At 49.8% G+C, this 63,118-nt stretch overlaps 1 protein-coding gene across 1 annotated transcript; it reads right to left on the minus strand.

Annotated features, from left to right (window-relative positions):
- Positions 1–25,396: 25,396 nt before the first annotated feature.
- Positions 25,397–59,456, minus strand: LMO1 (LIM domain only 1). Its single transcript, XM_011379572.2, has 4 exons — positions 59,416–59,456; positions 29,888–30,101; positions 27,108–27,233; positions 25,397–25,563 (listed from the first exon to the last, which is right to left on the minus strand). Exons 1-4 carry the CDS (start codon positions 59,438–59,440, stop codon positions 25,458–25,460), a joined length of 471 nt encoding a protein of 156 aa, XP_011377874.2. The 5' UTR covers positions 59,441–59,456; the 3' UTR covers positions 25,397–25,457.
- Between the last annotated feature and the right edge of the window lie 3,662 nt (positions 59,457–63,118).

The raw sequence follows: 63,118 nt of genomic DNA on the forward strand, positions 1-63,118 counted from the left end.
TCCTGTGGCCTGGGCACAGTCTGGATTTATTAGAGTCCTTCAGGGTACCCCCACATGGAGAAGCCCACCCCTGTGTAGCCAGCTCTGTGGCTGCAGTTTACCCCCAAATCTCAAGTTAAAGCTGCTTCTGGGTAGCTTCCCCCTGTCCGTCTGTTCCATCCTATGCCTGCAGCATGGCTGGATCACGTATGCGTGAGCGTGTTCTCAGTGGGCCCTGCAGCTCAGCCTCAGCTGACCTGGCCCCTTCCCCAGATACAACTCTATATGTCCCCACAATGCCCTGAAGAACGGGGCCCAGAGAAGCAGCCAGCCAGCTCTCATCCCACCCACAGAAGCCTAAACTGGCCCTTCAGCCTAGATTATAAAGAATAAAATTAGCAGATGGGCAGTGATGAGGTTCACCTGACTCCAGCTCTGTGAGGCCTCTCCTGCTTTACTCAGGGGTCCTTGGTGTACAAGGAACCGAGTTCCCCAAGTAAGGGAGGCAAATACACAAGGAATCTGAGTCTTCCAGCAACCCAAGGACAGGACGCTGGTGGTGCAGGGTGTCAAGAGCCTGGACTGGACACTAGTCCTCAGTAACGGGTCTTCACATTCCTTGCTGCAGTGCTCCGAGCAAAGCCATTTCGTATGTGCCCGCTTCTTCTCTTCCATACACTATCTGTGTGCCTCCTGAGTTTCGAGCTCATTTTTACTCATAATTTCTCAGTTTCAGCTTCCCTTAACCTTCCATGGCCCTTCGAGACTCATGACTCTGCTATCCCCGACTGCAAGCCCTTTCTGGATGTGTCTTTTTACCTCCCAAACCTGCTCCTAATTGGTTTTCTCCACATTTTACAATCCATATTCTAAAAGCAAGAATCTGATTTGCCATCTCTTGATCAGATACCAAATTCTTGTCCAATGGCTGTGTTAGGGGATCACATAGTATAACAACTGACGCAGAGAGGGCAATTTCAGACATTGTGATGGCATACAAGGAGGCTGCTTACAGTTGGGCAACTGGTACCCTGCACAAGGGTGCCTGGCTGAGAGAAAAGTGGGAGCTATTGTTCCATCTGCATTCTCTGGCAAGCCATTCAGCTTTGTGTAGGACTGAATTAGCCCAGAAGAAAGGAGAGGGGGTGCCCTTGGCATAAGAGAAGTGGCCCTGTGATGTGTCAGATACTATGATTAGCACATAATCTTTTATTAGTCAGGACAATGCATCTCTTATCTCTTTTTCTCTTTTCCATTCTACCCTGTACCAGTTAGCTTTTGCTGCATGACAAATAAACTCTCCCTGAGATAGACTGAATATTTGTGTCTCCTCCAAATTCATATGTTGAAGCCCAATGTACCCAATGTAATAACATTTAGAGGTGGGACCTTTGGGACATGAGAGTGGAGTCCTCATAAATGAGATTAGTGCCCTAATAAGAAGAGTCACAAGAGAGATGATCTCTCTTTTCTGCATGTGAGGTTACAACAGGAAGACAGCCATCTACAAACCAGGAAGAGAATTCTCCTCAGGAACCAAATCAGTCTGCACCTTGATTGTGAACTTCCCACTTTCCAGAACTGTGAGAAATGTGTTTGTTATTTAAGGTACATGGTCTATGGTATTTTGTTATAGCAGCTCAAGCTGACTAAGGCACCCCTCCAAAATAGTGACTTAAAATAACAATCAATTATAACTGCTCATGAGTCCACGGGATGGCTGGGTGGTTTTGCTGATTTGATCCTGGCTTTATTGATCTAGGCTAAATTTCTTCATGTGTCTGCCCTTGGCTGGAGTCTCAGCTAGGGGTTGGATGACCCAGATGGCATCATTCACATGGCTGATAGTTCTGCTTCTGGAAGTTGGCTGGCTGGTAAGTGGGCTAACAGAGACAACTAGGCTACATGTCTCTCATCAACTAGCAAGATAGTCTGCACTTATTCACCTGGCAGCTCAAGGTTCAAAGAAAGCAAGTGGAAGCATGCAAGGCCTCTTTTGGTGCAGGCTCAGAATTTGCACAATGTCTTATCTGCCATATTCTTTTGACCAACAAGTCTCAAAATCACCTTAGATTCAGAAGTAGGAAAAAGGCTGTTGATGGGAGATGCTATGAGTCATATTTCAAAAGGGTGACTAGAGGAAGAATAATTTGCAGCCATTTCTGCCATATGCCATGCACCACCAACTCTGACCGTGGGGTTCCATTGCAGACAGGGAAATGTGACTAGAGTGGGGCCCTAGTCATAGCCCAAGGGAGCTCTTTGTGGGCAGAAACACATGTGGGACTGCTCCTAAGCCTTGTATACAGATCTAATGTTTTTAGATACAGGCTTAACTAGGTGTTGTGGGGTGGGGGAGAGGAAACCATGGAACTTGTTTTTCACTAAGTGCCCTGTGTTTGCTATTAGTTAATATAGCATGAAATTTTCACAGTTGTTTATGGCTCCCTGAAACTTATGTCACCTAGAACACACTCTTAGCCATCATGAGGTTGGGGCGAGAGGCTCTGATCTCTATGGGTGAGTCCACTCAATACCCTGACCTCTCAGTGTCTCAGCCTCCTTTCTCCATCTGCACATGGCTCCACTGCTCACCTTCACACTACTTTAGCAACCCTTGCCTAGAGACACGCTCTTGACCCAGTCCTCACACCAACTGCCTTACCTGTTGAAGCCGTATTCTCTAGAATTCCCCTGTGACCACAACCTCATACTTTTTTGGTGTTCATGCTTCCTTGCTCCTCCTTCTACTGTTTTGTTTCTTATTGTGGCTGGCAGCTCTTCAAGACCTTCTTTTCCTAGACATCTTTCAGTCTTCTCCTGGTTTTAGTTCCTCTCCATCCTTCCATTGGTCTATCACTTTTACCACTGTCTTGCAAACATAATTCAATTGACCTCTGTTTTTCCTCTGCCCTTATTAGTAAACTCCAAATTCTGGATCAATCCAAGCATTCATCTTTCCTTTTCTGCACCCAGGAAGCTGAGTGCGAGTAGAGACAGTCATCCAAACATAAAAACTAGAATCCTGCAAACTGTGGGTTCCTTTCTGCCAGGCTCTCAACACCGCCCTCTGTTGGTCCCCAGTATCTCTATCTCCTGCCTTCCACAGAAACTATTTCAGAATTTACTCCCTCTCTTCTAACTTCATCTACTTCACTCATATCAGAAAATGCTAGGAATAGAAATCTTCATTTGGCAACTGCTTTGGTGGCCTTCTCTGTTAACAACAAATTGCAACCTCTCCCAGTCTATTAGCTCTGATCTAAGTAGTTCTCAAACTTGAGCTTTTTCTTTCTCACCCAGCGAGTCACTTTGAAGATATGCCCACACTGATTATCTGTTTAGGTTTAGCCTAGAGGAGTCATAGGCACATGGCTGATATGAGGAGCTGGGTGTCATGTGGGGGCTCCCATCCAAGGCAAGACAGGGCAAAACTCAATAAGACCTCATTTTAGGGAAAAAAAAAATTCATGCACTGTAAACAGCCAGAACAAACTCAAAGTCCCAAAGGATAGTGCCAAGAACAGAGTTTGGGCTGTGGAGAAAGAGTTCAGAGTAACATGAGATGGTGTCACAAGGAAAAGCAAATGGAGAAGGAATAAGGAAGAGTGGATCTGAGCAGCCTTGGAACATCTAGATAATTTTTCTTTGCCTTTGGGTTCCGAATGCCAAAGGGATGGAGCTATAGACTGACTTAAATGTGCAGAAGTAAGCTGAGACCAGGTTTCCCCAGGATTCTTCCAGAGGAAAAGAGGGCTTTCCTAAGAAGAGGTGGGTGGGGTCTCCTGCCTTCCTCCTGGCCCAGCCTCTCCTTAACAAGTGCGCTGAGCTGTCCTTGGTACTTTCCTTTCTGGGTTGTGACAGCCAGACTAAGGGCGGGAGAAAGGAGATCACAGTTTGAGATTGTGAAAGAATGTCTTGCAGGACAGTGTGTGGCACACAGTAGGATCTCAGTTAATATTCATTGAAGGAATGATAAATGACTCAGTACATTCATACAGGTGTGGGCATATCTGGAAGATGATTTGTCCATTTGTTGCTTTCTCTCATCCAGATGGGACTATTAGCACCCTGGCTTCATGAAGACTCATGCTCTCTGTGTGGGCCCCAAAGGCCAGACGAGTTCTACCCTGTTCATACCACACCCGATCAATCCTAGCAGAGCAGAGTTCTCCTCTCCTACACCCCGCCCCAGGAGGTAGTATGCTTTTGTGGAAGGAGTTCTGAACTCAGAATTAAACACTGGTGTCATCCCTTCATCATCACTGATTTGTTGAGTGAGCTTAGAAAGGTCACCTAGTCTTGTGGTCGTAGTTTTCTCTGAGAATAATGATCTCTGCTGTTATAAGGTCATTGCAAAATTAAACGATCGAAAGAGGTTTGCAGATCATAAAACATAGTGCACAGGGGCAAGACTGTGATGATGATGATACCAAATGGGCATCGAAGGTAAGATAAGGTGTTAGCCAGGCAAAATATGCAGGCCTTTTGAGTGCAGAGCCTGGGGGTGATTCTTCTTTGTAGTCCCCCAGGACACAGTAAGGGCAGTACATTGATGCCAAGTAAGTTATTGAATGGAATTGATTTTTTTTTCTTCAGAAGACCCTTAATAGTGACCCAGATCTGGAATTTTTAGGCCCAAGGAAGGCTAGACACTCCATCATCTGCTATTGCTCAGGGATTAGCTGTTCTTCCTTTGGCTCCCATCCATCCATCCCTCTGGGCCTCAAGGGAACAGCCTAGAGTTTAAAGCCCAACTTCACCAAGAGCCTCCTCTCAATCCTGTCACCGTGGACTTCTATTATTATCACTGTATGTGATGTGGCTGTCTACCCAAAGGGAGAGCAATGTGCAGCGTCAGCATCTGCTAATCAATCACTCTCTTGTGGAGCTGCTACTCAATGCAAAACCAAAAGCAACAGTTATGTTAACTCCATCCATCTCGTTACTGGAAGATATTCAATAGGATAGCTATAATTATTGTGCAGCTATGTGTCACTTTACAGTTTTCAATTTCTTAGTTATATTTGACCCCAAAAAAAGATAAATACATAAGTTAGAGGCCAACTCACTTATTTATACCATGCATGGGACCATAGGGAGCCTTGTGTAGCTGCCATACCAGAGTTCACATGCCTCTCCCTCCCTCCATAGCTGGCTACTGAGGATGCCCAACCTTAGCTCTTGGGTACTGTGATGGGACAACATTAAGATAAGAGAAGAAGCTGATGTTTAAGTGGCTGCAAGGGAGCAGGTTTGACCTGAGCCCAGAGAACAGAACTGGAGCTCAAAGAGAAAGGACTCCAAGTGCTGTAGGACTAGGTATGGAACGAAGACTCTCTGATGGTAGTGGACATTTTTCAGCCTGTTTGCAGCTGATCTGGAGGAGGAAAGCAGATCCAGGGAGTCTCTGTCTCTCCTAACCTAGTCACGGTGGCTCATGGAGGCTCACGGAGGCTCACGGAGGCTCACGGAGGCTCACAGAGGCTCACGGCCTGCTGGTTCTGCTCATCCTCTTCTCCTTTCCTTTTCTTCCAAATGAAGCCCTGTCTTAGTGCTCTGCCTTGACAGCAATGTAGCTCCTAGGTCTATCTCCACCCACCAGGCATGTATGGCCCCATATTTGACTCTGAGGATGAACTAGGTAGAGCGGGGCAGATTGGGAGAAGAGAATGTGAGGAGCCTCAGCTAAGTGTTCGATGGCTCAGCAGTATCCAGTCAGCTGTCATACTACTGATGATGGGTCAGCAGTATCCTGTATACCATTCTGATACTGGAGTGTCAGGCACTACTGTAATCAGTTCTTTATTCATACATTTATTTAATAAACATTAATTGAGCACACAGTACGTACCAGGTTTGGTTTAACCACATTTGTTGATTGAAACAAGTGAAATATTTATGGGAACATTTTGATAATAGGTTAAGTGTCAGGGCTAGATGCCTATGGAGTCAGAGCTCTTGGTCTTCCAAAGATGGTACTTGGCCCCACTTAGTTGCTCTATAATTTGGCTAAATTACTTAATTTCTCTGTACATTGTTTTCCTCATGTGTAATGTGGAAAGAGTAATAACAATGGTAAGGGTATGGCAGGACTTAAATGAGAAATTAGGTTGAACCATAAAAATTGCCACCAGTTGGCTACCTTTGAACTACTAAAACACGAATTTCATGTGGTTTAACCTAACAAAGCGCTTTGCACAGGGCTTGGTACAGAACAACTGCTCAGCATGTGGTACCTTTGCCTCTTGTTATCCAGATGGTACAAGCTTAACAGTGAGTTCTCTCACTTCAGCTGTTTGTCTAGTGCTAACGTTTGGAAATAGAGCTCTTTCTAGCACTATCAGGAAGATTTTGATTCAAGCTTTATATACTCAGCAGATTCGTTTTACTCAAGACTGGGGACAATCATGTTAGAGCAGGCCGTGATTGATGACAAAGACTAGCCAAGGAGCTACCTAATGGTGTGTAGGAGTTAGCATTTCTTTAGGTATTATTCAAAGTGGTACACATCAGTTAAACACAAAGTTAACTATTAATGCTCATTAATACTCTCTCAATTATTTTAAGAGTTTTATTTCTAGGAAATCACAATAGAATGGGAATTGTCTCTGTACTTAATTACAGATAGTGTCCATTAATCTCAAATATATATATTTAAGTGACAGGAAGAGGCGGAAGTAGGAGCATGTTGACTATGAGCTGGGAAGAGTGTAGCCCTCAGTCCTAGAGCGGCGAGAAGGTGAGTGGGAAGTGGGATGAGAGTCTGTTTTCCAGAAAGCTTGAATCCAAGAGGCACGCAGAAACTAGAAGTCCTCCTTTCTCTGCATAGTTTTCTCTCGAATGACCTACTCAGCAAGCCCTGTCCCTGGAAACATCAAAGGCTCTACTCTGCCAGAAATCAGGCCACCTAACCTTGTGTCTAGAGCTTCTCTCATGGCAGCACTGGTCTCTGCTCTGATGCCCAGAGGCGAAGAGCTGGTTAGCATCTGTCAACTTTTCCGTGAGCACCTATTGGCAAGGCAGGCTTCTCAGGGCTTCATGGATGTTCTCAACGCCTCTAGGCCTTTCCTTGCATTCTCTCCAGCCGGGACCCAAATCCTAGTTTCCAAGAAAGTGAGGCCAGGCTGCTAGCTCTCTAGTCTCCTGGGGCCTTCTGGTTTGGTAGAGAAAAACTGTGCCAATACCTGCTGCCGCTGCGAGACCCTTTTTCTTTTTCCTCATCTCCCTCCTCCAGCATGTTTCCAGTCCCGAGAACGAATATGAGGGGGACCCTGAATTTCCTTTGGCTTTTATAAAGAGGCTGTACTTTTATTTATAGAGTCAACAAGCTGAGTGGCAACGAGAAAGCAGAAATACACTGGGGTGTGCCAGTCATGGCTTTAGAGCAGGAACGTCCCACTCCACATGTTGCACATGAGGCAACGGAGGCTCAGAGAAGAGGAGGGGCTCGCCCAAGGTCACACCGTGAATCTCTTTTCCTCGCTCTAATAAGCTTTTCTTTCCACAATTTTGTGTTAAGTGCCAAACCGTAGGCCACCCCCAGAGAAGAAGCACAAGAGAACCAATCTCAAAGTCTGCATCTCAGCCACAGAACCTTCTGTGTTACGAGGCCCTAGGGAAATGCAACCCCCCAAGTTTGAAGTGAGGAGGGCCCCCTCTTGAAAAATCAGTTAAAATGCCCTCCTTTATGCACATGCCAACTTCGACTTCAAAAAGACTTTATTCCCAAGGATAAACAACCCCATGTTTGTGTAATATAATTAAGTGAAGGCATCTTTAAATGTCATAGTAGCTTGTGCCCATTTCAAATTGTTATGCATCAACAGAACTTAACGAGATAGCCAAGCCTTCTCCGTGCTGTGAGACCGAGATAAGCCACAGCACTGTGGGCCCTTTAATAGATTGCCAAAATAAAGCATTTTCTATGCAAATTATTCATGCAGTGGGACAGTTAATCGCTTGCCAAGAGCCCGCCCACTGCCTCTCTGCAATTAGTCGTGAAGTTGAAGGAGCTCCAAACTCTGCAGGCGCACTCAGAGCCTCCTGCTCCTGTGGCGGGCTTGCAGGTGAGCGAAAACTTATCTCCCCTGGTGGTGAGGCCTGGACTCCCCCAAAATGGAGACAGGTGAGGAGACCGAGGGGTTGGGCAGTAGGTAGATAGTGAAAGGTAGAAGTGGAGGGTTGTTCTTGGAGTGTCATCCGGTGCCAGGCACCTGACTGACTCTATGTGCATTGCGTGTACTTGGGCAGCCTCAGTTTCCTTATTTACATAGTTGGGAAGGATATTGGTCTGAGATTCCCAATAGTCTGGTGTTTCAGGGAAAAGTGGCAAAGGGAATAGGGAGCAAGCTCAGCCCTTCCTTTGCTCAAGGAAGAACTCACTTTGGGTTCACAGGAAACCAGAGGCTCAAGACCAGAATAGGGATTTGGAGTCAGGAAAACCTGCAGGGTCCCAGCCTGTCACCACTCCTGTCCTGGCAACTGTTATTGTAGAAACAAGAAGTCTCTGTGGCAACCAAAAGAGAGTCCCAGATAATTTAACCAGTGACAGAGCCCCCCCTCACTCTCACACAAACCAAACTCCTCCCTTGAGGTCCCTTCTGCTTCTCTCCCAAGTCTGTCCCTGAGTTCCTCCACGTCTCTCTGTCCATGTCTCTGTTCTATTGCTGCCTCTCACTGTCTCTCTTTTTCTCCCACCAACAGCTGGCCGTGGGATTCTCTCCAATTCGGGCCAGCATCCAGTGGCCTCCTGAAACATAACCAGAGCAGATTTGATCTGGTAAAAGAAGATTGAGCTGTCCTGCTCTTGAACTGGCCTGTGCAGGACAGCACCTCTGACCTGGGATCACATGTTCACTCCCGAGAGGATCTAGCTCACCTTTGGTCTCCAATCCCAAGACTTGATGAAATGAGACAAACCAAAGTTTTCCAAATGAACAGATTTGCTCAGCGAGGGACCAAGGAGCCCCATGAGGGCAAAAGTCATGGATGTGCACACTTGTGGGGAAGGAAGGACTGTTTGGGGTTCTAGGCAGCTTTAGAGGCTAATTGCCCACTTGGTAGGTGAGGACCTGGGTGAATCTTCGGATTCTCAAGTCAATGCTTCGCTTACTTAATGCAAGGTGATTTTTCTCATTAGGGTTTGTTAATACATCAAAATGGCATTCATTTAATGGAGCAGAGTAAAGGATGATGGATACTTGCCTTGATATTCTTTGACAGCCTTTTGATGCACCAAGAGCCCTAGGGAGGATGCCGATGAAAGAATCATTTAGTTGGGACCCTGAGCATTGGCTCTGCTCCTTCCCATGCTGTTGACTCTGACAGCCCACACGGTCGAGCTGAGCATGCAGCTGAGTCCCCAAGGCCAGGGCAGTTCTAGAAATGCCTAACACCTGTTAACCCTCCCACACAGATGTCGAGGCCCTAAAGGCAGCTCCTCAAGACTGAAATGATCCAGGAGGAGCAGCCCACTGAGCCCTAGCTGCTCAGTCACATTATAGACAAAGAAATGCTCAGGTTAGCTGATTGCTGCTTCCTTAGGCTTCCTTCCTTCCTCTCTGCACAATCACTAAACCCCAACTATGGCTTCAGTGTGGCCCAGGAAGCATCACTCTGGTCTCACTCAGTATCACATGCGGTCCTTGCCTTGAGCCCCAGTGTTGATCACTCATCCTAACTTGTTATGGGACTCAAGGCCCCAATGGGTCACCTGCCCAGAATGTCATCTTTCTAAGCTTATAAGCTACCCTTTGCTCAGACCAGCTTTACCCCACCAACCTTGCCCCTAGCTCCTGTGGCTGGGGCCCTATCACCTGCTGATGCTCAGCTCTCCTCGTACCTGGCTTTGGTTCTCAAAAGAACATGGCCCTGCATTACTATCATTAAGCCCAGCAATCTACAGATTCTTCTCCCACTGTGTGGGATCAGGGGCATTGAACCTAAGTTGGGATATGCTTGGCGTTAGCCCCTACCTATGGCCTCCTGGTTCCTATTGTTTGACTAATTCTCAGGCAGCACCTGAGAGCAAGTGAGGTGTGATCAACGTGGGGTTTCTTCCTACTTCCTCATCCTGGGCTGGCTCCAAATCCAGGCCCCTTAAAGCCCTTCTCCCTCAGTGACTCACACTTGCTTTTCACGTGTGGAGATGCCACCACGCTTCCTTGGCCCCTGAGTGCTTGTGACTCTGGACATGTAGGTCTGGACTGGGGAAAGTTAGAGAGAAGGCAGAGCTATGGGGCTCTGAGCCCTATGTGCACGATCAGGCATGGGAAGCTGCAGTGATGGAGGATGGTCCAGAGGGTGAAGAGAGAAGTTGGGGCAGGAGGGGAAACTACCCATTCAAAAAGTAGCCAAGGCCTGACTCTGTGTTGTCAGCTTTGGGAAGAGAATAGATAAGTTTCCCCTCCATCCTCCTCTTCCCTCACTGTTTCTACTTCCTTCTCTTTCCTTCCCCACGCCCAGCCCCTCTCGCTAAGGAGAGGATCTGAGACAGCTTTGCTATGGGTCTCACAGCATCTGGGGACTAACCCGGGGGACCCATCCTCTCATGTGGACATCATTTCTATAGAAAATGCATTCTGAATACCTAATGGCTCACAAATGGGATTCTGGAGCCTAAATCATGTATAGCCAGAGCTTGTCTACGCTATTGGACATGTGCAGCCTTGTTCCACACTGGACAAGATCCTCTATGGGCCAAGACCGTGGCAGCCCTGCCTCTTTGCTGGCCATTCTTAGTGTTCCCAGAGTGCCCACCAGAGCTCAGGGCTCACACCTCAGTGGGTGAGGGAAAAGTAACTCTACATCCCATGACCCAGAAATTTGTATATTTAATTCTCCTCCATTCCAGGTGATTCTAAGACACAGTCAGGAGTGGGAACTCTGATCTCGTCAACTGCTTCTTAAACTCTAGCATGTATCAGAATCATCTAGCGAGCTTGATAAAGCACAGATTCCTGGGCCTCATATCTTGAGATTTTGCATTTCTAACAAGCTCCAAGGTAGTGGATGCTGCAGATCCATGGACCACACTTAGAGCAGCAAGGGTCTGGTCCAACCTCTCAGCAAAGCAAGGCAGGAATGCTGGCCACCCATGTAAATGCCCTAGTCTATGAGGGCTCAGGTTCTCACTTGAGGAGGGCAACAAAACTCAAGTCAAACCCAAGAGGCCCATTTTGCCACGTGTCGTGCCTCTGGCCTGGCCCAGATGGCCAGGGCATCAAGAGTGTTAGCCGCTGCCATTGGCTGGTCCCTCATTGACAGATTGTCACTGTCAGCAGAAAGTTGGCCAATGGCAATCAATCAGGGGGCCCGCGCTGCCTTAAATACCAGCAGAGCAAACAGCCTCAGACAAAGCTGCGCCATATATCAATTACCAAGAGGCTGCGTGCTCCTCTGGGCGGAGGGAGCTGGAGCAAGCGGCCAGGGCTGCTGCCCCAGCTGATAAGGGACCGCATTGTTCGGGGACAGCTGGCGGCCCGATAAGGGTCTGCTTGCTTGAGATAATGGCAGTGGGCAGGCGCCTCGCGGCAGTTTAGAATTTCTTGGGTCTCCAAGAAAGGTTCTATTAAGCCCACTGACCCCAATTGAATATTAATTAGCTAATTAACGGATTTATTGTTCCACGCCATTTCTGGAGAGGCCATTTTTTTTCGAGTGCCATTATTTTTGTAAATGATTTTTCGCATTGTGCATAATTGAATCTTTGCAGCTGCCAGCATCTTCTGCATGATTTGGCAAAAAAAAGGAAGCAGAAGCACTTAGGGTTTTTTCCCCCCTCTCTCTCTCTGAACAAATGTTTTCAGCCCCTCCTGTTAATGCTGGAGCGAGGGGGAAGAAGGGGGGCTGGCTCTGTTTCACAGGTTTATTTTTTAAGCTGAACTGCAAAGTCCGCGCTCCTTTTTCCTTCCTTTTGTCGGCGGCGGAGGGCCGGGGCATTCCGGGCGGTCCCGCACCAGGCCTTTGTCTGGCTGTCTTCAAACCGGCCAGACTTAGCTTTTCTCAGCCCAAACTCCTTAAAGCTCTGTGCTTTATATTAGGGGGTAAGTAGAGGGAATAAGGCCTGAGTTCGTTCCACTCAAAGCACTCAATGGAGGGAGCTAGCTCTAACCAGCAAAGCAGCACCTGCTGTGGGTGCTGCCCTTGCCTACACCAGCCTAGCTTTCCCTAGCTGGAACCTACCCTGGGTCTGGCTACTCTGCGGGAGCAGAACCCCATCCCGGCACCTCTCTGCTGCTCTTTAATAAGTCTTTGCTCCAAATTCCACACCAGGGCTGCCTCAGTCCCTGGAGCTGGCAACTGCCCATAATAAGTTGACCTGTATGGTCCCACAGGCAAATAGCTGATTGAATCAAACCATTCCACAGCAGAGGGTCTGGAATTGGTAGGAGGGTACATGTACTGGGGTGGGGCTGGCGTGGGCTGTCAGCAATATTGTCAGGCAGCATTGGGGAGCCCCCTCGGACCTCTCAGCCCCTTCAGCACCATTAATGAAGCTGGGGGCAGGCTCAGGCTTCAGGAATATTAGTTAGGGCCCCCAGGTGGGTGGGTCTAAGGAAGGCGTATGCCCAGGACCTAACCCTGGCCACCAGGGGCTACAGAGCTTTATTGGGATTTTTTATTAAGCCACCTCTTCCTGCCCTCATTCCCTGTACCTATCCTGCTGCTTGTGCTCAGAAAGAGGAATTCCAAAGGCTTTTCTGAGCAGAGAGATGAGGCAGGGAGGAGTTCTTACACCCTCCTCTCCAGACACTGGTCGAGACCATGCCATCTGCCCATTTCCTTTGCTCCGGACGGGGATAAAGGCCCATCAGACAAACTGACAGATTACCATGGGTATCCTCACCATGTGCAAAAGTGGAAGTTTGGCTAAGAATGGGGGGAAATCCTTAGAATTGGGGAGTGGAGGTCATTCAGCCTGTTTGAACACCTCCAGAGTGAAACACCCACAATCACTGAGGCAGCTTTAATAATGAGAAGGGTTGTCCTTATATAGAGTCTACTTTGCTTCCCTATAACGCACCCCCCTAGAGTCTCCCTCTCCCCATGATAGCCATTCAGCTAATAACAGTTATAATCATAAGAGTATCTAATACTAATTGAGGAACTACTATGTGCCACGCACAGTACTAGGCACCTGTCATACATCATCTCATTTAATCTCCCTAATACCCCTATGAGGTAGGTGGGATTCTGAGGCACAGTCATGTGATGTAACCTAGGCAAGGTCAGAAATGACAGCAACAGCACCTGACACTTAGCCAGACTTGAGCCCCCATTTTTGACCAAGTACATACTACCAGCAGCTTAAAGCCATCAAGGACATAGATGTTCCTATGTCTCCATTCTGCCTTCCTTGGTATCAGCTTCATTCTAAGGCTTCTTTCTTTTGTGGTCATAAGTGGCTTCCAGTGGCAAACAGAGCTACCTGTTTCCTAATTTATGTACAAAGAAGAAGACAGAAAACCTCTCTTCCAGCCATAGAATATAAGTCCTTAGTCTCATTAGGATGACTTGGATACCTACTCATCCTGAGCCAATAATAGGTACCAGGAATACTCTTTCGATATAGACTGATCATCTATGGAATGGAGGTTAGGAGTAAAGCAAATGTCTACCACAGAGGGTGTCTCAAGCAGACGTTCCCTTGTTCCTGTGTGAGAGAAAGACATTTATGCTTTGGCTCTAGTTCATTCTCTCAGCCAGACGTGCATTGCTTCATCCTGGATTTACCTAAGAGAAATTCACCACTGCAGCAAAGCTGAATCTCACAGAGGAGTGCATGTTCTTCTTAGTGTCTGAATTTTTATTTCTGTCCAATAATTATGACCTTGAATTACTGTGCTAAGGAAGTGTTTGACTTATTTCTAGTCCTGCTTTCATAGGATCCTCCAGTCACAGAAAATGCCTCCACCTGAGTCATTTGGGATATTGACGCCATTATCTATCTATTCATTTCTCTATGACACGCGAATGTCATCCGTGGTGACAGGGGGCAGAGGAGATGGCCACAGTCCATCTCAACTCATATAAAATTTTTTGCTCAATGTGAACTCCTTTCCTTTGGTCATTTTAATCTCTGTGCTTGGAGATGCCCTAGGAGAAGGGGATTGGTAAAAGTCCTTGGGAGGAGATCCGGGAGGTTGGGTTTTCTGAAAAGGGAAAAAGCAGATCTTGCAAGCTGTGACAGGGGGAGCATATCACCTCTGCTTTCCCAGGAGTGTTCTAGTATACTTTTTTTGAATGGATATAAAAATAAAAACACCCAGCAGGGGCTTATGAAGAGCAAGCCATGCAAAACTCATTTCTCACCTGGGCAATTGAAACTGCAGGTGTCCCCACCCCTGGTGTCAGCTCCTTCTGATTCACCCTGTATATCACCCCCAGAGTGAGCTTTCAAAGAGTGCAGATCTGATCATGTTCTTGTTCCACTTACAAAGCTCTGACATTTCCCTGTTGCCTCGAGGATAAAGGCAGGCCCATCTCCCCAGAACCCCTGCCAGCAACCTTGCCGCTGTCCTCCAGGGCCTCCGTGTTCTGTGATGCAAGCACACCAAGCTCTGGGCCGCCCTCACCCGAGACTCACTCTATCCCACTTCTGGACCTTGACCCACTGCCTGCTGTGCTCATCCTCCTTTGTTTGATGGTTCAAGGATCCTTTCCTCAGAAATATTCCTTGTCTCTTTGGCTGAGTTAGTCATCTTCTCTCCCTTCTTTCTGACACTGTGTCTTGACACTGATCACACTGAGTTATGACTTTTTCACAGGCTGGCTTCCGACTCCCCTCCTTTCTGTGAGTCTTTGAGGGCAGGGACTTTGCTTAGTTTCTTTTGTACCTCCCTTGCCTCACACTACCTTAGACACACAACATATGTTGGGTAGATAGAAAAGTAGATGGAAGGAGGAATGGAAGGAGGGTAGAAGGGATAAATTAAACCAATATCACTTTTTTCTGCCTAGGTGAATAGACATCCGCCAGGGATGCTTTGCAATGCCTGGACTTTTGATGAATACTTTCATAACCTCATCCATGCCTGTAATGGAAAGTTGTATTTGACATGGTACTACTCAGCTATTTGAAGAACCTCGCCCAAAGAGCACCTAATAATGGTAGCCTGATAGGAGGTCACTAGTGACCTGATAGTGACTAGTCACAGGGCTCTGCCCTAGGCTATGTCATGATTCAATTTTTAGCCAAGAGAGTGGTCGTCTCTACTTTTAATCAGCATTATTATTCCTCTGCAGAGGAAGTGTTTAAAAACATCACCCCATTGTTCTGAACTCTGCCACCTGCTGAATGCTTTTGGTCTATCATGCCTTGGAATCCTCCCCAATAAAGGGCATCCTCTAACCCCAATCATGTGCCTTTTTTTCACAAGACAGAGACCATCCAGTATCTCCGTTAACTGCACTTCTTTACTTTTCCTTCCCCACTTCTGGTGGGTCCCTCCCCACCAGCACACATGACTACCTGCTCTTCCAGAAGCTCCCCAAGCATGGTCCCACCTCTAGGCCTTTGCCCTGGCTTTTGTCTTAGCATGAAATGTCCTTTCTCCATGTCTCAACTCAGTTAAATCCTAGACCCAGTTCAAATAAGCCCATTCTGCTTCCTGGGCTCCAACCCGACCTACCAAAAGCCTTCTTCCTCAGTACTCTTGCTCCACTGCAGGCTGTCTCTCTGTCCTTAAAAGATAGAGCTCTGAAAAGTGATGCCCAGTGAGGTTCTCTGTGTGCCTGCAGGAAAGGACATATTGAAGGTGTCCATGGGATTCATGACTTAGAAAACAGAGGACTTGTATCTTTCATCCTGCTCAGGAACATATGACAGCTCTCTATCACCTCATACATAGAAGATTAAACTCCTGCTCAGCTTCCAATTTCCTCTCCCCCACCTCAGCTACAAACCCATCCACATCCCAATGTCCCTTCTTCTGTTTCAACCAGTCAGGATTTCAGACTCCCCCCTGTACCTGTAAGACCTTCCCTTATACCTCTAGCTTCTTTCTGCAAGAAGCAACTCAGATATTTTGTGCCAGAGGGGCCACCTCCTCTTCAGAGTTTTCCCAGCATGATAGTCATCCACGCATTCTCATCATGTATTACTTGTATTGATGGTGTATACCTGAGGTGCCACAGAGCGGATACCCTGTCCCAAGATTTGGAAGAGCTGACTTCTATTCTCTTTTCCGTACCACCTAACCACATTATAATGAGTTTTATTTTCTCACCTGTAAAGTGGGGATATTAACATGTGCGTTTTCCCAGGGAGGCTGTGAGACACAATATAGCAATGAAGGTGACAGAGCTTTAATAAGCAGAAACATTTCTCTTATGGGAGTTTTAGTTGGCCTTGTTGGGTGTTAAGTTTTCAGAGGGTACAGACCTGTGACCTCAGGAAACAAGGGGCCCTTGATGTCCTCCCTTGAAAGTCTCTTCAGGCCCATGGGCATTATTTTGCTGGATATAGGGGCTACTGATGAGCAACAGGAGTAGGGGGGAATGTGAGCATTTCCATAGAGAATAAAGGCAACCAGAAATGTAACGGGGATCTGGTCACCATCCAGATGGGATCAGGAGCCTGGAACCTACATCTACTGTTGGACTCTGGAATCTGTGCTCCTTCTTCTCTATCAAGTTTTCATCTTTGCCTGTTTCTCTTCAAAAATCAGAAGACAGAGCTTGAAAGTTTACAGGACTGGGAGAGTGTAGGAAGGGGAGTTAGGGATATGATGCCTCGCTCTTAAAAGTGTTGCCGATGGTGAGGGTCACCAGAGACAAGGCCACTGGTGGAAGGGAGAGTCCAACACCTGCTTAGCCTGAAGAGGGCCCAGGGCTTGGTTATGGGCTAAACTTCAGTGGCTATCTGCTGCTGGTGGGGCTGGGAAGAGAGCATGCAGTGACAGCCCAACATCACATGTCTTTTGGGAGGAGACTCAAGGGCTCCCAGAATGTGGGAGAGGGAGGGACTTCATGGATTATGTAGTAAAGCCTCCAGCAAACACAGGAAAGCAGAGCCAGATAGACTCAAGAGCCCAAGTTAGAAGCCCTAGGTTAAAGAAAAACTGTTAAAGCATCCCTCTGTGATTTAAAATAAATATAATATCTAAAGTGCAAAATAAAATTATATTTTTGAAATGAAACAAACTTATATATATGCTGAAATTAAGATTGCCCCTTTTTAGATAGTCCGATTTTTGATTTCGGTTTTTCTACCTTGCAGGTCCCAGACAGGGGCAGAAGAGTCTGAGCAGGGGCCTCCCTTCACAGAATCAAGCTGCCTCTGGAGATAGTGAGCTCTCCTTTTCCAGGCAAAGGCCACTACATGATACTTGGAGGTGCTTTCCACCACCTGTTCCAGCCTGTGCATCTGATCATGAACCAAAGGATTGGGGCTACAAAACTTCAGTACCACGGAGAGCTCAAAAGAGTTCTGCAGCCCTGCTCTTGTTCCCCCTCCTACAGAATGTGTCCCAAGCCTTGGATTTGGGCAGGGAAGTTGTGCAGCACTGAGGACCCAGAGGGGCTGGCGGCCACCATTCGCGAATGATTTTCCCTCTCTCCCTCTCCCTCAACACCTATTTTTTTGTCTAACCCTGCCAGTCTTCCTGAACTCACTGGGATGTCTGTCTGGAGGAAGAAGAGCTTCTGATGCTTCCACTCTCTCTACTCAGAAGCCTGGAAAGGCTTCTGTGAGGAGCCCCTGCCTGAACTAGGGCAGGTGGGAGGACAAGGAGCAGGGTCCCTCTTTAGATGGGAAGTGGCAGTAATTAGCCTTAATGAGGAGGGAAGGGTAGCCCAGTCCGTTGCAGGGAAATGGGATTTCGAAATCATTTTAAGGTCTACGTCAGCTCTAAAATGGCACATAGTGGGGCCTCACAGGGGCTGGTAATTAGTTCTCTTGTCTCTAATGAAAGCAGAGGGGCAGAAGGAGGGGTCGCCTAATGACTGTAGAGATTAGCTTCCAAATAGGCTCCAAATAAGTAGACAGGTGCAGGGGAGGGGGTGAAGACAGGGCCCAATCACCTGTGCCCCAGGATAAGGGGCAGCCAGCTTGTGAACTTGGAGAACAGGGTCCAGGGCCTCCTGAGTCCCACAGAACCAGTGCCCACCCCCACCCTACTTTGTCCCCCTCACTCCCTCACTGTGAGAGGCTAAGGGGTGGATGGGGGCCTCCCCAGTCTGGAAGTGAGGAGCTCTACTACCAACCAGATTCTGGAAATCCATAGCTCTTCATGAAAAGCCCAGGATGGAACATGAATCAGTGTCCCAGAAGCCAGACAAAACACCTCTCCTTCCAAGGCATGTTGACAGCAGACAGGAGCTCCCATACTTTGACCCAGGGATGCACACCCACTTGCCTTGGCCCCTCCAGACTCCAGGAGCCAGGAAGATCCACTAGGAGCCCTGAGGGTGAGCCTCGATCGGAGCTCCTCCCCCTTAGAACAGACAAGCCTGGATGAAGGCAGCAAAGTCTGGAGAAGAGGAAAGGAAAGGCTGTTGTGCCAGCCCCCACCGCCTGTGGCCCCCTGGGCATCGCCAATTCCCACTTTTACAGCAAAGCCTCTTTTTCCATGGAAAACTGGTCATGCGGAGTCTGCAGAGAAACCTACTTTCTTGATGCCACCTCTGTGAAGAGTGGTAATTCCAAGTGTTCAGAACAATGAAGCCAGAGGCCCCAGAAGCTGTGGATCCAGCCAATGTGTCCCAGGTTAGTGGCGTGATGGGGCAGGGAGACTAGTGGTGGCAGCCAAGAACCCGAGCCTGACTTTATGGTATTTTAAGGAATGACATTTATTGACCCGGAAAGCAAAGAAGAGGAGCACTGAGCAGGCAGCAGGGCAGAACAGTGCTTCCTCTCCTCCATGCACTGGGTACCCAAGTAGGATCCTTGGCTTGGGTGAAGTCTCAGGATGCAGGAGACAGAGACCTGGGCCAGGCCGAGGGCCAAAAGGCCAGGCTCCCAACCCAGGCTGGCTCCAGTGTATCCCTTCCTTGCTAGGCCTCAATTTCCTCAAAGCGAAACCATTGGATAAGGTGGTTTCTAAGGGCGGGCAAGAAAAAGTCATTTCTTTCCACTATGGCCTCCCTCCAGCCATACCCCAGCACTGAACACTATCTGTAGCTTGCTATTGATCTATTTATTTGTTTATCATCTCTCTCTCCCACTAGGCTGTGAACTTCACACAGAGAAGGACCCTGTCTGCCTTTCCACTGGCTCTTCTATTCCTCAGCACCCAGCATCTTTGGCACATATCAGCAAATCGATTCATGTTGGTTGACTGACTGATTGACTGACTGACATGCTAAACCAATGCTGACGCATTGGTGCCTGTCTCACTGAGTAACCTCTAGCCCAGGGGTTGGATGAGCCCCCACCCAGGGTCAGACCACTGCTCTGCCAACACTGCCTCTGACTATATCATCTGTAATAGCTCATCTTACCAAGCACTCAGCATAGGCCAGGCCTAGCAACAGGCTCAGTTAGGATGTGCAATGAGACAGAAGTGCCCAAGGGCCCTCCTTACCCAAGGACCAAGCCCTCCCTGGGGGATGTATTATAGAGAGAAATGTGGGCTTTGTCATGAGTAAAATCTACCTGTGCACTCCCAGAGACTTACACTGTGGGGCTGCCTCTACGTGTCAGTTTCACAGGGGAATTACCTGCAAGGAATCTGGATTCGGACTAAGCTGGAGTTCAAATTCAGGTTCTATTACTTACTAGAACAGCTCTTTGAGCCTTAGTTTCTTCAACTGCAAAATAGGGATGATTAAAAATAGCACCTTCCTAGTAGAGTTATGGAGAGGCTTAAACAGGTTAGGCGTGTTTTTATTTATGAAAGCCCACTTAGTTTATCCTTTACTGGTCCCAAGGTACAGTGCCCTCTCCAGAGAACACACATCCATGCCCAGGGAGAGCCTGTAGGAAAAGGCAAGAAGGTGCTGTGAGAGCCCAGGCCTCCTTGGGAGGGACGCTGGGCTCAGACTTACTGCTGGTTGTATAATGTGAATGTTCCAGCAGAATAAAACATGTTGTGTGTTTACCATGAGCCAGAACAGTTGTAAATAAGTGCTGTTTGTGTGATGACTCATTTGATGTGCAGGGCAGCCCTGAGAAGTAGGTACTATCAACATCCCCCTCATAAAGATGAAGACACTTCTCATCTGCAAGATGAGAGTTAAGTAAGCTGCCAAGGCTGTGTAGCTGCCGAGTGGGGGAGCTATGATCTGAACCCACATAATCTGGCTCCTGGGCCACATGCCATGACCATGCCACTCTGCCCTTTGCCTCCAGGGTCACCCTCACCCCTTGCCTTCCCTGCAGTTAGAAGATTCTTCCCAGACCTGTTCCCCACTTTCCTCTCCTCTCCCCTCCTCTCCTCTCTTCTCCTCTCTCCCTCTCTTGCCCCCTCTTTCTCTTTCTGTCTCCTCACCTGTCCTCTGTCTCATCTCTTTCCACCTGTTTTTTTCTCTCCCTCTCCCCATCCCTCTCCCCCATTTCCCCTACCTCTGCTTTCCTCCCTTCCTTCCTCTCTTTCTTATCTCCCCCTGTCTCTCTACCTCTGATAAGTGGGCTATCTCATATCCCTGATCTCTGCTGGTAGATGAAAAAGAAGGCAAGAGAAGGGGAGCCTGGGTCATTCTGAGAAGCCCTCAGGCCCACGGTGGGGAGAGCCCCATATTCCTCAGGTGCATTAGAACAGGAAGCGTGGCCTGGGGAATTGCCTCGGTCCCTGAGTACCTTCAGACTCTGGGAGACAAAATTGTGCTTGCCTGAACTATAGGAAACCCCAGACCCAGAAAGGCTCCCCACTCTGCTCACAGAGCAGACCCCGGAGGTAGGGGTCTATAAATCAGGCCCCGGGAGAAGACTCTGCATCAGCTCCTCTCTGGAATCTGGGAATACAGAGAAGGCAGGGGATTGAGGGAATAAAGACCCTAACCCAGGTGCCACAGGCAGCCAAAGGACTCCTGAGCCCTCACTCATATTTTCTCTGCAAAGGCCACAAGCTCTGAAGAACCCAGTGCCAGTGGGATAGTCTGGGGACTGGCTCAGACTATCCCATTTGTCTTGGGCTCAGAGTATGTGAGCTCAGAGAATCAGGGCCTAGGCAGCACCCACAGCAGTTTCATAGTAAAGCAACTCTTGCCTCTGCCCCACACACCTGATGGATGCTCTGAGCAGCAACGGCATTCCCCTTCCTAGGTTTGGCCCTGAGCCCCTAGAGAGGGCCATGTACAACTCCAGTACAAAGAGCCCCAGAAAGGATGTCTCCTGCTCCACAAAGAGGGGTATAGGTGGTAAAAGAAAAACCACAGGATGGAAAAAAGTTTGATGTGAAACTTATGATGTGAGTGCTGGACCCAGCCTGGAGAGGACAGTTGGTGAGTGCTGGACACCACTGGAGCCTGGGGGTGTGGGGAACTCAACATGGTAGCAAGAGCGAGTGGTGCTAAGATGGGGGGGGCATTGCTGGGTGACAAAAGTGGTACCAACTGGACGGAGCTCAAGAATAATCTACTCTGGAGGTACCAAGAGTCTGAGAGATCTGGGACACCCTTAACCTCATGTCTGGGTGTGGGGGGGCAGGAGGCTCCCACCCTTGCTGGGACAAGGCTGTATGAAGTCTACCCCCAGGGGCCAGGTACAGAGATGAGGTTTGCTCATGAGGTTCTAATTAACTTCTTTCTGAGTTTTAGCTGCGCACCCAAGTGTGTGTGTGTGTGTGTGTGTGTGTGTGTGTGTGTGTGTGTGTGTGAGATTCATCTGATTATTTTTTCATGATAAACCAGACTTGACCAAGTTTTTTTTTTTTTTCTGGACCAACTCACCTTCATATTAGCCTATCTTTATTCATTTGTTTTTAGGCAATCATAGTTTTAGAGGTAATATATAGCTAAATATCAACTTACGGACTGATAGCATTCTCTCACTGGAACTTTCACCACGGATGATGCACTGTCACAGCTACAAAGCTTCTTTCCTCAATCTGCCCTCACTTGGTGGCAGTATTCTCAACTCGTGGTGGGAATCACTGAGTGCCAGTTTAGTCTGGCCATAACTATCTTTGACAGCTTTAAGAGACAGAGCAATTATCTCCGTGCAGAGATGAGTTTCCCAGTCTGGAATGTCATGTGATTCTGCCCATGGCCCCTGAGTGTCTCACGATGTGGGGCATGGTTTCTGGGACCAGGCCCAGGAATAGAGAGGATCCATGTGATATTTCACAATGGACCCTGCAGCAGTGTCAAGATTAGACTCAAACTTCTTTCCAAACACAAACTCTGTGGTCCAGCTTCAGACTAAGGAGTGGGGATATAAGTAGCTGCCATATTCCATGGGTCTCCAGCTCCTTGTTAGGGTATCTCTGATACCAGGATACCTAGGAAGGCATGAGGGGAGTTGGGGTGCCCTGGGCTGGTTGGGGAAAAAGGAGACTTGTGCACAGCTACAGTATAAGGCCATCCACGTCTCTGCCATCCACATGCCCCAGGCTGAGGATCAGGCTGTTGCAGACTAACGGTTCATGTTCAGTGCTCCCTGGCTCCCCTGTACCCCAATCCTCTATAGTGCTACAGCGCCAAGGAGAACCAGGCCAGGATCATTCATGCTCTATAGTTAACCAAGTTCTCCTATGCAATGGCTGGGGCGGGGTGGGGGGGGGGGGGGGGGGGGGGCAGGCTTTTCCTGGGTTTCTGCTAGGGGTTGCAAATCCTCTCCAGGGGTACAATCCTTGGCCTCCAGTAGCCATTCCAGCTCCATTTCAGTTGCCTTGCTGGAGAGAGCTGGTCTCCTCTCTGTTCTCCGCTTCCCCACTATTGGTTCCATACCTACCAAGGCAAGACTGTGTGGGCCCTTCTCAGGGGCAGCTCTGAACTTGCTATGAGACTTCCTGGGTGAAGGGTCTCCAACTCAGGACCTCATGATGGTGAGGTCGTGGTGACTCCAGCTCATGTAAGCACAGTACTTCACAGTGTAGGTCTCAGCTTCAGGCCTGCCCTGGGAAATAGGCCATTCCCCTTTCCTGGATGAGAATGGTGAGGCAGTAATAAGTGGAGCCCTGATGCAGGACCTGGCATGTTCCATGCCATGTTGAGCTGAGGAAGCCCTCGGGCAAGGTCTGGGGTGGGCAGAGTGGGGCTGGGGTCCTCTTCAAAGGCCAGTTCTGTTTGTGGGGTCTTTCAAAGCCTGGCTGCCTGACTTTGAGTCTATCTCATTGTGAGTGAATTAATTGTTGCACAACCTAGAGTGGTGAGACAAGTTAATTACATAATTACTGCAAAATGACATGTTATTTCATTATGGTAACTGCAATATGGTAACTCTGTTGGAAGCAATTGTAATTGCCCAGAAACTGCATTCAAGTGGCTCCGTTATCTCTGGATAACCGTGTAATTAACTTGTGTTACAACTTTATCTGCAGCAAACTCTGAAGTTAGGAGTTGGGGACTTTGGGGATAGACACGGGCATCTGAGACCTAAGGGAGGGTCTGGCATTGAGAGCTCTGCTATAATCCAGGAAAATAATTTGCTTTTTCATGTCGAGCAAGAAAAATTCCTCATTACGGACCCCAGCCCTCAAACTCATGCCCTCAAACTCATTCATAACCTCACATGGTCACGTACAGACAGCTCCCAGGGGCCAGGTACAGAGATGAGGTTTGCTCATGAGGTTCTAATGAACTTCCATCAGACTCATGTCACACAAAAGTACCCACCGCAGCTGGGAACTGGTTCTCTGCCTTTCTTCTGTCTCACAAACATGGGTGCAGTTCCTTCTCAGGAGAGGGAGGTCCCAAAGTTGAGAACTCCTACCCCTGGATCCTTGGTCCTCGCAATCCCTTCCCACAGACTGGGCCACTGGCCACGAAATAGCAACGTGGAAACGAAGGCTCCTCCAAGTCCCCACAAGAGCCCAGTCGCCCTCCCCACTTCACTCAAAGTGGAGGAGCAGGCCTGGAGACAGGGCGACATGAGCTCTGAGCCCTGCCTCACCCTGGCAGCCGTTTCTCTATCCAGGAGCAGGCAGAGATTGGCTCTGCTCTGTGGCCAGGATAAAAAGTCTTTGGGAGAAGGAGTGAGTGGCCCAATGGTGGAGGCAGCCTATTGATATAGCCTTCCCTGTCCAGGCTTTGGACCCAAGAAGTCCCCTTTTAAGTACTGTTCAGTGATACTTTTTCAGTTCCAGGTTCTGTGCTTAGTGCTTGGCTGCAGCCAAGACAAGACAGCACTCCTGCTGCCCTGGGTGAGCCTGGCTCAGCCAGTGGACAGAAAACACCTTGGGTGTCTGCCTGTCTCGCTATCTTCTGGCCTGAGTTGAGTGCCTGCCAGCTTGCCTGTCTGTCCCTGCCTATCTCTGCCTACACACACATCTGTTTGTGTGTCCATCTCTCCTGCCTGCCAGCGCATGCATCTGACTGTGTCCACTGGCTCATCTGTCCCTGACTCTCCAGACTCATCACAGTGGTCCCATGTCCGCTGGAGGGAACTGGCCTGTCCCAGGTCTCTCTGCAGTGTTTGTCCTCACCATGATGTGCTCTGTTTGTTTTCTTGGCTTTCTCCCTCCTCCTCAAGGGCACAGACTGTGTCCAATTCATGATTCATTCTTGGGTCTGGTGCTTGCAGCACAGGGCTGAGACAAAGTGGATTAAGGTTTGCTGGCTGAATGAACGAAAGCATCCAGCCTGCGTGGGCTGTTACAGAGGAACAAGATTGTTCTCACTCAGCCAGAAGAATAGAAAGCCAAGACCCAGGTTGGGCCCAAGCTGCTGGGAGGAGACAGCAATCACTGTCCATTATCCTGAAAGTGAAGACAAGTTTCAAGATGGTACTCCCATGGTAAGGGGCTCAAGATTTGGGGTCCTACTGTGGAGGAGGTTAGAGCTGGGTCGCTGTCTGGGCAGTCAGGGGGGGTCTTACTGGTGGGATATAACACAGAAACTCAGGGAAAGGAGGGTTTTATCTTGCCTCTCTTTATCTTGGGGGCCTGCTCAGAGCCAGGGGGACACCTCAGTAACCACTTCTGGCTGTAGGGTGCTTGGGGTTGTCCCTTCTCTCCAGTTTCTTCCCCTTAAAGCCCACCTGGAACACCCCATGCCCTGCTTCATCTCTCCCCCAAAGGCCAGGAGGAGGGCCCTGCCCACTCCCAAGCAGAGGGGAGGAGCCCAGGTCTGTAAGTCATGTGATCAACGCAGAGTAACCTCCCCGGAAACATCCATAAGTTTAATCCACGCCAGTAATAAAATCGCATTACATTTTTCATAAAATAAATGTTCCCATTTATATACAGAAGACAGAATGTACAGGCCCAGCCTGGCCCCAGGAGGGGTCACACACAGATGGGCAGTAGTGGAGGAAGGGCCGTCCCTTCCATCAAGGATGGAGGAGTTCTAATTGGCAGGAGAGCGGCTGGCCGGCCAGGTGGGTGGGCAGGCGGGCAGACGGACAGATTGGCCTGGAGGCCAGGCGCTGGGTGTTACTGAACCTGGGAGTCAAAGGTGCCATTGAGCTGTCCCTCCTCATAGTCCATCTGACACAAGATCATGTTGTTCTTCAGGAAGAATTTGTCTCCCACGCAAAATCTGGAAAATCCAAGCAGGAGAGAGAGGCCATGGAGGAGTCCCAGTGGGTGGCGGGGGCTCCAGACAAGACCCAGCCTGGCTGGGAGGTGGACATGTGGGAAGTGAGGTCCTGGGGAGCTTGCTCCTTGACCACTCCAGAGGGGATCCTCAAAAGTCCCTGGGTCAGCCCCACTCTCAGCCAGGCCCTGCAGCCTGGGGATAGGACAGATAGACAAGCCTGGGCCACAGTCAGGTCCCTTGTGGAGGAGTGGGGTTCATGGGAAAGCATAGGAATAACCTACCCCAGTCCCAGAGAGGGAGAAAGAGAGAGAAGGAAAAAGAAACAGGAAAAGATCCAGAGAGGAGAGAGATGGAGAGAGGTAGAGATGGGAAGGAGGAAAGGATAAAAATGGTTGATTTTTCCATCCCTCTGTTCCCTTATCCAACTTAAGAGGACGGCTCAGTGAAGAGTACTCTTTCTCTAAACTGAATCTGTGGGTTTCGTGGAGTATCCTTCCAGGAGGAGGTGACTCTGTCCCACCATCTTATTCCCTATCTGGAGAAGACTCTGCTTTGGCCCCCCAGTCCTCCTCAAGTATTGGAGGATCCAGCCCTTTCCTTAAAGATGTCCCCAGAGTGGCTGAGGCCTTTAGTGGGACCCCAGGGTTATAGGCCCAGTCCCAGCAGATCCTAGGCAAACCACCAGGTGGCGCTGCAACTTCACTGAGCCCTCCCCGCTGCAGGTCTTGCCTGAGCCTCAGCCGGACTGGTGTTCCCTGCGGGTCCCTCTGGACCTAGCCCTTTGGGAATTCTTGTATAAGCTCTTTCCTGACCTAGAGGCTCCTGAGGAAAGGGTCTGCCTTCTGGTGCCAGGCCCCCAGTCAGGAGGGTCCCCAGGGCCTCCCACAGGGCTAGGGCACTAAGCAGTGGCTAAAAGACCAGAAAGGAGGCTGGCCTAAAACCAGAATCATAGGAGAGGGGGCAGCAGTGAGGGGCCATCCCCTGAAGGCATTTCGCCCTCCAGGAACCCCCTCTTCTCACTAGAATGTACATGCACACACATGCACTTGGCACACACACAAGGGCACAAGGCATGTGTACAAAACCCTTGCACAAGCACATTTAAAACATGCATGCACTCATCATGCACACAGATCACACACATACCCTCATTTGCATACGGAGACCTAGAATAGAAACATGTTTGCACGTGCATTTTAATTCTATCATGAGGACATACCCAGGTGGACATGGGCATTTAAAAATACACACATGCTCATGACTCACAATGCATGTACACAGCAAGCTCATGCATGTTCAAGTCCATTACATTTGCACAGAAATGTGTTCCACAAACATGCACACACAGTATTGGAGCGTACACATTTGACTATAAGACTTGGGCACACATAAACCACACATATGTACACGTCACAGCGTGCACAAGCAGCCATATGCACACGCAGAACCCACGTTTGCATGCAGGCCTCCACGGCACTCCTGGTCTGCCCCAGAAGGAGTCACCTGGGGTCCAGTAAGTGTATTGCTACAAGTCTAGCACTCACCTCTGGTTGCAAAGCTGGCAGGCAAAGCAGTCGAGATGATACACATTGTCCCGGGCCCGCATCACCATCTCGAAGGCTGGGATCAGCTTGCTGCAGGCGGCACAGTTTCCTGTGGTGCCGAAGAGCCTGCAGACAGAAGGGTACAGAGGGATCAGGGGCCTGCTAGGGAGCTTGGGGTAAGGAGGTGGTAGGGGAGTTCCTCCACACATGGCACCACCTGTCTCCCATCCCTGCAGGCTTAGCAGGTAGGCCTGGGCAAGAAGATGGCTCGGTGGGTGGGAGCACAGTTGGCAGAATCTAAATTCTACTAAGAAATCAGGTTTCAGAGAAATCGACATATCTACTCACGAAGGAGCTCAGGTGTCAGCTGACACTGTTTATCCCAGCTGGGCTAACAAGGGTCCTGGCCCCCTCCCAGGTTCCCACTGTGGTCCCTTAAGCACCGAGGCCCACCAGGAGAATACTGGGCTGGGCCTTGAGCAGAACTCCAGATTTATACAAGCCAGATTTAAGAGGCAATCTAACAATCATGGGCTGTGTGTTCTCAGGCAAGTCACTGAGCCTCTCTGAGCCTCATTTATTTCAGTTATAAAACAGAGACCTAAATACCTTCACAGTCTTGTTGTGAAAACTTTGGTAAACTCTCAAGTCACAACTCATGTAGTAAACATTTATGTAGTGTTTGCTATGTGCCAGGTACTGTTCTAAGGGCTTTACAAAGATCAACTCATTTAATCCTGACGACTCTATGAGGAGGTCTTTTTCAGCTAGTGACTCACTGTGTGACTTGCCTAAATCCCTTTTTCCTTTCCCTGGACCTCAGTTCATCCTTCTTTAAAATGGGGATGCTAGACTAGAGGATTCTGTTCAAAGATGCTTCTAAAACAGGATTGATATCGAAAGGAAGTTCTAAGGACTTCTGGCACAATGCCTCTTTGAGGCAGACAACCCTTCTATTAGCTGCTGGCTGCAAAGCTCTAGGGATGTGAGCTCACTCCCTCCCCCATGCAGGTCAGTCCTTGGCTGGAGGTTCCAATGGTCTGAGCCAGCAAGTGTGTACATCGCTCATACTCCTAGCTTCTTTTCTGCACACTGGAAGAGCAAGCCCCAAGTGAGACAAGGGGGCTAGAGATGGGTGGGAGGCCCCTCTAATCCCTGATTTGTCCAGCTCAAGCTCAGGCGCCTGCAGACAAGCTTGGCTCCATTATTCATCAGTCCAAGCTGCCTGGTGGCTCAGATTAAGGTAGACAAAGGCTGCGCCACAGCATCTGCCTGCCAAGAGGGGCCTTTCTTGCCATCAGTCCAATGAGCAGGCTGCAGAGGGGCAGGCTCTAGACAGCCATTTTCTGGGCCTGAGCAGCTCAAGGAAGCAACCCCCACCCTGGCCCACTGGCCTACCTGGCCCCAAAGTCATTCCTTGGCCTCTGCCAGAGCTCAGGAAAATACCTTCAGGCACCAGTAGCTGGCAGGGCCCAGAATGCATGTGGGTGCTTCAGCTCTGCTGACAAGCTCATCCTGCACTGTAGTCCTCCCTCTCTGCATTCTGTAAACTCATCAGTTTGTCCGCCACTGCCCCACAACCTGGTAGGTTTGGCCTCCAGCTGATGTCCTAAATCTCCAGACTTGGAGGACTTTTCCAGGTCCTCAAGGGGTGAGTCCCCAGGAGTATCCCTTCTTTAACCCCTCCTCCCACCTCAGCCTCTTCTCCAGCCACAGCCAGGAGCACTGAGTCACAGATCATGGCTTAACGCACAGCTTAAAAAACAAAACTAAAAACAAAACTTCTACAAAAGGCGGAAGTTAAAGAAAGTGCAGGCAGGTAAATCTTAAGCTCTTTGGGGGAAGCAGGGGAGCCTCTGCTGATAACCCCACCCCCCAACATGCTCACACCTGAGCAGAGGGAGCCCCAAGAAGCCCTCGTTCTGACCTATTAATTAACGCAATGTGTCTTTCTTTGCAAGGCCCAACCACCACCCAGCAGCCTGTGTAAAAGCCAAATGCAGATGCTGGGTCTCAGCCAAGGCCCCTACTCTGTGGCCTCCTTCCAGCCTTGCTGATGTCATAGAAGGTCTAAGGGAGGATTAATTGGGGGAGGCAGCCCCGGGGGAATAGGATCCAGGCTGTGGGGGAGGGTGGGTTAGATTTCTGAGGAATGCAAAGCAAGAGACCTTATTCTCTTCACAACTTCACAGAGGAGTAAACTGAGGCTCAGAGCAGGTTAGAAGCCAAAAAGTTCAGAGCTAGTTCAAACCAAGGTCTTTCAGCTCCAACATCAGTGGTCCTTCTCCCAGGGTCTGGCTACCTGCCAGGCTTCCAGGCTTCGGGGTATCTAATCCCAGGGTCCACCCAGAAAGGGGGGAGCTTGGCACTGGGGAGAGGTAGGAAGGAGGACCCAGGGCAGTCAGGGCTTCCATACCTGCTCCTGGAAGCCCCTCTGAGGATGTCCCTCCCAGATTCCAGGGACAGAGGGGGTCAGTAGCACCTGACAAAGGCAGGGGCAGGGCCAGGCTGGTGTCTTCAGGAAGCTCATCTCCGGTGCCTGCAGTTACAAATGCCTGCCCAGGACCTGTGCTGGCCACTGAGTCCCAGGAGAAGATGTGGCCCTGCCCTAGGGGGTGTCTCGGAAAGCAAGGCAGGGCCAGGACAGTCTGGGATGAGCACGCAGTAGGCTGTGTACTTTTGGTACTAGGTCGAAAGCCGGGGTAGGGCCACGCTGGGTGCTGGAGGATGGGGGGGGGGGCTCCCTGAGAAGAAGGGCCAAGTGGCAGGAGGTGGCCCACCTTAGGTAGTCGCGGCGACACAGGATGAGGTTTGCCTTGGTGTAGAGGGTGGAGCCCACTTCGCCAAGGCGGCAGTCACAGCAGGCACACTTGAGGCAGTCCTCGTGCCAGTACTTGTCTAGCGCCTTCAGCAGGTAGCGGTCCTTAATCTTGCGGTTGCAACCTGCACAGCCCTTCTGCTTCCCTTTGGGCTGGACGGACAGCATCGGCACGCCTGCAGATGGACAGACGTGAGACAGATGGACATGAGGGTGCCCTGCAGCTCTGGGCCCTCTAGGAATGGGTGACCCCTGCTTCTCCCCGCTGCCCACTTTGGGGCTGGGGTTCCCAGGGACCTTCGCTTTCTCCCCAGCAACTCCATCCCTGGTCTTAGGTCCTGTCCTTGGGGCTGCGTGGCATAGCCTGTACCCCTGCCCTGTGAAAGTCCCTCCAAGAGCTGCAGGCAGCACTGGGGAGCCCTGTCTGCTTTGCTGCAGGGCACACACACAGTCCCAAGGCCTGGTCCCCCTGAGTTGTTTGACCCCATTCAGCCACCGCCCCTTCTATGGTCTGATCTACAGGAAGCCTGAAGCCCTCCTTATGCAGCCACCATCTCACTGGCTCTTTCTGCAACCCTAAGAATGAAATCTCGCAACGGGTTTGGGGTCCACTAGAACTCCCAGATTTTTTGCCACCTTAAGACTTCCTCAGACTGCTTTTGTGTTTATCCATTTTAACACAAAACGTCAGACTATAACCTCTTGCTTTATTTATACAGAACTTTGGAGGTGTCAAGAAGAAAGTAAGATGTCCCTTTGACACTCCCAGGAGGGGGCAGGAGCTCTGGAGCTCCTGGCAGGTACCTTCGGGAGGCAATTGGGCCTGGCCTAGTTGGGGCTCTCTCCAGAAATGCTTCCAGCGAGATTCAAACTTCTGATCTACTGTTGCCCAAGGGAGAGGAGGTGCCCAGTTTCTGGATCCTTGCTCCTCCCACCAGGATAAGAAACTCTAAGCCACTGGCCTCCTCCCAGGGCCCATATGAGATTCTCAACATACAAGAAAATGCCAAGTATAAAGACCTGGAATCTCAGCCTGGTATTCATCGGAGGGAGGGGCAGACCTCACGGCAGGCAAGCGTGTGCATCACTCATACCCCATGCACACAGGTGCAGAGTACAGGTGTATGCATGCATGTGCACAGAGGCATGGGCTCCTAGCCTCTGGCCCTAGGGCCACAAGGAGTGACCACAGGGAGGGAAAGTTCAGGAGGAGATGAGGACAGATGTCAGGAGTCATCTGGGAGCCTAGACATTTACATGAAGCCCTGAGTATGGCGAAGACTTGGCTTAGAGGGGAGTGCGGGGAGTCTTAGAGCCCCAACCAGGATGGGGGAGGGGGAGGAGAGGTGCCTGCAAGCCTTTCATGAAGGTGGTGGAGATGGGGGTGTTCCTTTCCTGACCAAGGCTCAGGTGGATGGAGGGGCTGACTCTGGAGGAAATGGTCCACCCCTTTCTGCCTCCCGGCTTTCCAACAAGTCCCTGAAATTTGCCCTCCTTCTGGCCCCATCCTTTCCAAGGGATCCCTGCACTATCCAGAGCTCTGGGTTCAGCTCCCGTCCCCTGGCATCCCTCCTCCCACCCCCCCTGCTCCCAGCCCAGAGTCCGAGCTGCTTGCTTTTCCTTCCTCATTCCAGGTGTGACCCTTCCTCAGCCTTCAGGGGAGAACCACAGCCTCCAAGGGGCCTCAGTCTCAAAATTCATGGGTGTCAGGTCAGATGGACCCTCAGAGTTCTTCTAGGCAAATGGTCTCATTCTACAGAGGGGGAGACCGAGGCTCAGATGGTCCAAGGAGCTAGTGTAGGCCACTAATTAAGCTGGCCCTGGGGGCCTTTACCCGCTCCTCTGCCCTTTCTCAGCCTCATTGTCTCTGAAGACTTCTCCTGGAGAAGGGGCATCCCTTGGGTGTAGGGGGTCGTCCTGAGCCCAGGAGCAGCAGGACAGGTGAGGGCAGGGAGGAGGCATCACGGGCTGCTTTGGGCTCTCTCCTTCCTCCCTCCTACAGTCTCGATAGGGCTGTCTGTTAGCTGGGAAGTTTGCTGCCTAATTTCCTTAATGCAGCTCTAAAGGTTAATTGGTCTTAGAGAATTATGGGGCTCAGAATGACTCTGTCCTCAGGCCTGCCTGTGTCTCCTCTGGCAGGGTCCAGCCCGGTCACAGTTCTGAGGAGCCCATGGAGGCCAGTGGGGGATCAGGCACCCCTGAGAGCAAAGGGAGTACTGAGGGGCTCCTTCCAAGGCCTGGCCTGGCCCTTGAATGAGGAAGGAGTTACAAGAGCTGGATGTGGGAAAGTCTGGGGGCTCCAGTATGGGACTACAATCTCCAGGGCCTGTGGAGGGAGCACCCCAGCAGCATAGTCACTAATTTTGAATATCTCAGGCCAGTCCTCTAGTATAGGCTCCAATGACGATTTTCCTTTGCTCACCTAGGCTGGTAGCAGGCCTGGCTCCCTCTCCAGCAGCCAGAGCTCTACATTTGTGTTATCACTGGTGGGGCAGGGAGAGAGGTGGTGGCTGTGGGTGGATGGAACATCCATACTCAGGGGATATACCCAGCCTATTATGTCATACCTCCAAATGATGGGGGGAATCTCAGCACTAGGAGCATCTGCCCTGCTCCATCTTCCTCTGGCCTGGATCCTGGACAGGCTGGCTGGCCTTCCAAGCTCAGGCCCCAGAATGCCTGCCTGCTGAGCCTGCAGCGCTATGAACTATAGCACTAGCCAGCAATTCCATCACCAGTGGGACCTGGCACCTAGAGGACCCAGGGAGGCCATGAGGAGCAAAGCCATAAGCTGTTCCCCTGTTCCCCACCCCCTGCCGGTGCCCAGACTCGGCCTGGCACACAACAGGCACTTGTAAGACCTAGGCACCCTGCTCTAGGATGCTGAACTCTGCTTCCTGAGCCCTGGAGAACTCTTAAGAGGCTGCATGGCTTCTACCAGTGTCTGATGTCTACCGACACACAGAACACCAGGGCCAGTCTGGCTGAGGACGACTCAGAACATCTGAAGACCTTGAGCTTTCTCTGCCTGGAAAGGCTGAGGTCCTGGGAGAAGTCTTATCCCTTCCTTCTTCATGGACCCGTGACACAGTGTTTGCTTTGCCTAGGCTAGTCCAGGAGATTTGAAAATATTCTTGGAAAGGTAAGGAGGCTCTAAGGGGGCATCTATGGGCTCCTGCTCCCCGGAGGGTCCAGGCTCTCCCTCCTGCCCTGCCTCCCCAGCCCCCACCCAATCCGCCAGCAGGCCCTGCAGACACCTCTTCCCTCCCTCCCTCTCCTGCCTGGCTCTGGGAGCTGAGCCTCAGGCCATGCACTTTCCATTAAGGAGATAGCATCCCTTTGCTGAAGTCCATTTGGGATCCATTTTAGTGTTATCTAAAAATCAAATCTACATGGTAATCCTTTTAATGTACTCCTGACTTTAGAAAAAAACAGCTTTGCGCTTCTTCAGGAAAGGTTTTAAAGCATTACCCAGTAATTACTACTCACCCATGAAAACACTGATATTTTACAATGGATGATGTTTGCGACTACCCGCACGCACTGGCACATGCTCAGATGCACATAGCGGACCCGGCAAAATAAACCAGTTCACTCGGCCCACGTGTTTCCCTCAAATCTCAGGGTGTGGAGGGGACGTTTGAGGAGAGACAGGCCCTGCCTCTACCCCTACCCTGCCTCTACCCTGGGTGGGCTGACGGTGGAAGGAGGCAGCCTCTCAGTCTGACTCATCCAGCTGTCAGACACTACCCTCAGCTCTCTAATCTAGGGAAAAGCCAGACAGTCCGGGAGACTGGGAGGGACTGCCAGAGGTCATTCGGCTCTTCTTGCATCCTCCCTCCACCCAGGAGAGAAGCTCTCCTCTTCACATGGACATCCCAGATGGTCTGCCAGCCATACTCAAGTCCACAGCAATTCCTATGCCCTCTATCCCAGGCCAGGCTGCCTTTCAGATCCAGCAGGTGGACGTCTCCAAACTGCCAAGCCCTCTGGCTCCTGGTCCCAACACACAATGCCTCCAACTTGGACAGCAGACTGAGCCTGGTTGTGAAGCACTCCCACCATCTCCCAACAAGTTCCTCTGCCCCAGAATGTCCACCCCACCCAGACCCAGGCCTGGCCTGTGGCTCCCCTACTGGCAGTCCCTGTGGCTACCCTTGGCAACTCCACCTGGCATTTGAAGTCCCCTCCCACATGCCAGCATGTCCTGCCTGGCACTGCTGGATCTGCTCCCTGCAGTATCCTGGAGTAATATCCCCTTCCGCCCTGTAAATAGATCGTGTTTGCTTCTGTCTCAGGGCCCTTACTCTACACTGCTCCGGGCAGTGATGCCTTCCTTGTCCTGCTTATCGCACTTTCTTCCAAAGGGCAGTCAACAGTGACATTGAGTCAAAGAGCACAGACCTTGAACTCAGAGTTTACTTTCCAGTCTGGGAACTGTCTCAAGTAGCTGGAGGGCCTGGAGCAAATCCTGCCACCTTTCTGACTTGCATCTGTGTCATGGGGCCGTCATAGGCTCTTTCGCCACAGACTGTGGTGAAGCCGCAGCACAGACGCATCCAGAGGGGACCAACGAACAGGAACGGGCAGTATGAGTAACATGCTCTCCAAGTCACCTGCCTTCCCTGCTCTGACACTGTTTTCTTTTTCCTTTATCTTGACATAATCTCAAATTTGGAGAGAAGTTTCAAGAATAGAAAGAATTCCTGTATACCCTTTACTCAGATTCCCTAAATATGAACATTTTACCGTATTTACTATCTATCTACCTACCTATCTACCTACAATATTTTTCCTGACTCACTTGAGAGTTGATTTTAGAGATTAAGGCCCTAGACTCTTCGATACTTTGGTGTGTATTTCTCAAAAGCAAGGACATTCTGTCACACAAGCATGGTGCAATGATCAAAACCAGGAAATTATCATTCACATAATACTATTATCTAATCTACAGACCTCATTCAGATTTTACCAATGTCCCCAAGTAATATTTTTTTCTGGCAAATTAAAATTCTGGATCATGCATTGCATTCAGTCGTCAAGTTTAGTCTACTTAAATCTGCAAGAATTCCTAAGCTTTTCTTTGTGCTTCACAGCACTAGCATTTTTGAAGAGAACAGGCCAGTTATTTTATGAAATATCTTTCAATTTGGGTTTGTCTGACACCTTTGACCATGACTTTAACTCTTCTGTGCTTCAGTTTGCTTTGTTATAAAATGAGTGTGAAAATAGCACTCATCCCATAGAGTTACCATGAGGAATAAAGGAGTTAATACACGTGAAGTGTTCAAGACTAACTGGACCTGGCAGTCAAAAGTTAGCTCTGATTAGTGTCACCCCATTCAGCACATGGGAAAGGATGACCTAAGTCACAGTTCCATCTCAGGTCCCTAAAATAGTGATGGGTACTTATTTTGAGGAAAATAAACTGATATGAATGTGCCACCATGGTTAAAATCACATAGGTACCAGCTGGAGTTCAGCATTACTCAAAGGACAATCTAGTGGTCACTGCAAACCTGTGCAGAAGGAAGTCAGCCCCATCGGTCTGACAGGCTGCTTCAGTGCCCAATCAAGTGGGAAGGGGTTGCTGTGGCAGCTCAGAGGGTAACAGCTCATGGCAGGTCCCTTTGGCAGCTCGAAAGCAAGCCCAGAGGGTGCAGACAGGTGTGGCCTTGCTATTTCTCACAATCTCTTCCTGGGCTTCAGTACTTAGGTTCCAAGCCTGTGCTCACACAGCACAACACAGCTGCCTAATGCAGTTCCGGGGCTTCCCTTTCTCCCCATGGATGTCTTCACTCCTTTGGGGCAGGCAGGGAACCTGGATTTCCCAGGGCTAAGGGCTATCTGTAGGGAGATAATGCTGATGGAACAATTAGTAGTGCTCAACTTCTAAGCGCTTGGCTCACAATTGCCTTATGAAATAGGTACCATTATCATTCCCATTTTAACAATAGGGGAGAATGGGGGCACAAGAAAGGTTATGATTTGTTGTGGGTGACATGATTAGTATGGGACAGAGCTGGGATTTGAACCCTGGCAGTCTGTCTTCAGAATCACCTGCTATGCTGCCAGCCTGTGTGCTGCTAACCTCTGCCATGCTACAGACCTAGGCAGGAGGCATTACAGAAATTAGGAAACAAAGAATGTACACAGATGCAGGACACATATACGAATATACACGGCAGCACACAAATACTGACACATGTACACGTAATAATATGCACGTAAACTAGGTCCACAAGAGGCAGGACTGTGCCTGTTTATTCTCCTCACCACAATTTTATTCTACTACCCAGTACATTGTTAGATATAGTCGCTACTCAGTAAACTGCATGAATATATATGCATGCATCCAAGCACACACATGCATGAGTGTGCTCGTGTAAATACACACACATATGCATGAGCAGTTGCCTGCACTTTTACTGCCTTTTGGAAAAACTACATTTCCAAAGTGGATCGTAGCTCCAAATGAAGCTGATTTGAACAAAACCCACCAGTAAGAAGCCTGATGTTCTGTTCTCTGTTCAAGTTTCCCAAGGAAGTGAGAAAGCGTGAGCCCCCTAGGTTTCGTCCACATGGTCCCATGTGGAGTGGTGGAAGTTACCCGGAAAGTCCCATAATTGTCACACCCACTTCAGCTGCTGGGGCAAGGGGATGGCCTTCAGGAATCTGGGTCCCTACCACTTGCAAGGTGTCTGTACCTACCTGGGCCCATGCCCAGGCCTGAAACTGCAGAGTAGAATCCTAAACGGAGCCAGCCAGTGACCCCTCCTCAGCATCAATCCCGTTTAATAAGGAAATTTGAAAGTGTAATCTAATTCTGCAGAATCTCTTTAGATCTCGTTTTCTCAGAAGTAACTTCAATTCGCACGGACACATCCAGCCTTGTGAGAAGGCCTCCATTTCACACCAGTTTTATCTCCACAATTTCTCGTCTCACTGCACTCCTATCCCAGGGCCTCGCCATGTGGCAGGCGAGGCCTGAACTAATAGCATTTCCTACTCATTTAGAATCAAAAGTCAACGTGAACAACTGTTGAAATGCGTGCCTACAGCCACCTAGAGCATGCTCATTACTGCCCCTCTGCACACCCATTTGCAGGTGGCATGCTTATTGGGTCAGATGAGGGAGAAAAGCAGGCCTCCTATGGCCTCCAACTCCCCACTGGGGTCAGCGAGGGAGGCTGGGAGGCTCTGCTCATGGGGTGGTGGTCAGCTCAGTGGGTGGACTCGCCTCTTTCACTCTGAGACTGCCCCTGAGGGGGGTCTGAGAGAAGAAACAGGCAGTGTAGACACTAAGACTATGGACCCTACACACAGATGGTATGGCCTCGGCTTAAATTCTGGCTCCACCACTTCCCAGCTCTGCCTCAATTTACTCACCTGCTAGATGAGGACAGCCTACTTTAAAAGATTATTTCAAGGATGAAATTAGGTAGTGGACACGAAGTACTTACATCAATGTTTGACCTGTAGCTTTAAAAAATCAGCTGAGAAAATTTATGTATGTCTTAGGATATCTTAGGACCTAATAATTTTATTCCTAGTTATATGCCCAGGAGAAAAGAGGGCTTAAGTCCACCGAAGGAGATATACAAGGATATTTATAGCAGTTTTCTTCATCATAGCCCCAAATTGAAAACAACACAAATGTCCATCAACAGTAAAATGAATAATAAATTATGGTGTATTCATACAATAAAATAGTCCACAGCAATGAAAAAGAATGAATCGCTGGTACAGATAACAATATGGATGAATAAGACGGCGTAATGTTGAATGAAGGAAGACAGACACAAAAAGGCACATATTATATAATTCTACTTCTATGTAATTCCCAAACAGGCAAAACCGATCTATGGTGATAGATGTCAGAATAATGGGGTGTATTATCGCCTGGCAGGAGGCGTGCAGAAGCCTTCCGAGGTGCTGGAAAAGTCCTCTATCTTGATCTGGGTGGTGTTTCAATGGGTGCACACATATGCAAAAATTCATTGGACTGAACATTTAAGACTTGTGCGATTTACTGCATGTATGTCACACCTCAATTAAAAAAATAAAAGAACTAAGATAGAGAGCCCTCAGCCAGGACTTTGTATGCCTCTTCGGAAAACCACCATTTACTCAGCACTTGCCCCATCTGTCATCTCAGTGAATCTCATATTAACTCTGAGGTACTAAATGATTATCCCCATTCAACAGAAGAGGAAACAGAGGCCCAGGGAGGTTCAGGCCCTTACCCAAGGTCACACAGCTGGAAGGGTGCAGGGTGGGGATTGGAGCACTGTCCTGCCAGACCCCAGAGTTCAAGTGGTCATGCAGCACACGTCCCATGACCTCCCTGCACAACCTGGGTGAGGCAGGCTCACTGGGGCAGCATCTGGGTGCTCATGTACAGCCTGGATGCCAGATGATGCTGGGGCAGGGGGTTGGGGGGATGCTTGGAGCAGGGCCTGGGCTAAGACCAGGAGAAATGACAGCCCAGGCTGGGCACTCTCTCCATGCTCTGGTGGTCACAGGCTGCTTCTGCTCCTTGTTGGTCCTTTAGAAGCTATGGCTGCTGTGGGATCTTAAAGAGCATATAGATGGGGCCAGAAAGGGGACATGGACCAGAAACTAAGGACAAAGAGGGGACAGGGGCTGGGAAGGAAGTGGGAGGGCCCCATAGAGGCAGACCCGCGATGCTTGCATTGTAGCCTTCAGAGGAACAAAGAAGACTTGAGATGACACACGTCCTCAGGGAGGTGGGCCGAGCTATGAGAAGAGAGCTGGGGGTTCTAGATCCAGAGTCTGACTAGTCGGGGGAGTCTCAACCAATAGTCCGGGGCTTGTGTGTGAATGAAAGGACAGAGAGAGAGGTGTCCTGAAGAAGGGCTGGCTCAGGGTAGGACATTTAAGGAGGTCCAGCAATGCTTGCCTTCTCTACAACGCCAAGTTCGTCCTGGTCTCCACAGTCCACTGCAGTAGGAAACACCAAAAGAAAGCACTGCCCAGTCGTGCACACACACATCTACAGCGACTGTAGCCACATTTAGCTATATGATAATATCCTTTATAGAGTGCCTACTATGTGCCAAGTGCCTTACATTCATTAACTCCCATCTTCATCATGACCCTGAAGTAAAGGAAGTCACATGACCTGCCCTGAAGTAAAGGTGGTAAAGAAAGTCACATGGGCAAACCTGGGAGGGGCCAAGCAGGGCTTCAGACCCAGGCTTGGGCCACGGCCCCTCCCTGCTCTATCTCAGGGCCATAGATAGCATCTGCATCATTTTTTTCCTAAGCAATAGGGATAATGAACTTCTGCTTGTACCCTATCTGGACCCTGCCAAAAGAAGAAGGCTCCGAAGGCCACTTGCAGTGATATATTAGTCAGGGCAGGCCTCTGGTCCCCAGTGTCCCCAGAGGAGCCAGTCCTGTACAGGAGTACAAAGGAGCAGGCATTTTTACAGCATGTTTTGGTGGAGGCAAACCTTAGGAAAGGGGTGTCCTAAAGCCTGAACCTTCAGTGGCTTTCCAGTGTCTGGAGATGAAGGGGCTGAGGACCTTCCATACACACCTCATTGCTGAAGGACACCGAACCCAGCACAGCCCCGCGTCAGGCAACAGCTGTAGAGGACCCAGTCAAGAACTTGTAGGCAGCCTGGACGATGCACTGAGAGACACTGGAGCAGATTCAAACAGAACATGCTCTTGCGCTACATGTGGTTTTCTGCATTCCATAGTGAGGGGAAATTAAGAGACATCAGAGGCTGCATGAGCTCTTTGGAGTATGCCATGGGAAATGATGCTTAGGTTAACCGCAGAGTTATCTTCAGGACAGGAGTAGGCATTCTCTTCCAACTCTCTGATGGTCTAGAAGTATCTCGAAAGCCACAGGTCCAAAACAGGATTCTAGATCTCTTCCCCCAAACCTGACCTCAGTTCCCTTACCCGAGGCTTCCCTTAACCATACTAATGCCATCACCCACCCAGACGCTCAGGCCAGAAACTCAGAGTCATCCTCAGATCTTCCATCATCCTCATCCCTCCTTCCCTACTGACTCCTGCTCCCCAGCCCATTTGCTTCTTTCCATTTCCAGAGTGACCACCATCTTTTACCCCACCATCAGCACAGTTCCACACCACCCTCTTGTGTCTCATACTCACTATCCATTCTTCACACGGCAGCTGGAGAAATCCTTTAAGACAAAGTAAGTCAGGTCAATGCTCAGCTGGAAACCCTTCCATAAACTCCAGTGGCCTGAGCATGACATATACATTCTTCATCAAGCCTACGATATTCTCATGTGGTCCAGCCCCTGCCTCCCTTTCCCACACTGTGCTCCAACCACATTCTAGATCTCCCTTTCTGCCTCAGGGCCTTTGCACATGTTGTTTCCCCCTTCGGAGAAGACCCTCCTGCCTCTTCACATGGCTGGCTCCTTCTCATCTTTGGGCTTTAGCTTAAATGTCATCTCCTCAGAAAGGCTGTCTTAACTTCCTTACTTCCTTATTTAAATGAGTCCCCAGTCATTTCCTTCTGAATTTTTATCATAATCGGTAATTGTTTTACTTTTCTATAATTTTACTTAAGAAAAATGATTGTGCTCTCTCATAAGAATGTATGCCCCATGAAGGCCTATTCTGGGGGCTCCGCCTTGTTCACCACTGTGTCCCCAGAGTTGAGCCCCACAGCAGTCATTTTTTAACTATCAGTTCAGTTAATGAATGAAGAGACTGAGTGCAATCTATACAGATATTACTGGCAAGAGTCTGCTGGCCAGAGTGGCCTGATGCAGATAGGCAGGCTCCCCAGAGATGGTAGACTTAATTAAGCTTGTTGCTGCCCCATGCCACACATCCCTAGGTACCTGTAGCTTTGTGGTCCTAACAGAAAAGCAGATCCAACCGTGGCAATGCCTCCAGGTCCTGCCTGCCACAGTCTGGATTTTTGAGAGGACGACCCCAGGGCTCCAGCTCTTGTGCAAACATAAACTTTCTACCCTTTAGGTAAAAGGTCAGCAATCCTGTCCTTTAGCCCCTGCATACTTATGAAGAATGAAGCCCCCTTCCGTACTTCCCCTTACATATAACTAACTACTCCATCTCAACACTCAGGGAGTCCTTGGTGGAGCTGTAGAGCTCAGGCCTTTGTGTAACCTCCACAGCTCAGTCTTTTCCTTTGCTTCTGTGGCCTGGGCACCCCTCTTCCCCTGACACAGACCTAGTCTTCCCAACACCTCACCTAGGGTCTTCTTGGCTTAAAGATGTGACCACTCTTCCAGTCTAGTCTGACCCTCTGGGGGCCAGTGGAAGGAAATAGCCCCTGAAGTTTTCTACAGGGAAACCCTAAGCCCAAGGATTCCTCTCTCTGTAGCCCCCACCAAGTCCCATCCCATCCTGAGCCCCCAGGACCCTTGGCAAGATGCTGCTTGGAGCCGCACAGTTGTGAGGACCAGTGGGGAAGCATCTGAAAGGTGCATTCCCCAGACAGCAACTCAGATGTTCCCTGGGCGCCCAAAAGGCGCACACCACCCATCTAATGAAATAGGGCTCCCAAGGGGCCTGCAATCTCCACAGAGGAGAAGGAGGGCATGGACTGTCAGACGAGTCTCAATTTCACAGCATCAGGGACGTGAGCACCAAGGCGCTGAACCAGAAAACGAGAGTCTGGCAGGAGCGGCAGACACACCGTGAGCGCCAGGGGATCGGAGATTAGGGCCCTTCAAAATCAATTTTGAATTCAAACTTTTAAATGTGTTCTCCAGACACAAAAAGAAGACCCTCCAGGAAGGCTCTGCCCAGCCAGCTGCTGGGTCCTGCTTCCTCCAAGTAGCCAGAGCCCATCTGCTAGCCACTGGGCTGTAGGAGGGAAGGGAGGTAAATGGGCAAGGAAGGAGACTCTGGACCCCGCCCCCAGGAGCTGCGGGGAACAGGAGCCTCTTCAACTCCTGCTGAGACAGCACTGCCTCTGGGGCACCTGCCTGAGGTGCTGTCCTGGGGCTTCTTGGAGAGGCCTTGGGGGCTCCCCCACCCTTCTTTGCAGACCTGAATGAGAAGAGCTAAAGGCAAGATTCATGGAGACCAGCTCCCTCTTACAGCCCTCCCCACCCGCCACCAGCCTGACTGAGGACACTCATGGGGCACCAGTGGCTGAAGCCATTTAGAATGAAAGCTTTGGAGTCGGACAGGCAGGGATTTGTATCTTAGACTAGCCATGGGCTCCCAGGGCAAAGATTCTGGTTCAGAAGTGAATTTCTGTTCTGGAAACCTGGTGGGAAAAAGCCTGTTGTAAGTGTCTTAGAGTGCAAACCCTGTGAAGTGGGGGTGGTCTGAAGCCCCCACTGCAGAGGGAGAGAAAGTGTCACCTGGATATGAGTCAGCAGGGCAGACTGGCTGCTGGGAAGGCTAGTGTGGCCGCAGGCTGCATTATCTGAGGCATGCTATCTGTAGCCAGGGAGCTGACAAGCATGCTGTCTGTCACTTGTCAGGCCACGTGTGGAGTATGGAATACTGTTCTGGGCTCAGAATTGTAAGGTGGAGAGGAAGACACAGGGCAGCCGGCCTCATGAGGAAGCTGAGCAGAACAGCCTGCTCCAGCCAAGCCTTGGAGAGGCCACCGGGCCCGCAGTAGAAGGCTTGAGCTGGCAGAGGATGCTTCTGGCAGCCCCAGCTATGGCCCCCTGCTCCTGCCTGGGTACCCGCTCAGCTATAATTCTTCTTCCAAATATGCAATCAACCCACCACTGAGGCCTTCCCCATCTCTGGGTGGGGAAGTTGATCCATGACAAGTCTCTCCGATCCCAGTGACTTCACAGTCCCTACATGCCAGTTCTCCAAACCTGAGACTAAATCCCAACTTGAAGCCACACTCCTGAGACATAAACGTGAGCGATTGTGAACCACTCTTCTGTTGAGAAGCAACAGAAGGGGTAGCCCTCGGGCCTGCAGAGACCTCACAGGGAGCCCCTTCTGAAATGAGGAGCACTGGGAAGGGGCTGGAGTCATCAGACCATACATAGGAGAGGAGGAAGGGGCTCCCTAATCCCTCCTGCCCCTGGCTGGGGAGTGGGCTGCAGACTCTGCAAGGAAATTACAACTCAGGCCTGGGTAATGCTCCTTTTAGTTACAGCATAAACTGCGGCAATAAAGCGTACCTGGGGAATGTTTAGAGAAAGCACTAATGATTTCTTCCCTAGTGGTTAATAAATTCACTTCCAGATCAATTTGTTCGTGATAGAGCCCGGCGAGCGGAACCTGCGCGGCGGGCACAGCCGAGTGTGTCTTTTTCAGTATAAATGATTTATTACGATGATTAGCGGCACATAAACAATTTAAAATACAACGCTAATTAGTTTGGGGAAGAAAGGAGGGGAAAAGCCACCCTGCCTCTCTCCCCATTATGTTCTACTTCCCTAAGTGTGTACTTTTTAATTAAATCCAAATGTCACAATAAATTTAAAGTGTTTTATTACCACTCAGGCTAACTAAGGCAGTCATGCAAGCCCCCTTCTCAGGCATCTGTGGGCCGGGCTGGGGGTGAGGATTGAGGGTACCAGCAGGATCTGTCCACAAACTTTCCTTGAGATGGGAGGTTTTTATGAGACCCTTGAAAACCCCTCCTGGTTTCTGGCAGCCCCCGGGCTAGAGAACACTGGGACTGCCCACTCTTCCTCACCTTCCTGGACAGCCCAAGCGATAGCTCCTCCTTAAAAGTGGCCCTGACCAGCCCAGAAGCCAGCCACATCTCCTTGATGGTCCCTCAGAACTCTGAACCCTCATCAAGCCCTCCTCGGCTGCTCCATAACTATACCTGACACCCTCTACGTGCCTGGTATCAGGCTCGGCGTTTCCTATAAGACATCTTACCACGGTCTTGTTCAATGCTATGAGTAGTAATTATTGTTCCAATTTTATGGATGGGGAAATTGAGGCTCAGAGAGGTGGAGCAACTTATCCAAAGTCACACAGCTAAAAAGTGGACTTTTGCAAAGTCCTTATTCCTATAGCACCATTCTACCTTAGAGCCCATATCTGACCATGTTTAGGCCCTGGTTTCCAGGCACCCAGGATGAAGAATAAAATACGGTGACTACTCAGAGAGGGATCTCCTGAGTATAAAGCTCTGCCTTGCCTGGAGACACAATGAGGCAAGAGTTCAGGACAGGGACTTTGACTTTAATGAGTCTGGGTTCAAGTTCAGGCTCTGTCATTGGCCTACAACATAAACTCAGTCAAGTCATTTAGCTTATCTGAGCTTTGTCTTCCCTGTCAGCAGAACTGAAGTAATAATACCCAACTCACGGGGCAAAAGAACCAAAGCAGCTAAGAAGAATGCTTTGCAATCCTTGACGTGCGATGTAAGTAGCAATTACTACCAAGAGCCCTTGAGGTGAGCAGGGATCTATAAGCACCCATTTCATTGATCAGAAAACTGAAGCCAGTAAGAGAAAAGACTTACCTAAGGACTTACCCACTAAACCTTAGGAGCCCAGGGTACGAGGCTGCAGGCAACCTCCCTTCCAAAAGCTTTAGCAGCCAAGGATGGTTCCTCTCATAAACACTCTTAAACGGTTTATTGGAAATTAAAAACAAATATCCCTAAACATAGAGTTACCATATGACCCAGCAATTCCACTCCTAAATCTCTACCCAAGAAAAATGAAAACAGATACCTACCCAAAAACTTGTATGAATGTTCATAGCAGCATTACTTACAATAGCTAAAAAGTAGAAACAACCCAAATGTCCATCAACGGATGGATAAATAAAATGTGGTCTATACATACAATGAAATATTATTTGCCCATAAAAAGGAAGTAAGTACTGATACATGCTACAATATGGATGAAGCTTGAAAACATTATTCTAGGAAAGAAGTCAGCCACAAAGACCACATCTTGTATGATTCCATTTATATGAAATATCCAGAATAGGCAAATCTATAGAGATAAAAAATAAATTAGTGGTCTCCAGGGAGAAGGAGAATGGGGTGTGACTGCTAATGGGTCTTTTTAGCGTGATGAAAATGTCCTAGAATTAGATGATGATAATGGTTGCACAGCTCTGTAAGTATACTAAAAACCACTTAATTGTATATTTTAAAAAGGTTAATTTTGTGGTGTGCAAATTATATCCCAATAAAACTGTTATAAACAAAAACAAATAAACAAGACAAAAATTCCTTTGAGAACTAGAGAAATCAGTTTATAAAAAAGTTAAGTCCTGGTGTCAGGAGAGGGGGCCTGAGTAGTCTAGTAGCCGGCCCTCACAGGGAGGCCGGGCCCTGGTCAGCCTATTTCCCAACTGCTGCTCTATAGGGAGGAAAGGGCTCCAGAGCCCCCTGTACCTCTCTCCTCCATATCCCCCATCCAGAAATCTGACCATACTCACTTTTTCAGCCCTGCTCCCCAGGAAACTCAGACCTTACTGGATTCATCAATCTCCTCTGACCCATTTGCTTCTGCCACTGTACTCATGTTTTGTCTTCCCTGGTCTTTGTTAAAATTTCTGTATCTTCTGAGGTCTGTACCCTATGTGCAATGCCCTATCTGTAAACTAGGCATGCCCTGGGGAAGGTTCCCTCTTTCAGACCTTGAACTTGTCCTACATTGGGTTTCACGAGTTACGGTGTGAGTGTAAGAAATAGGATTGCAGTGAAGTTCGCCAGGCCCAGCTGAGGTAAGTTTAGTAAGGAGTGCTGCAAGCTCAGATCCAGCCCTCAGAGGCCAGGAAGTCAGGCAACATCTGCCTTTGGGTTGCATGAAAATCTCTGGAGGGAGAGCACACAGTGCCCAAGCTAGAGACAGCACCCTTTGTGGCTTATCCCAGAGGGTAACTCAAGAAGATGAAGCATCCTGACCAGCAAGGGGTGCCAGGCCCACTCTAGGCCTACAACAGAGTCTAGGGTAAAGGACTAAGGTTAGGTTGAAGGGTGTTATAGTACCTCAGGCCTTTTCACATGTGGGAAGAGCCCCATGGAGAGGACAGAACACCTCTGGTCACTTGAGGGCGATACCTGGGCCTTGAGCCAAACGCCAATTTTCAAGGCATGAGGCTGGCTTCCTGAATCTTCATGGTTTCATCATGGGATACTGTCTCAGGAAGCCTCAGGAAGTCTCCAGACTTCTCTTCCAAAGTCCTATGAAGCCTGGGGCCGAGAGATGACCTCTCAGGGGTGGGGGGTGTCAAGAGAAGGGATTGCAGGTACCTGCACTTTATGCAGCCACTGTGTTCTCACCAACATCTCCTTAGGTGGGTACAGTGCTGCCCAGCTAGCCAAACACATGAGAATATTTCCTCCATTTGCTCTACAGGGGACAGGAAGGATGCTTTGGGCCCTAATTTATGTGTGATTAAACTGAGGTTCAGCAAGGCTAAGTGGTTTGCTCAAGGTCACACAGCTGTGGGTGGTAGAGCAAGGCTTGCCCGAGATCTCACTGTCAGAGGATGGCAGAGCGGAACTGGAATCCAAAGCCCATGCTTATTCCTTCTTCCAAAAGTCAAAAGAAAACTACCTCTTCAGTAAGTTGTCATGCCCTAGTGCAGTTGTTGTTTCTTTTGAAGAATTTAAAGATTTCAAATTCGCATGTATCTTGGCTGGTGCTACTGGGGTTTCTCTCATCTTGGGGTAGGGAATCCAAAGCCTTTACCTTGCAAGGGAAGGCAGAGCTTCTGGGAGTGTGGGCCACTGAGAAGAGTGTGCAGCCCTGGGACAGGATGGTGTGCAGGTCCTGGGAGGCCAGGCAGGTGTGGTTATACACAGATGACTCTTGCGGGTCAGCTCACTGCAGAGACCAAGCCTCTGAAGGGAGGCCTGGTGGGACTGAGCCCTTAACCTGTGAAATCTGATGCTAACTCTAGGTGGATAATGTCAGAATTGAGTTAAATTTTAGAACATCCAGTTGGTGACCTCTGAGAATTGAAGAACTGCATGGTGGTATTGGAAAACTCTTCAGAGTAGCCTAGTGATCTCAATAAAATGTACATCTGTCCTCTCTCTGGGATGGAAGGAATCCTTATGACTCTCTCTGCTTCCCTCCCGACCTCTTCACCTGGTAACTGCATTCATTCATCTATTTATTCATTCACTATTCCCTCAACAAATATTTACTAAGCACCTACTACTAGAAGCTATCCCCTAACACCTATATTTTGATAAGAATTATACCAACACTGATGATTTTCATCAAGAAAGTGGTTCTTTATAGTTGCATTAAGTCGATTTGATTCCTTGATCAATTTTCTTTTCACTAGTATTAAACATTTCTCCCCCATCCCTTTCTATTTTATTGGAATCATTTTCATTGGGATCAATTATTTTTAAATTTTAACTGGCTATTTGGTTCATGATCAGTTTTTGGTACATATTAAATCTTACAAATCAGAGCTTTCGCCACTGTTGAGATTTCTTTTGTGGCAATTATTTCTACCAGAAAATATTTCCCGAGCCAACTTCTGCAGATCTAAATTTTATCAGGAAGATTGGATTCCTCTGTCAATTTTTAGTCAATAACATATTTTACCAGGTGCAGCCTTAGCTGTTGCCAGGTTTGCTTTGTGTTAATTATTTCAACCAATTTAAATTTTTTCCTGGATCTTTTTTGGGGGCATTTTCAATGCTAATGAGATATTATTTTCATGTATAAGGCATATTTTAGCACTGATCTGATAAAGCATTCTGAGGATCAAAGAGTAGTATGAAAACATCACTGGGGCAAAAAGGCAGGTCAAAACATCACACTCGGCGCTTGGGCTGAGTACCAGGTCAGAACTGGGTGCCTGAGGGAGCCCTGCCCACAGTTCCCGCAGAGACCTAGCCTCTGCCAAGATGCCTTCACAGATGGGAAACAGCTTCTGGCTGAGGTGGGAGCGGCTGCCTGCGGGAGACAGCTTCTAATTGATAGGCGAAGAGATGGGGTGCAACCCTGACGTCCCATACCAGGCTGAATGCAGCTTCTGTTGGGCCCCAGAGTTTTCTACTCGAAGTATCTCAGAGACACTCAACTGAGAGGGGAAGTAGATGCTTCTTGGTGCCTTTGTTTCTCCACCATCAAAGGAGGTAATTGACCAGGGTTCTCTCAGTCCTGAGGCTGTGACTTTCGCTCACTGAATTCCAGGCTTTGGGACTTCTCCAGGAGCCCCTTCTGTCCCCTAGTTGAGGCTCTGCTTGGAAACAGCCAGGAATGGAACCATCTACCTGGATTCAAATGTGGCAAGACCAAATACGGAGGGCTGGGGCCACAAATGCTCTCATCTGGGATCTCTACTTCTATTGACCCCAGAAGACCAAGGAAAGACAAAAAAAAAAAAAAAAGCATCGGGTAGTTTCTCCTGGCCTTGGCCTCACCACACCCATTCCCTACGAATAGTCATATCTCCACACACAGTACCATACACAAGCATCAACAGCCAGTGACCCCTGAAATGTAAGGGGAAACCTAGACCCTGAGAGGGGAAGGGGTCTGCCCAGGGACATACTGTAAACTGGCGGCAGAGCCAGGCTGTAGCTGCAGGAGTTCTGGCTCCCAGCCCTGTGTTGCAGACCACTGGAGAACCTCTTTCAGCCTTGCTCCCATGCAAGGAACTGCTGAAGTAGACTCTGCCCAGGCCACCCCAAAGACACTGGCTCCACTGTATCTGGCGACTGCCAGCAAAAAGTTGAGGCCCTCGGTCCATCAGCTGCAGGGAGGCTGGCTCAGGAAGGAACCACCTGCACCTCCTCTATGGGTATGGTCACCAATGAGTGAGAAGAGAAGCCCTAGGGCATGGACGGCTGCTCTGTAGGCTCCTAGAGGCCTCAGCAAACTTATCATCTATGAAAAAAGAAATTCAGCAGCTCCCACCCCAACCCTGGCCCGTGTAAATGTGTTTACAATCAGTGACATCCTCTCTCACCAACAGGGACAGGGAGGACCTGGGAGGGCCTTTACTACCACCTCCTCAGGCTTATGGCAGGCAGAAGCCTGGTTCTCATCTGAACTCTGCCATATATCAACATGCTGGGCTTTCCCCAGTAACTGTCTTTTCCTCTCTGGGCACAACCTACTCCTCTGAAAAATAGGTCTAGTATTTGATCTCTCAGCCTAACGTAGGTACTGTGAAGGTTAAATGAAAGGCTCTAAGACATCCCTGCTTGAGGTGACACAGGTAGCAGAGGCACTGGGTCTCCCAGGGATAGGATTGGTGATTCATTCTCTCTGGGAACAACTGAACTGTTGGACACCTAGGGCCTGAGATGTTGTTCCAGAAGCTGACCACTCAATTTCTAAGATGGTCCCCAATGGTCCTCTGTCTCCTGTATTCACGCCCTTGTGTAATCCATCCCCATACACACCCATACACACCCACACACACTTCCTTGAGTGTGAGCTGGATCTATTGACTTGCTCCCAAGAAAGAAAATATAGCAAAAGTGATGGAATATCACATCTTTGATTAGATATGTCACATTTTATAAAAGGCTATGACTTCCTGCTTCCTAGCAGACACTTCCTTAACAGCTTTAAGGAAGCAGGCTGCCATCTTGAAGAGGTCTACATGGCATGGAACTGAGGGTAGCTTCCCACCCACAGTTAGCGAGGAATGGAGGCCTCAGTCCATCAGCCCGCGAGGAACAGAATTCTGCCAACAACCAAATGAGTCAGCTTGAAAGCCCAATTCCCAGATGATTCTTGAGATGAGACCACAGCCTGGGCCAACACCTTGATGGTGGTCTGAGAAACCCTGAGCAGAGGACCCAGCTAAGCTGTTCCCCGACTCCTTACCCACAGAAACTCTGAGATAACAAATCCCTGTTGGTTTAAGCTGCTAAATTGTGATTTGTTACAGAGCAATAGATGACTGATATACCACCTCACTGGCATACAGACACAGGACAGGAGGGACTTTCCTCAGGCCAGACAGAGGGGGCCCTGCAAACAGAGGTCTGCCACACCCCCCATGTGGTTGTGAGCTTCCCTCTGGAGCCCAGTCCTTCCTAAACTGTTAGACACTTGGGGCCTGAGATGCCATTTCTGCTATGGATATTGTGAGGAGAGGAGCCCAGGAGACAGAGCCTGCTCTCTAGTCTGCCCTGGCCAAGCCCTCTGATCTCTACAGACCAGGAAAGTGGGTAAAGCTGGTCCACCAGTCCTCATGGCTGTAGCCCTGGGGCCTTTCTGAAGAACAGCTCTCCCAGGGCTCTGAACTCCAGGCACATCTGGAGCAGAGTGAGCACTCCAAAGTATACCCACTTCCATTTTCTCCCCCGCTCCTCGCCAAAACCCGAGGAAGGTTAGGGAAGCTGCACCACTCACCTACAAGATCAGAGCATTGCTTATTGAAGGCTCAACAGATCCAAAAGGTTGTCATGATCATACTCAACTAGCTAGAATTACAATTTACTATTAAGAATTACTATGTGGCAGAGGCGGGATTTGAACCGTGTCTGTCTGACTCAAAGCCCACACTAGTTCCACTTGTTTTACAAATAGGAAAACAGAAACAGAAGAGTTTCTCAAGCATTCTAATGGCACCCACAGGCAGCTCCCACACAACCCATCCTGGACAATCTGTCACCAGGGTTCAGGAATTGGAGTTTTTAAAGATTCACGGAGAGGAAAGACAAGGATGGAGCAGGTGCCAGCTGTGGGCCCTAGATGCTCAAGCCAGAGCTGCTCTCACTTATTTGGAAGTGTGGATCTCCCTCCCCTTCTCTATCAAGTCATTGTGCCAACCTGCAAAGTTGAATTATTAAAACTCCCTTCTGGGGTACCACATGGATTTTTCTCCACTGAGACTCAGAGCGGAGGGGCGGCTGATCCTGCCACACAATATTAAAATGTCAGGAGTTTAAGGCCTGCGTTGGTTGAGTCATAAGTTATCAGCACCCAGTGAGGGCCGACAGAATGCCTCCCTTAAATTATTAAGCAGAAAGCGTCAGACTGTAATATTTTGCTAAACCAAAGTACAGACACAGACAAAGATGTCATTTCAATATTTGAAACCAGCAAGTTTAATTTAAAATAAGAGCAAACCAATAAGCTCAGAACATAGCAGTGTATGAGAGGAAAATTATACTGTGAGAGGAAAAAAAAGTGGAAGGACTTAAGAAATTTATAAAAGTAATCTCCAAGTGGAAATTAGAAATCAAGGCCTAGAAACAGAATAACACAAAAGAAATATTACTGTCCACTTTCTAAATCAATATAACACTGCTCCACGCCGGAATTACCATGGTAACTCAAGTAAAAAGAATCAAGCAATTCTTATTATTTCAAAATAAAATCACAGCCTGAAGCCTGGGTTTTATTACAACCACTGATAGATCGCTGGCTTGTATTTATCTGAAATATTGCTTTTCAATCAGCTGGTTTATGAATGTACACAGGACTCTCACCAGCCCACTTACCACCCCATTTTGAGGCGAGGGGCTAACCAATGAATGGAGTCCCGCCTGGCTGCATCTGCATGTATGCCCAGATGTAAGTCAGCTCTGGTAACCACGGAGCTTCACACCTCTTCCAACTGTCCAGTGGCTTTGCAGGACAGAGAGGAAAAGCTGGAGGAGGCAGTGAGGCCGACCTCCTTGTGGTCCCCCTCCCCTTGCCAGTGGTGGAATGGACCAGGGCTTTGATAGCAAAGCCCCTGACAAACCCAACAGCAAGCCTCCCCCGCCCCCTCCATGTTGTCCTCTTGCTAATTCCACCCCTGTCCTGTGAACTCTCCCTGAGTGTCTTCCCCGATCCCCAAGTCTGCCAGCTGGAACAGGGAGCTGGCAAAGGGCAGAGAAAGGACACTCTACAGCCAGACAGCCTGAGTTCACAGGCCAACTCTGGACTTGCGAGCTGTGGGACCTGCGACCAATTACACAGCCTCTTTATACAGCAGTTTTCTCACCTGTAAAATGAGGATCATAATAGTAGCTTTTTCCTAAGGTGGTTAAGGGTATTAAATGAGACCACGCATGGAAGACACCTTTCTGGATTGAGTACAGAAATGGCCCCAATTCTTTACTCCTCCCTGGTATCCATATCCTTTTGCATGTGACTTTTCACCTCCTCCCTTCAATAGTAGAATCTGTTTCCCTAACTCTTGGACTGAGGTTTGCCTTGTGATTTATTTTAGCTAATAGAATGTGGCAAAAGTGACAACATCCTGGAGCCAAACCTAGGCCTCAAGGAGCCTCTTATGCATCCATTCTCTCTTCTGGACCTGTCTCTGCCATGTGAACAAGCTGGAAGAACTTGCTTGATGATGAGGGACATGCAGTCTTGTCACCCGCTGCATCCAGCTGATCAGCCATCTTCCAGGTATAAGTGAGATCCAAAAAACTGCTCAGCCTAAATCACTAACCCACAGATTCAAGAGCTAAATAGCTGCTTGTTGTTTTGAGCCTCTGAGTTTTGGGGTGATTTGTTATGCAGCAATAACTAATTAATGTACATATACAACACAGTGCCTCACTTTCAAGTAAAGATTCAATAAAACGATAGTTATTGTATTTTTATGACCCCTAAAGACTGACCGCCAAAGAGATCATACTGTACCATGCAGAGAGCAATGTAACTTCACACAGGCATGAGGTTACCTGTGTACACGGACATTGGGTGCCAGGTAGGTGTTGCTCCCATCGTAGAGATGTAAAAACTGAGACCCAGTAGGTTGTCTGAAGTCACACAGTAGTCAGCTGGGACTATGATGAAGGTCTCCTGAATCATGCCAGCAGACTACACCAGAAGACAATGGGCCACTCGAGAAAGTCCAGTTAGGAAGGGGTAGGAGGTAGGAGCTGGGGACCTAATCTGCCCTCACTACCTGGACCAGCCTGCTTCCTCTTCTCACGTCATCTGCTTTTAATTTGCCCCAGTTGTGTCAGCTACTGTGGGCTCCTTAGAATACAAAATAAACATACTCCATCCAATGAGAGACAAGCTTATTGCTTAGTTGGGTGGTTGTGACTCTGAGCATGGGCTGAAATGGCCTGTAAGAGGCTTTGGCCACCTGTGGGCTCCTGCAAAGCCTATAAAAGGGGAAAGGGTGTGCCAGGCAAGGGGAAAAACACAAGCAAGGGTAAGGTTGGGTCTTCATGGAACACAAAACCAGAGTAGATTTATTAGATCTGCACAGCTTAGTATGGCGACAGGTCTCAGGCAGAATTCCAGGGGAGCAGAAGTTGGGTCATCTGGATAGGAGAATGGTGGTGGCAGAACAAGAAAGAGGTGAGTCCAGAGTCCCAGATGAATGCAATCCAGTGGTGTGCTGATAAATACCTAACAACTGGCTCTCTGGGAAGCAGCCCTGATTTGTAATATTTGCCAATTTCCATGGTGGTAATACTTCTACTATGGCTGATTTTCAAGTAACGAATGTGATTTCACTGAACTTAGAGTTGAGAAGAAAGGTGCAATATCAGCTCTTGAAAGCCAGTACAAGTTGACTCCACTGGTAGCCCTACCTTGAGTACAGACCTGCCAAGAAAACTCACTCTAGCAGCACCGCAAAGAGTTAAACCTAAGGGTGGAAGGACGTCCTGCATGCCTCAATGTCTTCAACTCCTGGCAGGTGGGCAGACAGGATGGGCTACATGCCAGATGCACCTCTGGGGCTTCTCTGGTCCATGAAGGCCCAGGCCAGGTTAACACCCATCAGCACCTGCCATGAGAACCTATATCTGAGGACTGAACCATATACACTGGGCTGTCAGTAGGCAACTCAGACCATGACTGGGATGTCCAGGCACATGGCACCAGTCCAGCTAATGTTCTTCCTTATTGGAGTTTTCTACCATCCCGACTCATCATGCCTTGGGGACAGGGCAGAAGGCATGGAAGGTGGGCATGGAACCCAGAAAGATGCGGAAATGCTGGACTGTAACTCCCTACATAATTCTGGGCAACTCTTTTGCCCACTTTGTGCCTCAACTATTCCCCTAAAAATGAAGGGTCTTGAAAAGAGTGATCTTGGAGGCTTTTTCCCACAATGCTAATCACCTCGGAAATTTGGACAGTGGTGAGTAGTGAAGCCAGCCTGCCTCCTGAACAGCAGTGATTGGTGGCCATGATAAATGAACAGCAAGGTGGAAGGTGTGGTCCAGTGCCCAAAAGTGAACATGGCACCAAACTGGACATAGGACAATTTCAGATCACATTGTAGCAGTGCAGAGATGTCACCTCACACAGGCATGAGGCTTCCTGGTTTATCAAGTGTGTACATGGACATTATCTCATTTAATCCTGAAAACAATCCAGCCAATTAGATATGTTCTCATTGTAGAAATGAAAAAGTATAGAGGCAAAGCAACCTCAACGTTGGGTGGGCATGGAGCAAAAAAAGCAGTGGACATATTGGACCAGCACAATTTAACAGGATGGCAGAGGTGGCAGCCAGTCTAACAGCACCTGGCACACTGGGGTACCCACGCCCCTTTCTCTATCTTCTTCCCTAGATCCTTCCAATCTTCCTAATGTCCCTAAACAGAAGTTCCTGGGAGGCCCTCTAGCCCCAAAGATAGATCTGAACAATCATCCATGGTCTCCTGGCTACTTGGGGGCAGCTCTGTACTGGATGGGACATATCTCTGAAGGGGCCTGTATCTGCTCAGGACCCCAGCATGGCTTGGGGCACTTCCCCATCGGCCTCCTCTAGCTACAGCACCACAGCTCTGCCTTCTGCTCAAAGAAGGCCCAGCCCGTCCAACCACAGCAGCCTTGCTCCAGCAGCCCAGTTGTGCCAAGCCTGAACCTCACATCTCCTTCGCCCATGACCACAGAGGGTCGGCCGCCAATGCTGGCTGGAAATCATCCATTTGTTCCAAGGGAGAGAGACCAAAATAGACTTTCTCTTGGTTCTGTTCACACATGGGGCCTGCTGAGAGGCTCCTTAAATGGAAGCAGGTGGGGCAGCCGCCTGGTCTGACTCTGGGACACAGGGTGGGGCGGGGAATCAATTCTCTGAAGGGATGAGAAACAGCCCTCACTCTAGGAAAATGCACTCTCCATGTGCTAAGAGCATCTTTGTGGGACATGTTCAGAGAGAGAGAGCAAAAGAGAAAGGCAGCTCTTGAAGCCACAGAAGCCAAGTGAGTGGCCAAGCCAGCACCGAGCCTGACCCGGCATGCAAAGGGTGAAGCTTTTAGGCAAGCAGCGGCCAGTGATCTCAGCTTCCCCCAGTCCTAATGCTTCTGAAAGGCTCTCTCCTACTCCCTGTAATTGGGCATCAGTAGTTAATGCAGTATTGACTGCATTACACGCTCCCGTGCCTCCCCTCACTAATGCCAATTGCATCACCTTGTACAGTCACCAGCTTGCTTAGCCAATAGCCGTTAAAAGCAATCCAAATCATGAATCATATGGGAAACTTTTAGCAAGACACCGCCATCCAAGGAGACAATTTACAGTTGAGTTAATCTGGGTACATTAGTGAGACATGGATTCTGGACGACAGACCAATTTATGTTGTTTCCCTGTCCCCCCTTAATGTTCCATGTGGGCAAATGAATAGAAGAGCAGGGAACAGAGAGAAGCACCTGCTTCTTAACCCAGGGCTCCAGGAGGGGGTGGGAGAGACCCACATTTACAGATTCTCTGCCTGAGTTTGGGTAGGAAGGGGAAGCAGCTGTATGTGCTGCTCAAAATTTGTGATGCCTTGTTCCCAGCAGTGAAGAGGTGGCTGGGGCTGGCATGGTAGGTTCAGATAGAGACCCTCTTCTTCTAGGGAAAGGGTGACTGCCAGGCCTAGCCCCTCTGCCAGCCTCACAAGGCCTTCCCCAGGCCTCAGCAGGCAGCAGTGCCCACTGGCCTCCACTTTCTGGCCGACGGGCTGTGTCTCTGCCATGGAACAGCATCAGGGCTCACTCCCTGCCTCCACTCCAGGTCTGGGGAGGTCCTGGCCACACTCTACCATGAGAGGCCCCCAGGATCCTCTGTGGTCCAGAATATAATGAGATATCCCAGGTGGTCCTGCTGGTCAGCACCCAAGCATAGCCAAAAGCCTGCCCTGGAGGATCAACTGAGTCAGCTGTGGAGACCGAGCTCACAGCAGTCATTAACAATTGAAGACATGCTGTCTGGGCCTCCTCAGGCCAGCTCCACTCTCCTTAGGCATTTTTACTTATTAAAAATGCTCTAGGAATCACATCTGGTGTTTAGTTCCACAACCTGCCTGCTGCTTCCTGTGGTCACCCCAGGATTCCTGCTGGGCTTTGCGGTGGCAGCTTATACCCAGGCCTACCCTTCTTCAGCATGCACTGGGGGACACCACAGCACCCCCAAGGGTATGTCTCAGCATCCTCTCCTGTCCAGTCCCCCACAATCCATGGCTCTCACTGTTCTTGAGGTCACTTGGACCGTCTCCTGTCTGCCTCTACTCAAAGGCCTCTTCTCCAATAGCCTGAGAGCTATTTGACTCCCGGGGCTCAGGGAAGTAGCTCCCTTTGCTCTCCTGTGACTGCCAGCCTCCGCGGAAAGCCCACAGTCTAGAGCCAGTTCAAGCACGGGTGCCAGGGGAAGAAGGGCTGTTTCTCCGTGAAAGTTGGAGCTGGGCTCCCTTTGCTGACAGGCAGGCCCAATGGCATTTAGAAAGCCCGGACCCTGAGTTCCAGTAAAGTAGAAATGGCTAGGCCAAGAGCAAGCATCCAAATGAAAGCAATTAATCTTAAAACCCGAAGTTTCACCGTTTGCAAAACAGATCTTTCCTCTCTGTGGTGGCCCTTTGCTGCTCGACCTAATGGATTACTTTATTAATAATGCACTGTGCTTAAAAGCAAAAAAAAATTTTTTCTGACGATTCAATACTTCAGAAAGTCTCTTAAACCCGTTGCTACGGCAAAGCGATTGATATTTTATTATCTTTCAGAAGTGCAACATGAAAGCCCAGCAGCCCAGCAGAGCAAGAGCTTTGGTCCGCGGCAGCTGGCAGACCCGACTTCAACCAGAGGAGCCCTGGCCTCTTCCGACAAGATGCTGTCAGGTGGAGAAAAGGCATTGGGGGTGGTTAATAAGAGCCCCGAGTCCCTGCTGCAGCCAGACAAAGGGTGCAGGGCCTCAGCCCCGAGGAATACACTCCTTGGGGGCCCAGGGGCCAACGCTGCCACCCAGCACAGAGAGCCCCACCTGTGGGAAGGGCATATGGGCTAAGAAGAAATTAGGCAGTGGGTTTGGAGGGGCAAGAGAGTAGATCCAGAGCCTTTCTCCCTCGCCCAATTAAAGGTACCGACTGTAATGTTTCCTGGAATCAGGAAAAGCCAGACTCTAATGAGGAGTAGAAGGTGGATTTATGAGTAGAAAGGTTACTTTTGGAGGACAGCTCTGGGCTGGGCAGGACAAGAATCCAGTGGCTCCTCAGGGCTCCAGGTGTCTGCCTTCCTTGTGCTGTAATGGGACCTGAGTTCGGTGGCATTAACCTGAGTAGGCACCATATTGTTTAGATTGGACAAGGCTAAGGGGGACTGAGGGGTATCATGCATTCTCTAACACAAGTCTGGCAGAGACTAAGGTAAATATATATGCCCAGGGTAACTGAGGTGCACTGCAGGCTGGAGGCAAGAGACTGGTTAAAATGGCCTCCGGAGAGCCGTTCCTACTCAGGCCTCATCTGAAAACCTTTAGTATCTCAGAGCTGGAGGCATTCTGTGGTTCCTAGGGTGCCTGGACAGAAAGCTCTAAGACCCAGGATGGTGCTGATGGGTCATCTTGTTGGCATGAGACCAATCCCCCTGCCTGAGACCTTCCATGTATGGGCCTGGGTCTCCTGGATTTCTGGCTTGGGCCAAATAACTGAGACTAAAGACACACTCTGATTTCCACATGCTTCCCTTAGTGAGCGTATCCCCAGACACCAAAGTAGGAACCTCTGCTCTGGCTTCTCCAAGCCCCTCATTTTACCAAGAGAGAAAGTAAAGTCTAGAGATGAGCATGGCTGGTCTGAGATTAGATAGGGAGTTAGTAATGAAAGGAACTAAATCAAGGCTTCCTCTCTCCCTGTCTGGCCTGAGCCCAGATGCCTACTTCTCCTTTTTATTCTATATACAACTGCACCAACCCAGTCCTCTGATGGCCTGAATAGGGCTCCAGGGGAGGGGTCCCTGAAGAAAGAAGAGAATACTGGAGATGGATGTCACACCCCAGCTAGATCCTGGAGAATGAATTCCTTTGGCTAGAAGCATTTACTATACACATTCCAAGAAACAGCCTTTTCCAGACACGGGGCTCGGCCACGTGCCACCCCTAGGCCAGACACTTTAAACAGCCCTCCCTGCTGGAGATCTCAGAAGGTGGTGGGAGACTAGGGGCATCCACACTTGGGAGCAGCAAAGTGAACATCCTGTGTGACCTTGAGCAAGTCACTTAACTTCAAATTTTCACCAAGTTCCCATGTCAATAGCACCACTGACCTGGTGGGCAGAGGGCACAGGCCCAGCGGAGACTCACTGGAAGGTAGGAGGACAGCCACCACAGTAGCTCTAAGAGGATTCCCGCTGACTCGGAAAACCCACCTTCTCAGTTTACCAGTAGAAGGCAAGTTGCAGTGTGGGCACCAACAATTACATACACATCTCGCTACGACCCTCCCCTACAGGGCAGGAGAGACTGGAATTGCCAGGGAATGGCCATTCTTCTGACTCTGGGGTCACAGGCCACCCACTTGATTTTACACTCAAGGGGTCTTGATTCCCCACCTCTCCTGTGCACCAGGACACTTATTGCAGGGCGTTTCCAATCAGGAAGGCTTTGGGGTATGTGGGACCACCTGCTAGTGGCCTCCAGCAAATGGGCTCTTCTATTCCGACCTCTAAGGCGCCCCGAGGCTCCTGACCACCGCAGGTGCATGCCACTCTCGCGGGCATCTCCTGCCTGAGTGCCACTGTAGTGGGACACTTTCTTCCTCTGGGCCAAACTCCTGCCTCTGCGCTCGGAAGACCGGGAGACAGTGGGCCAAGCACAGGAAGCATCTCCCGTTCTCACCGAGTCACATAAGCAGGCAGCTATCTCCCTGAGGGTCCAGCCAGCCTTTCCTTCACCGGCCGGGCACCCCGGGGCGGGCGCGGTCTTTCCGCGCGCGGCTCGCCGCAAGCCCTGGTGTCCGATTCCCCCGAAGCCATTGATTTGCCCAGCGCTCAGCGCCTCTCGGGTTACGCGGCGGCGCGAGGGTGATGGCTGCGGTGAGAAGAGCAGCCGCAAAGACGAAACGCTCTGCGCGAACCGCCTTGCGCGGAGATCGTAGGGGAGCCAGAGCCTCCCTGCGGCCCGCAGAGCATCCCCTCCCTGGCCGGCGCCCGGGCTGGGGCGATGCGCAGTCGGGGACTCACTCACCTCCTCCCATCCCCAGTCCCACTCGGCCCTCCCCGCACCCCCCTCAGGCCCCAGATCTCCCCCCGCCCCCGACCCAAACCCCTCGCCTGTCGCGCCCCTGGCAATCCCAGCACAGCCCTGCCTGCAGGTGTGCGCCGGTGTCTCGGCGTGTACGTTCCCGCGCGTCGCGGCCAGGGGGTGCGGGGCGTCGAGACCCCCGCCCGCCACCTACCGTCCTCCTTGTCCAGCACCATCATCTCGGGCGCTCCGTGTCCAGCGCAGCGCGGCTCGGCTGGGAGAAGGGCGCCGACTCTGGGCGCGCTTCGGCGGGGCAACCGGTCCTCGGGCAGCAAGCGGGCTCTAATTACCCGCTTGTCCGGCTCTTAACCTAGATTGCACTCAGCTAGAATTACATTCAGGAGTGAAGCACTTCGCAGATACAAAAGCAGACTCACCTACTTTTGTGCTTCAGAATTGCAAGGAACTACGAACTGCAATTTAGAGAGGGAGAGAGAAAGGGGAAGAGAGGATCAGAGCCGTTTCTTTGATTCTCACCTTCTAAATGGCTCAATTTGCCCAGTATAATCTGTCTTAATGTAATTGCATTTGATAGCTCATAACCCTGGCTCTGGCAACGACACAGCTTTCAGCCTCATAAAGTGTTTTCACCTCGGATTTAATCTGAATCTCAATCTAAAATTATATTCAAAGAGATGGGGGAATCTCGGCGGCCGTCTCCCGCTGCCTTTCTCCCTCAATGTATGAGGTTTGCACTCCTGCTACTGAATAAATGCACACATTTCCCGAGGCCCCCCTCCCTCCCGGGTTAATGGGGAGTGGAGACGCGCGGCTGCCCGGCTCCGCAGCGCCACCTGGAGGCCTCTCGGCCCCAGGCCGGCGCGTGCCTCTGATTAGGACCCAGGGTCCGCATCCCTGGGACTTGTCTGGTGGACCACTGGTGTGTCGCACGCACCTTCTCAGCCTTCTTTCTCTGACCTCATAACCTTCCTTCATACCTGCTCTGTCCCTGGGGTTTCTGGATGTTTCCTGGATTGTTTGGCAAAGTTGACCCTCTGCAGGGCACAAGCTCACACTGTGAATCTCATAGGACCACTCTTACCCCTGCAGTCTCCCAAGAGCATCCTGACTCCATAGCGAGCGGGATTCTGTCTCAATTTCTCTATGAGCAAGCACAGCATGGCCTTCTCATTCCTCATCCTACAATTATTTATTGAGCATGTATTATGCGCCAAGTACTTATTCTAAGGCTCTAGGGATGCATCAGTGAACAGAGCAAAGATTGCTGCAATTACAGACTTGACAATTTTTGCTCTGTAATTCAGGAGGCAAGAAGAGAGGCGGTGTCCACCTCCTCTCCTCCTGAACCCTGCTTCTCCCCAGAGCCCTGGGGCTGGTGGCCAGGATGCCTACTCCAGGAAGACCACTCTTAATAATCAAGAGCATTTTTTTTTTTTTTGATAGTACAGAGTTCCGAGATAGGTTGGAAATCTTAGTGGCTTTTGTCCAGCCCAAAGAGTCCTCCAGACAGATGTGTCAAAGGCTCAGTTCCAGCAGTCACTTCTGAGGACTAGACCCAGGCAAGGAGAAGGAAGCAGAGGTCCCTAGAGGGGCAAAGGGCCGCCAGTTCGGATTTCGTTTAATCTCTGCCTATTACCAATGACGGTCCTCTGGTCCTCAATTTTGCTGTTGGTGAAGTGGGAGACCTGCTCATCTATCTCCAAAATTGCTGTGGGGATCAGATGAGATAATGTATGTGAATGTTTTGTAAACTGTGGCACCAGGGGCAATGAGGGGGTTTATTGGGTACAAAGGAGGCCTAGAGGCCAGGCCATGCCCCTCAAGCTCTGGAGGGCCCAATGCAGGGTGCTTGACAGGGGTGGGGAATAGGGGAGCTGGAGTGGTGCTGCAGCCTGTCTTTCTCTATCCTAGGCAGGGAAGTCAGGCTTTGAGAAAAGAGGAGAGAGCCTGCTTCTAATGAGATGCCTCATCCACAGCTCAGAGGGTTTCACTTTCCCCTTCATCTTGAATACTTAATCCTAATAGTCCTTGAGTATATTTGATGTTAAATATATCATTTTGCACAGCCTGACCATCCCTTAGGATTGTGAGCTTGATCTCTCCTTTGCCACTGCAGCTGGAGCTGTAGGTACCCTGAGGGTCTGAGGGAGGCTTTGGCACTGCTGCCACTGGCTCATTTAGTGTCAGCCCCTCACTCCAGCCTGAGCTGGGGGCCAGTGTAATAAGTAATGGGCCCGATGGGCTGGCAAGAGGCAGTTTCTTGCTGTAGACACTGCAGTATAACCTGGAGGTATTTACTCCACAAGAGCTACAGCTTTACTCCTGACTTCCAGGGTTGCTTCTCACTTTCAGGGGCTAGCCCTGACCCACATACCAGGACTCGACTAGCTGGAGCCACTGTCCCACTCTCTTGTCCAAGTGTTGTGCTTGGGACTCTGTCTCAACACCAGTTTCCACAGCCTCCAAGGTACCCGATTGGCAGCCACACAGCAAACATCCCTCTGGGGAGTCAGGGACCCTATGCCACAACCTAGGGACCGGAGCAGGCCTGAGGTGCTGAGCAATGGACTACCGAAGTAGGTTGGGTATGTCAGCAGGGGATTGGTGTTGAGTGTGAAAGGCTGCTTGTGCCCACAGGTAGCTTTCTCTGGACCTCCAGGTGTGAGTATTGAGCTCCCACACGGATATGCAGAAGGGCCTCCACAGAGGCCTTCTGGTTTACAGAACTACCCAGCAAGCCTTGGAGGGTTTGGGTGACCGGAGCTCCCAGCCAAGAAGGGTCCTGCTGGGTTAACAGATCCAGACATGAGCCTCACTCATCAGTGGCCTCCCTCTCACCTCATGGGTAATTGCTGGGCAGGCAGGTAACTCCCATGCCCGTTCTCAACCCCAACCAAGCTGCCTCCAGGTCCAGGGGCACGCCCACAACACCAGGGTGGAATGCTCAGATCCCCAGGGGCTGGGAGAGGTACCTTGCACCTGACACATTCATTCCACAGGTGATGAGCACATACTCTCACTTAGACATTGCCAAGAGTGCTCCAAAATGCTCTTGAAATGCCTCTGGGGACAGCAGAGAGAGGCCATTTGATCAGCCCCAAGGTTACATTAAGGAGAAAGAGGGTGCTACTGGCTGCCTTAAAGTTTTTAGAAGGCCCTAGCAGTTTGTCACTGCACCTGGCAGGAAAGTTTCCTGCATTGGGTTTGTAAAGTGGTGGGAAAGACTTGGTGCCTGAGGGCCTGTGCAGACCAGATATTCCAGAACTCTTCAGTGGAAGCTGTCTGATGTGCCTCTGCCTGAGGACCCTGCTCCCAACATGGTGCACCTGTCACCAAGATGAGATTACTAGCTGGTCTCACGGGTCATGCTCAAAGAGGTATTCAAAGTGACAAGGGCCCCTTCCCTCTGTCTGCCGCACTTGACAGAACAGAATGAACCTACAGACTTTATAGTACCATCAGGTTGCTTGCTGGCCAAATTCAGACACCCTGCCCCATACTCACACAAAAGCAGGCCATGCACAGGAATTTGCAACCAGCTAGAGTGGAGAAGTGCAGTTGGCACACTTTTCCTCTTTTGTTTTCTAGAAAGCCTAGACAGGCCTTCTAGGTGCTGCAGTTATATAATTCATTAGGCCTTGCGGAGGCCTAGGCCAAATCTGCACCCCAGAAAACAAGCCTAGAAAACAAAGCCTCTCCCACTACCCTTGTTGAAGTCCAACTCACTCCCTGCCCAGCGATCCGAGAAGGTTGTGGATGTATGCTAACCAACTGTTCGTTTTGCCTGGGACTGAGCATCTTCCCAGGATGCAGGACTTTCAGTGCTAAAACCAGGAACGTCCTGGGCATACCTGGACAGTTGATCACCACAGAGGTAGTGGCAGAGTAAAACAAGG

This window comes from Pteropus vampyrus, unplaced genomic scaffold (assembly GCF_000151845.1).
Source record: "Pteropus vampyrus isolate Shadow unplaced genomic scaffold, Pvam_2.0 Scaffold366, whole genome shotgun sequence".
In the NCBI taxonomy this organism is placed as follows: domain Eukaryota; kingdom Metazoa; phylum Chordata; class Mammalia; order Chiroptera; family Pteropodidae; genus Pteropus; species Pteropus vampyrus.

What these genes read in the sequence shown, in the direction of transcription:
- LMO1 (XM_011379572.2), bottom strand. Translation starts at nt 59,440, where the DNA reads ATGATGGTGCTGGACAAGGAGGACG. An exon ending in GGTGCTGGACAAGGAGGACG is followed by an intron (nt 30,102 to 59,415) that starts GTAGGTGGCGGG and finishes GTCCATCTGCAG; the next exon opens with GCGTGCCGATGCTGTCCGTC. An exon ending in TGCCAGCTTTGCAACCAGAG is followed by an intron (nt 25,564 to 27,107) that starts GTGAGTGCTAGA and finishes TGGATTTTCCAG; the next exon opens with ATTTTGCGTGGGAGACAAAT.